The sequence below is a fragment of the Saccoglossus kowalevskii genome, chromosome 14 (assembly GCF_978046115.1).
Source record: "Saccoglossus kowalevskii chromosome 14, keSacKowa6.1, whole genome shotgun sequence".
Classification (NCBI taxonomy): Eukaryota; Metazoa; Hemichordata; class Enteropneusta; family Harrimaniidae; genus Saccoglossus; species Saccoglossus kowalevskii.
The window spans coordinates 31,232,891-31,304,979 of NC_140654.1; the positions used below are offsets into that span (position 1 = coordinate 31,232,891).

At 37.1% G+C, this 72,089-nt stretch overlaps 1 protein-coding gene and 1 long non-coding RNA gene across 6 annotated transcripts; both read left to right on the forward strand.

The window, feature by feature from the left end:
* The first annotated feature begins 5,882 nt into the window (after positions 1 to 5,882).
* Positions 5,883 to 6,934, forward strand: LOC146734682 (uncharacterized). Its single transcript, XR_014931572.1, has 2 exons — positions 5,883 to 6,136; positions 6,630 to 6,934. It is a non-coding gene; the product is annotated as an uncharacterized LOC146734682 (long non-coding RNA).
* A 5,385-nt stretch (positions 6,935 to 12,319) lies between these two features.
* LOC102807770 (protein argonaute-2-like) lies at positions 12,320 to 58,746 on the forward strand. Of its 5 annotated transcripts, none has more exons than XM_085508118.1 (23): positions 12,320 to 12,486; positions 15,324 to 15,582; positions 16,735 to 16,855; positions 18,230 to 18,411; positions 18,816 to 18,952; positions 24,744 to 24,966; positions 28,507 to 28,590; positions 28,785 to 28,848; positions 36,097 to 36,168; positions 37,631 to 37,678; positions 38,091 to 38,219; positions 39,074 to 39,207; positions 39,938 to 40,122; positions 41,846 to 42,005; positions 42,511 to 42,601; positions 43,046 to 43,240; positions 43,706 to 43,840; positions 44,598 to 44,699; positions 44,935 to 45,134; positions 51,204 to 51,230; positions 53,609 to 53,635; positions 53,882 to 53,911; positions 55,475 to 58,746. In XM_085508118.1, the coding sequence occupies exons 1-23, from the start codon at positions 12,453 to 12,455 to the stop codon at positions 55,587 to 55,589; spliced, it is 2,754 nt and encodes a 917-aa protein (XP_085364244.1). In that variant the 5' UTR covers positions 12,320 to 12,452; the 3' UTR covers positions 55,590 to 58,746. The 5 variants fall into 5 exon arrangements, with proteins under 5 accessions (XP_085364244.1, XP_085364245.1, XP_085364246.1 ...); XM_085508119.1 differs by having other exon boundaries at positions 53,885 to 53,911; XM_085508120.1 differs by lacking the exon at positions 53,882 to 53,911.
* The last annotated feature ends 13,343 nt before the right edge of the window (positions 58,747 to 72,089 follow it).

Consider the following 72,089-nt stretch of genomic DNA (forward strand, 5'->3'; position numbering starts at 1 on the left):
AGAAATTCGTTCGTTCATTCATTCATTCACTAACTAACGAAAGTGACGTTGGTGGAATCTTATGCTACGTTCACACGACAGCATTTTATCGGAGCCCTACAGCTCGAGCCAGCAAAAATGGCCGTGTGAACGTGTTCAGCTCGAGCCAAGTTAGGCTCCACTAAACCCTCGGGGGTTGAACTCCGATAGGGTCGAGTCCTGACATGGCTCCGATCGTGTGAACGCATCGGGGCCCAACTATCGGAACTGAAATCATGCCCTCAATAGTCTCCAAGTAACCTATCATTTCAATTATGGCGGAGACGACATTTCGTAATTTCACGCAATTTCTGGCTTAAAGAGGAGGTATGCGCCCTAATTTACACTTGGCGGAGCAAAGAATTACTGCCACTGCGATAGATTGATAGCTCAGCGGGATAAATGGCATACAACATTATGCAACAAGAACTTGAAAGAACGACTGAACAGGAACTTTTTAAAGACACCAAAGAAAAAATCGTAGAAGCGATCTAGTAGGTTTAGATTCTTCCACAGTCCATCTATGATATATAGAGAGGATAGAGGCCCTGTGATTGTTCATAATACTAGTAGTTTAGATATCATTAACAGTTGAATAATTACAAAATGGTAATTTTGCATGACAATAAATGATAGGTTGTAACTCATTTCAGCTGCCGTGTTTCCTGTTTATTCGAGGTACTTGTACACTGGGCACTGTTTCGCTTGGCTCTGATCGAACTGAATCGAACTCTGGCAGATCTTGGCTCTCGTTCGGCTCCCGACTGTATGAACGCATTGGAGATAATCTCCTGTTAATCAGTGGGAGAAGCAGTAGTTCGGCTCTGACAGAATGCTGCTGTGTGAACATAGCATTAGTCAAGGTACGCAGGTGCTTGTTTGCCTGGCCCTGGTTGACACAAGGATAACGCATTAAATTGCTATTTGGTAGAGATGGCTGTACACCCCTGTCATGAAGTCCCAAACTTAGATATGGCGTCTGCATTGCACTTTGACATTAAAAAGAATCCTATCCCCTTTCAAAGACCTCCACAATACAGTTTGTTCTGTTGGAAGCACACTTGAACCAAAAATTGCCTTTGTTAGATACATTTGTACTAAAGTTTCTCATTTTGACCAAAATCTTATCTCATACTGCGAGTATAGCACATGTGGTATTTGCATCGTGCGGAATCCTAAAGAATTTCATCGCTGTCAAAAAGACCATCAATTTAATTAAAACTTAAGTTTAGTGTTGATTATATGGGAAATTGAATTTCCTGGATTGTACCCTCAGAGTGTCATCCATGGTCCCTAATAGAGATACCAAAGGTACAAAGCATCCTATGGTACTAGTTTGAAACTACTGCACTCTGTAGACTTAAAAAGTCCCTGCATGTTTTCAATAAATTTATTCTGCTTGTCGTGGTTCAGATTTTACCAGTCCACATGTTGGAAACATTTACTTGACTGATCAGCTAAATGATTCATACTGTGTTTAGATGGAATATGTATGTGGTTAAAAAAAACACATAGTTTTTCAATGATCACAATATTGTTTTATGAATGCGGTCATTGGAGATATTGAATGATACAGAGGACAAGCCTGATTTAGTATCTGGAACTTTATACAATATGAGTACATTATCCAACAAAACTGCAATACTGTAATTGTTTCATTCATTGGCATTGTATTTATTGCATACTGACTCCTACTGCTAATTGTGTTGGGGTATATGTTTACAGGTGGACATGGTTTACATTATTCACGTAATGTATATTAATGTTGCCTGCATAATGGACATCATTCAAAGATGTGTGCTAACTGGTGCTAACTTTCCCTCCCGTTTCCCAAGTACAAAGCCATATACTAGTCTAGTTTACATTTTTATGTTCCTACATATATGTTTGTATGTTATGCATTCAATAATTTTCGTTTCTAGTCTTTGTTTTGTGTTGTTTTTTATTGTGATTTTGAGGCATTTAATACCAAATACAAATCAAATGTTTTAATGGTATTCATTTTGAATGTGGTCTGAGAACTGTCGATAGATATTCCTGGTAGATTAATTTGGAGCATTAACTCTAGTATTGAGACTTTCAAAGTTTGTAATTTTTAGTCCCCGTTCGGACGCAGTCCGAAAACGGGGACTTATGTTTTGCCCTGTGTGCGTCCGTCCGTCCGTGCGTCCGTGCGTCCGTGATCACCTGTATCTCGAACATGCATGGACCGATTAACTTCAAACTTCACTCATACATCACACATTATATGGGACATATGCACATGCATTTTTTTCATGATCCGATTAACGATAGCCGAATAGCGGCCATTTTAAGGCCGAAAATGCATCAAAATCGCACATTTTCACCATTCCGGACCCGGATCTCAGTTATGCATGGACGGATTTTGTTCAAATTTGGTACATACATTAAACATAATAGGACCTTGATGCACGTCATTTTTTTTTTTTGATCGGGTTCGAAATGGCCGACTGGCGGCCATTTTGTTTTAAAGAATTCAGTTCTGGATCCGTATCTGAGACATGGCTTGGATTGATCGAGTTCAAACTTCACACACACACAAGGTACATCATGTCACAAATATGTATGTGCATTTGTTTCATGATCTCATTAACGATAGCCAAATGGCGGCCACTTTAAGGCCGAAAATGCATTGAAATCGCACATTTTCACCAATCCGGACCCGGATCTCAGTTATGCATGGACGGATTATGTTCAAATTTGGTACATACATTAAACATAATAGGACCTTGATGCACGTCATTTTTTTTTCGGATCAAGTTCGAAATAGCCGACTGGCGGCCATTTTGTTTTAAAGAATTCAGTTCTGGATCCGTATCCGAGACATGTCTGGATTGATCAAGTTCAAACTTCACACACACAAGGTACATCATGTCACAAATATGTATGTGCATTTGTTTCATGATCTCATTAACGATAGCCAAATGGGGGCCGCTTTAAGGCCGAAAATGCATTGAAATCGCACATTTTCACCATTCCGGACCCGTATCTGAGTTATGCATGGATGGATTTTGTTCAAATTTGGTACATACATTAAACATAATAGGACCTTGATGCACGTCTTTTTTTTTCGGATCAAGTTCGAAATGGCCGACTGGCGGCCATTTTGTTAAAGAATTAAGTTCTGGATCCGTATCCAAGACATGTCTAGATTGATCAAGTTCAAACTTCACACACACATGGTACATCATGTCACAAATAGATATTTGCATTTGTTTCATGATCTGCTTAACAATAGCGGAATGATGGCCATTTTAAGGCCGAAAATGCATCAAAATCACGTATTTTCACAATTCCAGAACCGGATCTCAGTCATGCATGGATGGATTTTGTTCAGATTTAGCACAATGTGTTGTACATATGCAGGTGCATTTCGGTCATGATCTGCTTTGAATGTATATGTCACTCAAATATGAACGGAACGGGGACGTGTCATTGACAATGACTTGTTATGAATATATAATGGTCACATGACTGATTTACGAGCTCATAATGACAAATTATGTATTGGTGCCTCACTGATGAGATCTGGATATTCAAGAGTGAAATCCATGTTTATTAATTACACAATTACATGTATTAGCCAATTTTTAGCTGTCCTTCAATTTCATTGAAACTTGTTTTCGACTCCATGTGTGAAGCCACAGTCTCTTATTTAGTTTTATGCATCATTCAAGATGGCGGCCCCCATATAGTAAATATCGCATTTATTTTATTATATCAGGTGTGCACAGTCTCTTATTTAGTTTTATGCGTCATTCAAGATGGCGGCCCCCATATAGTAAATATCGCATTTATTTTATTATATCAGGTGTGCACATTCTCTTATTTAGTTTTATGCGTCATTCAAGATGGCGGGCCCCATATAGTAAATATCGCATTTATTTTATTATATCAGGTGTGCACAGTCTCTTATTTAGTTTTATGCGTCATTCAAGATGGCGGCCCCCATATAGTAAATATCGCATTTATTTTATTATATCAGATGTGCGCCAGCTGACTGTGTGTGAAGCATACAATGAGACTATTTGCGATTAGTGTGTGTCTGTTCCACTGATATTTCAAGAACCAATTATCAGATTTGAATGAAACTTGGTACATAGATGTTCAGAGATAATGTTCAGAACTGATTAGTTTTTGATTGAAAACCATTCATGTTAATGACAAAATTTGCATATTAATTATCCCATTTTAAGCCGCCTCACTTTTTTTCAACTGATTTCATTGAAAATTAATATATACGTGATATGAGCTAATGTGCAAACCTGGTAAGTTTTTGGTTTCAATCTGCATATTAATTACCTAATTTACATATTTACCCAATTTTTAGCTTTTCCACAAATAATTCAACCATTCATCAGATTTCAATGAAAATTACTACATAGGTGCTCTGGGGTAAGCCATATACATGGTATATGTATATAACATGTACATGTTACATGTGTTTACTAGTAGTAATAAGCATCCTTCCGTCTCGGGAGACGATGGGTTTGCGCCCAGTGAGTCATTCGCTCAGTCTTCTTGAGAGCAGCGGCTGGCGTGACTCAGCAGCCCGATCCTTGCATGACAGTCTCTGCTGCAGTTGCCGCACACATAGTTTAAAGTTGGATTTGTTGCTTTGTTCTGCTGCCTGTCTTTCCTTCTTGCTCTTCTCTCCTCCAACTGTTGCTTTTTCTCGCCTCGCTTGACTCCCTCTCTCACAGTCTGTCTTCAAACACTGCGGTCGTCCGCAAGCGATTCCCAGGAATTAGGATCAATGCATGTCAGCTTCAAGTCACGCTTACAGACGTACTTAAAACGCAGAACTGGACGTCCTGTTGGTCGATGGCCGGAAGCCAGCTCGCCGTACATGACATCTTTTGGTATGCGGCCGTCATCCACTCTGTGTACATGTCCAATCCATCGCTAACGGCGCTGACAGAGCAAGAGATGCATACTGAGAGAGCCAGCTTTCTCCAGCACTGCGACGTTTGTGACCCTGTCCTGCCACTTGATGCTGAGAATACGTCGGAGACAACGAATGTGAAAGATTTCCAGGCGGTTCTCTTGCCTGGCGTATGTCGTCCAGGATTCGCTGCTGTACAGTAGACTGCTGAGCACACACACCTGATAGACTTTGAGTTTGGTGTTCAAAGTTAGCTGGTTGTTTCCCCACACTTTCTTACTCAGTTGTGCCATCACGGCAGCAGCTTTGGCGATGTGTTTGGCGATTTTGGTGTCAAGTGACAAGTTGCTGGTGACGGTGGAGCCCAGGTAGGTGAAGTCGTCGGCGACATCAAGGACCTCACTGTCGATGCTGATTGATGGTGGTGAGGGGACGTCCTGACCCATAACATTCGTTTTCTTGATGCTGATTGTCAGCCCGAACTCCTTGCAGGCATAGGAGAACCTGTTCATCAGTAGCTAAAGGTCTACCTCAGTGTGTGAGCTCAGAGCTGCGTTGTCTGCAAACAGCATCTCCCTTATGAGGACTGTGCGGACCTTAGTCTTTGCCTTCACTTCTGGTGTGCAAGTGTACTCTTTCTGTACACTGTCTGAATGCAGAGTTTAACAGTAGAGAGAAAAATACACCGAATAAAGTTGGTGCAAGGACACAGCCTTATTTCACGCCACCCTATATCTGGATGGGTTCTGATGCTTCGCCATCGAAGCTGATGGTGCCCTTCATGTCGTTTTGGAAGGAGGCAGTGATGCTGAGCAACCGGGGTGGACAGCCAATCTTCTTCAGCAGCTGGAACAGACCCAATCTGATTAAAATCTGATGTAGTGTACGGGCTTTAATTATTTTGGCTATAAACTTATTTTAATTTTATTTTTTATTACTTTTGTTATTAATGCCCTTTTATTTTATTTTATTTTATTATTTTACTTTGATTTTGATTTTGTGAGTTTTTTAATTCCGCCCTACCTACATCTGAGCCGATGCCTATGTAACGAGATTTCAACGAGACCCACTATCGACGATTTTAGTCAACGAATCACAGACCTCCTTCTATAGCGCACGTGATGACGTCACCGGGCGGAGTCGGGTGGCAAACTCTCAAATAAAATGGCGGATTATACCGACGTTAGCGACCGAGAATAACACGGCTTTACGGTAAGTTTATTATTGTCAAATGCAACTAAAGTAATTTTTATGTTAATATTGTGGCTCGAATGGTTCGACTTTAGATCGTTATTTTGCATAGTTATTCTGGGAGTGACTATTTTGTTTCCACCGTTTCGACCGAACACCAGTGTCTTTTTCCAGTCGCCTGCCCTGGAGACGGGTGATGTTTTGTTGAAGATCGGGCCAACATCGTCTACGGTATTGAAGCCGTAGCTGTAAATATTCATCAAATTGTATCAACATTTTGTACATTATACAATAACTCTTTATTAAAGTAATTGAGCTGATTTGAACTGGAATAAAATATTTTTTATTTGGAACACATCGCAATTGATCAGGAAATATTTGTTTGCTCCAATTGTCTGCGTCGATGCCGTGGGCCGGTGACCGTTAGACAATTTAAATCAGTTTGCATTGTTTACTATAGCTGTTTACAGTGTTCTAATCATTACGATTTACTTATTTTTTGCTTCCATTCTAGATAATTATGCTCAGTGATGTAAAATTGAAGCGATGACTGAATGAACGAACCTTGGCTGGCGAAGATGTATCTGGAAGTGTACACATTTGTTGGAAGTGAAAAAAATATTCAATGTAATGACAAAAATTGTAAAATGCTGTGGAATTTCTTTTGCAAATAAAAATATACTAGCAATTTTCTCTTAATGGTTTATTCAAGTGGGCAAAATATAATGTACAAAAAGATTGCCCGTAGATTGTCGCTACACTGAAAAGTAAGCAACCGACAGCCTGTATAAAAGGAGGGCTGTGATTGGCTGTTACTTACGCGAGATTTGAACGGGACTTACATGGGCGTCGGATCAGATGTAGGTAGGGTGGAATTAAAAAAAAAATCACAAAATCAAAATAAAATAAAAGGGCATATGGCATTAAAATAATGAAAAATACTAAACAAAAATAATAAAAAATAAAATTAAAATAAGTTTATAGCCAAAATAATTAAAGCCCGTACACTACATCAGATTTTAATCAGATTGGAACAGACCTTTCCTGCTAACGATGTGCTAATTAACTGATTTGCATAAATTAACACATTTATATCTTGAGTACCACTCACAAATTTCAATGAAACTTGGTATATAAGTGCTTTTGGATAATCTATGCATATTAATTACCTAATATGGTCATGTGACCTCAATAATATGCACAACTGTAGTATCTTATCGTTGCCCTGCGCGTTTGCGCTGACAAAATTGATATTCCCACAATCGAATGCGTTCTTTTAATGGAAATCATAAAGTATGGGGTTGACCTAGACACGACTTGCACTAATTACCGCCAGTGAGTCTTCCAATACCTTCCAAACACCTAAAAATACCTAATTAAAGTTTGGTAACGTCTCAGTTTGTACTCGTTGTTCAAAGTCGCCATCTTTGTTTATGTGAGACCCATATATCTCACGCATGCTAGTACAGTTGCAGATAGGGATATGCAACTAGTGCTATAATTTTGTTGTCTGACAAGGTATATGACCAAATAATAAAGTCATCATATATGGTTTTTATTTCATTAAATATTTATAGTGGTTAAACCAAAGCTACATGGACCCCCCCCGCCCCGCCCAATCATAGCTGACAATTATACTGTATTTTTAAATGGTGTATATACTTTATTTGAAGCACATGTTCTTACTGTGAACATAAATGACAAGGACAAGTCTATGGTCAAAATAAGACATATTTCAATGTTTTTGCATGCAATAAACACAATTTTTGATTTATGTTGTAATGAAATGTGAATATAGTAAATACAATATTCCTTATTGAAGGGGGCAAGGGGGATAGCTGGTACAGGTTACAGAAAATAAATGCATTTTACGTTTTCACAAAAAATAAAATGGAAAGTTCCATTTATAGTAAAAAATAGCTTTTTACACTTAAAGCAAATTCCTAATTACATTTTACATTTTTATAATATACATGATAATTTGTGTTTAAGAATAAAAATTTGAAATTGTGCACGAATTACGGCAATTAACTTGGAAAATGCTTTATACGCTTACAAAAAATAAGATCTTTGTACAAATTACGGACGAACAAAATAGCTGATTACATTTTACAACTTGCCCATGTCTACGAATTTACGTTTTTTTATTTATTTAAATTACATTATTACGAAAATAAAAACAATTGCTTACAGCTTACAGAAATACCCCTTGCCAACCCTCGTTATGTACTCCATGCCTCCAATACGTTCAGCACAGAGTTCTTTTCAAGCTTTCTTTGATTCTTAAATGAAATTCGAACGCGTGCTATGGGGCTGTACATAGAATAATAAAATACACCTTTTTATAAATCGACTTTTTTGCAGAACTTCTGGATGAGTTAAAACAAAAACCCTGAGAGATGCTGCTGTTTAGTTTCTAAACTTTCTTAGATTCAAGTATTTTTGTGCCAGGCGACAGTTTCAGACATTGAATGTCACAGTTGTCTTTTTTCATGTTCAAATTGCAAGATTGAATGTCATGTTGGGGACTGTGTGTAAATCTTATCATTATGGTAATAGTGCTATCATGGTGTCAAACAGGCCTAGTTGAACACAAACACGTGCGGACGTTAACCAAATTTCCCTCAAAGTCGCATCCATGGGTGAATGAATCTCAACCAGTGGATATATAACCTCAATTGAGTATGTGGTACTCTCACCCGTGATCAGAGGTTTTAACTCTCATCTATGTATTATTTCGATTAAACTTGGTACATAGGTTTCTCCCCCAGGGTTGAAATCTGTTGATATACCTGAGTTTTGTCAATTACGCAAAATTTAGCTGTTTTACAGAGGTTCCATAACCAATCATATTTCAATGAAATTTAGTGCATAGATATGCTAGAAACACACATTTTTCTTTCAGCGTTAATAATCAATAATAGGGATCAATAATCATTTCACATTGTACATATCAAAGAGCATAGATTCATTAGCTGATAGGCGTTCTACATTTTAATTAATTTTAAATATTCCCTAGAATTACTTCCTGTCTCCAAAACCCACACAGGTTGTTTCTGAGCTTTAGTAGTTATTTGCATCTTTTAGCAACCAATAAATTGAATATAGTGGACTGCAGAAATGGCAAATTGTTAAATGGTATGTTTAATAAATGAGCTGTCTTGTACATTGTCCAAGAGAGAAACAGAAAATAGGATGTTTGCCCCAGACAATAGTTTTACTTTGTGTGATCTTGTTTGTGATTGACTATAGTACTGTTTCAAACCTGGATGCACATCCAGATCGACCCATACTGTTTTCATGCTAAAGAAAGTGATTTGTGAAGTGTGCTTCTGAACTTCTTAGGTTGAAATGAAAGATGGCCAACGATACTTTTTCTTCTTACCATAGGTATGAGTTGTACATGTACTCAAACACGGTGTGTACGCTGTAGTTACCATGCGATGACAAGTCTAGGACGACATGAATGAATAAGTCTGGTCCTGAGAGTTACGCGTACTACTACTGCCGGCTATGACCACGTGCACGTCCAGGCATGTGGAGATAGAGCCACAGAACATAATCTGAATGTAATACATAATAAAAGCGAGCCTGTTTTGTATGTGATCTTTCCTATATCACGCTGCACAAATATCACACTCTCTTGAACCGAAAAATAACATTCACCCAGGCGTTAGGACTGTGTATAGAATAATAAAATGCACCTTTTTTCAAATTGCCCTTTTCTCAGTACTCAGTGAAAGGTCGTTGTTAGGTTTGTTACTTTCTAAACCACCTAATGAAAGGGACAGACTACGCACGACGTACGTTATACCACGGTTTCTAGTAACCATGGTTATATCAAGTGTTGGCTTGAAAGTACTAAATTGTCGCTTTGAACAACATTAATTTCATATATTTACGCCATCCCAAGAAATGCGCTTTATATAGGCACAGTTCCTCATTTGTGGAGGGACTGTGATATAGGGCACGACTATATGAGAATGTACGATACATCACCCCCCCCCCAGCGAGTGACTGTGACCTAAAAATCTATTCTTGGGGGGGGGGGTGACGAAATGTACGGCCAGACCCAGTCATGCCTCCATAAATATACGTTGTCATCCATGTTTGGCTCTGTTCTTTAATTCGAGTTTTCTTTGTCACGGTTATCGATATACATACACGGTATACACGGAACAAGCCGTACACCTTGTCGCGGGTGCGAGTAATATATCAGGGGAGAAATTCTTCTCTCTGGGGTTCTTCACACATGCCAGGGGGGGGGGAATCTCGTCTCGTCTCTACTAGTATATCTCGTCCCCTTGAGGTACGGGATCAGGAAAGTCACTTAAGCTTTACAGTCAAATAAGACACACACAACGAAATACGTTTCAGCTCTCGTCTTAGTCGGTCAATCGAGCACTCTATAAAACACAGCGTCCTGGGGAAAAGTCCCCAAGACTATCGCATGACTGAACCAAGACTCGCCCAAGACTCTCCGGGACTGGACTCTCGACTCTCCAGGACTGCCTTAGACTGCGTCTATCGTGCTGTACTCCCCAAGACCAACTAAAACAACTTTATTCATTTTCAAAACATTAACCAATTACAAAGCAGTAAAAAGACTCTAAGGCGTAACCTTCAATCATAAAGCCAATCACACTAAGTACTGAATACGTCATATCTTTTGATTAATCGTTCACTACATTAATAACTACGTATACCAACTGTCAGAAAGAGTAGTCCGAATAGCGACGGTTATCTCGTAATTGGTTCCAAATTACTGAGCCAAATTCCGTCCAAAACTTCAAATAGGCCTAAACGATGACAGACATAACACAGCTATTCGCTAATAATCAGCTAATTAATGAGTCGGTCAACAGATACGCGTAAACTAATTCATGACAAATATACGGGAATTACCCTCGCTAAATAAAAAGGTACAATGCAACTAGTGGCGACACGGGGGGAGGGGCTCTACTGAGAATGATTATCGGGTAGAAGTGAACTTCAACAGGAAAAGTATATAAATATATATGTATATAATGCATACATGCGTAAATACACAAAAACGTAATTATTACTGATTATTACATTAATTATTTAAATATGACACTAATCTTTCGTATTTGTTTGTGAATTTAACGTCTTGCAGCTTACACATTCCCAAAACTTGTATCACATTTTCATATAATACCCGGATCGTATGAATTTAAATATTGACGTACTTCCTGGCTTGTCACCTTTGCGGTGGACGCCTGAAGCGATCCAGCAAATGAAACGACCGCGCTGTTCACTACTGAAGTAATAGTGAGAAATCCGAGTCAAATAAAACATTTACAGACCAGATTATGTTTTGCGGGGGCTAGTGGCGTTTTAAAATACAAATTAAAGTTTTAAATAAAGCGTGTACAAAAGACTATGTGTGCTCACGGTGGGACCTGCGGGATTTCGTAAAAAAAAGGGAAAATGCAAATAAAAAATGTTGCCAGCAAGTATTCGCAAAAAAAAATCGACCAAACTCAGATTCCAAATTAGTAACGGTCTACACTAACCCTATAATTATACCCTCATAGTTTGTGGTGTTTTTTCGCTTATAAATTCGCACTACATTCATAAAATTCAGACACTTGTCATTTAACTTTCCGCATACTTACAACTTTAATATTGAAAGTAAAATGAATGTCCATCAGTTGGTTCGTCATTACACGTAAGTCGATTTGTGATATTAGAATATGAGTTCCAGTTTACTTCAAAAAACAAATTCTTCTAAGCACACTTTATTTTTCTACAAACAGGTAACAGGTAATTTTGCGAATTTTGCTCGAACAATACACGTATGTTTCCCGTGGACGTACACATCCCATTCTAAGTAGCAATGGGGCAACTAAAGATACGTAAATATTCTTCTGTGAAGAACGTCCAGTAGTCTGATTACTCTTCATGCGTCACTGCACACCTTCCCAGTGTGCATTGCGCGGAAGGTTTGTACGTCATATCTATTTTCAGATTTCATAATAAAAAATAATTGGAAGAGATTTATTTGTTTGTTGATAAGCACAAGTGATTCGTGAAACTTTGAACTCTATTTTTACGAAATAACGCTAACATTATTGTCTATGGACTGCTGGTATTAGTAACACAACAATACGGGTGTTAGAGTTATTGATTAGCTGTTGTTTGTCCTCTCACTTAATAGTCTCGCACTAAACGAGAGTTCGCCCGTGGCGCGAGGGCGCACTAATTAACATACAAGAAAGCATAGTTGAGCGTCTGTGCGTCTCACTCAAGTCGAAAATTGTATTTTGTCATCGGATTTTATCTATTTTATGGAGTACAGCTGAACTATGTCACAATGTATAATCCTCCTATGCAACCTATGCCTATAGGTAAGTGTTTCTACAATATATTATACGTTGAATTTACATGAAATAGGTTGAAAAATAGGATCATACTTCGGCGTTCTGAGTCAGTGGTCGACTTCGTTGTGTGCCGTTTACACTTGAACACATCGTACGGTGCTGATTAAAAATACTGTACTGTTTATTTTGTTGTTTATAACAATACTTGTATACATATTGTCAGCAATATACTAGTATACCTTGACTCTTCTCGGTTATCGGTCTGTACCCGATTTGTATTTACGTTGCGATTAAAGCGGCGTTTGTTTTGTTGAGGTCTATCGACTTAACGGACAAATATGACCTCGCTGTCGTCATGATTCCTGAAAGGGAACTCTGTGTACACTTACTACTAATATGTGGAAATCTTGGTCGCTTCTATTCTGAACTGAATACTTATAATCAGAAAACATAGAATACCGTAAGTCTCGTGGTTAATTGCGTTAGCATTGTAGCCTTAAGTGAGAACAACATTTTTTTGTTTGTTGAGGGAAACCCTATTGTTTTGAAACGGGTTTCGACAAGAAGGTATTAGCTGTATACCATATCGGAGCCTGGGAATTGCTATCCTTGGGTGATAACTAATTTCTTATTTTCAATGTATGATTAATTTTTATTACAATTGCCGATACATATAGCATACAACATTTAGTATTTTCAATTTCTATGTACATAATAGTTTTTGCAGCATATATACGTTTAGTGAAAATACGTTTGCTGTCCATGTCTGTGATCATTGTTGTTTAGTAATATTTAATTCCTAATAGACCAAAGATGACAAAAAAAAAAAAAAAACCTAGCATGGTATAAAATAGTTTGATTGTCTTTTGTATGCAGAATATTGTTGTATATTTGGTGGAATGTTTCACTTTTTAGATTAGGAGATAGTGATATAGATGTATTACCGGTACCAGGATATGAACTCACAGCCCTATGAACTTTTACTTCCAAGCAGTGGAGGATCCGTTTCTAAATTAGAAAAGTATTGGCTGCAAACATATGTCTTTTATGATTCAGGCCTTGACCTTGACCAGATAGTAGCAACCAAAAAATTGAATGTTGAAGAATAGAGCTGTATAATATATTTTGCATTACCCCGTGTTCATTTTCACACTGGTGTATCAGGGTATCAGGATAGAGGTTACCCTGCATAAACCAGAGTCAGGAACTAAAATAATAATGGCACACTATCTTATTGCAAGACATGATCCTACAAATACAAACAAGGACTGTAACTATTTCTTTTTAGCATTCACGGTGTACTGTAAAATCTGTATTAGAAGCTGCAACTTCTATTAAAATGATACAATGCAATAGATAGGATGTGGCTTCTATTAGGGATGTGGCTTCTAATACAGATAAATAAATAAGTATATTGTGTCTGTAACTTACATGTTATGAGAAATTAAAGCAAGAGAGTTGTCACCTGTGCATGCGACAGACTGCCCTAACATGTCGTTGTTTACAAACAAACATCTACTCATGAGCCTTTGCGTTTTTACATGCATTGTTTTTGTCGTTTGGGACTCAAATTCTGTTTGTGTGCAGGTGATGATCCTTTCGCTTTAGAATAAATACGCTGTGTTTGTAATGTACAAATATGAAATTATGAGCAAATTAAAATAAATACTCTGTGCTTGTAACGCAAGAGTTATAAGGAAATAAATATAATTATGTTTATAATGTAAAATTTATCAATAAATAATAAATATAAATAAACCATGCTTGTAGCTTACTATGTATTAGTAAGTGAATATAAATTATATTTTTTGTAGTCAGGGATTGTGGATCAGCCTTGATAAAGTTGATTATAAGAGCTGTTTTTATTTGTATGTTTATGTCTTGCTACAAGACAGTGGGTAATTTTTATTGCACACCTAAAGACTTTCATAGCCTGATAACTAATTAGTATATGACAATCTGATATTGTGCAAACCTACTAGTTGTCTTGAACCCTTGGTACTCGTCATTATGCAACAAATCATAATACCAAGATCACTAGATTTAACTTAATAATAATATTAGTACCTAATATTATTTTCCTGTAATAACAAACACAATATGGAAAGAGTGTTGGTCAACAAAGTAAACCTTGTTTGGAACAAAGTCTTTGGTGTAAAGTGTTAAATTGTTTTTTAATGATAAAAGTGTTCAAACTTGTTTATTTCTAAGACTGTTAACAGTAAATTACCCCTGAATGCTTTTTTGTTTAGCATAATGATTGAATAGCTAGCATCTGTGAACTTGTCTTTTGTTGTTTTCCTTGTTGTCTCAAGCACTAGTACTGTCCTTGCTTACTATTGCAGACGAAAAGTGAGACGCCTGTAAACAATTTAATAAACACTGCTTTTGTAATTAATGCCTTGTGTACAGTTTGAATTGCAGATTATTATTCTTGTCCAATTATTACAATATCTCCATTGTCTCCTCGTGCTAATCTTTGTGACAAAATGTTTGTGAATTCATGTATGTAGCAAATAAATGTACAATGTCCATCAATTTCTCGTGACAACAGTTCTCCAGGGATAGTGGCTTAAGGCTTCTTCAATTTTGTAGCATTACGACTGTTTCAAATTCATTACTTTTCTTATACAGATTGAAGTGAGTCATTTACTTTATTTGTTTCCAGTTTGACACTATCACTGCCTCTCTTAGTAATTCATTCCATTTGAGATATTATTTTTGTTTTATTCCATCTCATTGACATGATTGTCATTGCAGCCAACAACAACTTTGACTGCTGTCCAAAATGACCACATATAACAATCTATATAATATAAATGCTTTCAATAATGTATTTCTTTGATATGTTTTTTTTTTTACAGTGCCTCCAACTCCAACCCAAGGTCTTGCGCCCGGAACTGGTCCTCCAGGAGCCACACAAGAAGCAACACAACCAAGGCCACCTCAGCCATCACAACAACCATCTAGAACTTTTTTGTGTCCTCGCCGACCTAATCATGGAGTTGAAGGCAGGCCCATTTTACTTCGAGCTAATCACTTCCAAATACGAATGCCTCATGGTGACATACAACATTATGACATCACAATCGTACCTGATAAATGCCCTAGAAGAGTCAACAGGTTAGTATTTTATCCTTTCTACCATTTTTACTCTGTTTAACCTTTTCACCTGAACTTTTTTCTTATATTATTCAATATTTCTGGAAATGAACCATAATTTTGGAGCCAACAGACAATATTTAAGTCAATTTTCAGTTTTTACTCAAAAAATTTGCTATCTTTGTTCTAATCTTCTAAAGGAAAGTGAAGACTACAAACGGAACTATTTTGTGACTTTGTGATAAAAAGAGGGAACTGGTGGTGAAAAGGTTAACAATAGCCCAAGACACATAGACTACAAACTCGTATTGTCCTAGGGCTACCAATTTCTAAATTTAGTAGCCCAACAGGCTGCTACAAATTTACAATATATTGACACTGTCTTTACATTATTTTTTTTAACCAGTTTGTCCTTAAAGTTATGGATGTTAAACATAAATGCAGCAACGTGACATTTATTTGATCCCACACTTGTTGGCATCTATGTTAATTTTAACATCACTGTCTGTATCATTCTGTTAAGTGTGATTTACATATTATTCTACTCACATTTACAATTTTGTTATTGTGAGTGACTTTAATTATTATTATTCTGACTGTATTTTATCATGTAAATAGCTGTATTATACTGTAGACAACTTTATTTACCTGATAAAAATCACAGAATTCATAGCAGTTGCTATTTTGATAGTTTACAGCAGGGGTTTTTCTAGAAAAAATTAACAAGAGGGAGCTAACACAGGCGAGGGAGCAGAGCGACCAACTGGGAGGATATATCGGAAGATTTCTGCGCCATTTTTAATGGTGTATCTATCAATTTTAGTGTAATTTTAGTGTATTTGGTGTTCAGACACAGTGTCAGCTGGTGCTGCTTGGAAGTTTTCTCGGAGAAAAATATATTTGAGAAAGATTTCATGTTGTACAGCAGCACGGCTCAAGAAATATATTTATGACTTGAAAGTTCAATCGTCAATTTGGGAGGGAGTACCCTGTATCCTTTTAATGTACAGTATTCCATTTGTTTAGGTAGTATCATCTATTCCTGATGAAGTCTCTAATTGTGTCCACACAATTCTACATTACCAAATATATTATTGCACTCTGTATTTGATGAATTGTATAGCTATATAGAGAAGTCTGTAAATCAACCTCCATGGATTCAATTTATTTCAGAGAAATTATTGATACCATGGTGACAGCCTATTCTTCAAAGATATTCAATAATGGCAAACCGGTTTTTGATGGGCGTAAAAATTTATATAGTCGTGATCCACTGCCTATAGGTAGAGAAAAGGTATGTATTAAATGCATTTTTATTGGTTTATTGTTCTGTAGATATATTTTGAAAAGAAAGTTATTGTTCTTTTATTGCTGTTGAGGTATAGAAATGTTTTAAGATTGCATACAGTGAATTTTATGTTTAAAAATTTGTGGCTTCATAGATGTACATTAACAAAATATTAGAAATAGAATTACCTTAATATTTCTTGCACCAAGAGTTGAAATTTGTGGAGGCTATTATGCTGGATGTCCACCTCTGACTGTTATAGTGTTTCAGAATAATATTTTTTTCTAGAAGTTATCACAATATAGATACCCTGTATATTCTCATATATTATGAATAATACATTAGTACTATAAGACATTGGTGACGTTGTTATCTTGATTTAGTTATCTGTTGTGATAATGACCTTTTACCATTCATTTTACCTGTAAGCAGTTACATGCATTACCTTAATGTTATTTGATTTCAAATCAAGATTAATCTGCCTACCCATGCAAGTAATCATGTCTTCACTGTATTTTCACTCCCTTGACAAAGATCAATGTGAATGCATCAAAGAATTGCATTGTGGGTCATGCTATATGCTTACATAAATTAATCAAATTTTTCTATGGTCAGAAGTACTATTTTAATGTCTTAAGTAGTTTACAGTCGAAGCAATTTTTGGTTTATGTGCTTCTACCGTAATAGAGCAAATACCGTATGTAATCAGCTTCTTAGTGGTCTTGAATATTTATTTTGTTCAATTTTATTTGTAGCATACATATAGACCATTTGGCCTGCCATATTAACAGTTTAAGACGAGTTTGGAGTTATAATGTCATCAGTTGTTTTCTGTTCGAGAATGGGGGGTTGGGGGTTGATTTTTTGCTCGCACAATTTATCCCGGGGTTGCCGTATTTTGGTTAGCTATCAGATGCACACTCTGCGAAATTAACCCCCTACGCAGACAAAAGTGGAACATTTTTACACCAGTGGAACTTGAAACTTGTCTATTGACACTTCATTGTTTTGTTAGTATGGCATGGATTAACACAAACTGCTGCCCTTACGATTGATAACTAGTGTAACGTTTCAATATTAGACACAATATTATTGCTACCGGTGTTGATATATCATATTTAGTATCTTGAAAATTGAATCATCCAAGTAGCTCACTAAATTATCAAATTTGGTTTGCATCTTGATTAAATTATTTGCTGCATTTATTTCTATGGTGTGAAAAAAATTCCATTACTCAATTATTATCACATGTTATTTTTGACGCTATGCCCCAAGGCTTCAAAAATGAACCATTATTTTACACACATTGATCCTGTGTTCCTTTGTATTACTAAACTCAGCTTTGACAATCTCCACTGTTTATTCTGGTTGTAATTATAGGTGGAGTTGGAAGTAACTCTACCGGGAGAAGGGAAAGACAGAGTCTTCAAAGTAGCTATTAAATGGGTTGCTAGTGTGAGTTTGTTTGCACTGGAACAAGCCTTAGAAGGCAGAATACAGACAATTCCATTCGAAGCCATCCAGGCTTTGGATGTTGTCATGAGACACTTACCATCCATGACGTAAGTACTATTATCCCTCAATTATGAGACAGTCAATGTTGTGTTAAAAGTGGTCACATGACTGTGTAATGAATATTGGTATTGACTTCATATTATGAATTACTAGCTTCTGTTGTCATAAAATTCAAGAATTTAGATTAGTTAGACATTAAAAGGATACATAGGTGACCGATGAGACCTCGGCTAAAGCCAATATCAATAATTATTAGCCCCAAGTTTCTGTTATTGACCAATACTAGTCCTAAAGTGTTTCAACTGATGTTATTTTGACCATTGTTTAGAAAATCTTTTGAGGAGGGAGGTGCGCTCAATTGAGCATCATCCCCATAAGTTCGCTTTTAGTTGGTCAAATATGTTGTTTTCCTAAATTCACCTGTAACTAAATCTACAATTTTTCTTTTCAGTTACACACCAGTAGGTCGCTCATTTTTCTCTGCACCAGAGGGATATTACCATCCTTTGGGTGGTGGTCGTGAAGTATGGTTTGGCTTCCATCAGAGTGTCAGACCTTCCATGTGGAAAATGATGCTGAATATTGATGGTAAGTTATTGTTGTTACGTTTGTGGGGAAAGGGACACCTGCTGAAAACTATGTAACCACATGTTTCATGTTTTTAGTCCCCGTTCAGGCGCAGCCTGAAAAGGGGACTTTATAATTCAGGTTATGTCAAATGTCCATTTTTCCGTCTCCAACATTTTCTCAGAAATTCTACAGCAGATATCAGTGAAACTTGGCAGGTTGATGAACAAGTCTCTGCTGAGTATGCATGTAATTTTTTCTCCAGATCTGAAAATCCCAAGTGGGTCTTTTTCACGATTTTCATCAAAAATTACCTCTCCCGGCAACATTGACAGAACGTCTGCGCATGCTCAGAATAAATTAATTACTGTAAAATACTTTATTTTTGCTTGCAACATTTTTTTGCTATTTTCGCTGAAGGAATGTTTCAGTTAAAATAAAATCCAGTGAATATACCCTTTTCTTATATTTTACAGTCAACTTGTCAAAAATCAATGAAAATAAATTCAATACAAAACACCCAGTGAATGATAATTCCAGCTGAAATAAAATATTTTACAGTAGATTAGATCTGTGAGTAACGCTGTTGTTATTACGGCATGTGATTTCTCCATTGCGTGCAATTTATTATAGTACTATTTATACATGTATTCTGTTCGGCTCAGTGGTCTCATTCACTAGTTACTAGAAGAACTAGTAACCTTATTTGATTTCAAGAACTTCAAGAAGGCGGCATAAGAGACGTGTTTGCAAAGGTAAGTTCTCCATTTTCTACAAAATTGAATTTTGGGGTGCGATTGGTGTACATTCCGTGACGTACGGACGTGAATATTATGATATTATGATGATTGCCAGCTTTATATTCTTGTGAAAAGCCAAAAAAGCAAACAATTGTCTCCAATCTACGAAACTAGTTCGTAAACTGTCACATTATTGTACATGGGGACATAGTTTTCAACTAAATCGTTATTCGGTCTTTTGCTTGTGTCGCGATTTCCGAAATATCCACAACTCGGGGGGGGGGGGGTGTGTCCCCGCGTCGATCAATTTATTCATTATATAATAGTAGGTTGCCTATGATTATATTTGTATTTTTTTATATTGTGAGCATCAAACTGTTAGTTGTAATGAAGATTTTGCCGATCTCCTTCGATTCAACATGGCGGATGTACAATGACAACACGTGTATGAACGGTTGGTCGAGTAGTCTGCAACGAACCATGAAATCGCCCGGCGTTTTTTCGGCAGTTTTTTTTAAAAATATTTTGGATATTTCATTCATTCCTGACTCCTAAAAGAGTCTAATTTATATTTTACAGTAGTCATTGACAACTATTCAAGAGTATGATGTTTATTGTGAATAGCCTGCGTGGGTAAGCTTCGTTTCGACAATGAGCTGTTATTTCTGTGAACAATGTTAAATTATTCTTTAAATGCTCAGTTTATTTTTTGAAAACAACTAATTTTTGGATTAAAAAAAAATCATGCCGTTTTCCCCGTCAAAATCAAAGCATAAAGATCTTGCTACAACATCGGTGAATCTCTACAGTACCACGTTGCGTCCACCACGAGGTCACTGAACCGTCATTAACATATTTAAATGAGCCACGTGTAAATGGAAACATGCCGGATATTGTATTGTATCGAGCATTTACATTTGATCGAAATCATTTGTTTACGATGAAACTAAGTTGAATATTGCTTCCAATTCATACAAATTCAACAAATTAATTTTTTGTGCGTTATTATAATCATTACTGAATAATAATCAACAATTGCAATACTTCGAAAACAAGTAAGTTATTCACTTGCGAAACACAGAATGATCAGATTGTGCTACCGTGTATTCGTGTTTGTATTTATTTGAAACTTCTTTTAGAACATACTTTACTTTTCGTTATCAACAAAATTATAAAAAAATAATGCATATTACATTATGTGATTTTTTTGGGGGGGGATTCAATTCCAACATTTTCGTGGTACCTATGAACCAAAAGCCTTTCACTCTTCTCTGAGTGTGACACCTAAACCAGAGGTTTTATGGTGTATGAAAAGGCCGTTGAACATTATTCAAATTTATAAGTACATGTTATTATGCATTTCATTATGAAAACTGACTGAATTAAATGTGATCTTATTTTTAATTGTTTGAACAGAATGATTTATATCGGTAATGATGTTTTCATCCAATATTAATTGTGCAATTGTTAAAATGCCTACCTACACATTTATTGTTTTTGTTTCTGAAATAGACATTTGTAACAAAAAATATCATGCTTGATTAAAATTCAAAAAAAAAAAGATGTAGCCATGCAGCCCCTTTCTGTTATCTGTTTCCAACTTCTTCGAAAGTAAAACTGGCGAAGGCATGTCATTGCCATACAATCATCAATTGTGGGAAAACTTGTATGTTATTGAAAATCTTTATTTTGTTGTCTGTGAATTAATATAATATTTGAAATGGCGTAATGGTGCAAAATATTCTCAAACAATCGGTCTTCTGGTGGCACTACACTGCGCATTTATGCACAGTCAGTATCCCAATGCGCGATCTCAGCTTACTACCGTATTACACCAGGAACGCACCCAGGGGCCTGAACATACAAAATCCGGAAAACTTGGGGGTGGGCGCTTACCCGAGGACCACCCCAAAAAAGATTTTAAAAAGTTGTTTTTGTGATCGTATGATAAGGTCAAATAAAGGAATGCTTTCGTACACTTTGTACACATACTTATTTCTTGATTTATGCGAGGTTTCAATAAACGTGAGCACTATGTCAAGAACTGTGGGAACACTAAGACACAGGGTCGAATTTCAAGAATAAAACTTGTTTTATGTCAGCTTTTTTAGTAACCCTGATCAGTGCAAGTCGAAACGGCTGGGAAAAACTACCGCTTGTAATCCAAGATGGCGATGACCTCATTAGCATAATTTTGTTCACGCGTGTATTGATACATCACATCGTAATTACTGAAGAATAGCAGACAGGGTTATGAAACAAATAAACCTTTTATTACTGATGTGAGATGTTTACAAACTATTGTGAATACGTAAACATACATAAAAGACAGACTGAAAATAAACTCTGGTCGACCTCATTAACATGATTTATTCACGCATCCACACACATGACAAAATTATGATGCAACAAGTTCCCATCGTCGGCATGCCTCATTATGGTTATCGTAATGGGCTTGAGGTCGGCAAAATGAAAAAAGAAAAATAATCCACATGACCGTAATGCCATAGCTGTGATGAAGGATGGAAAGAAAGTAGCAAGTTTATGACGTGATGTCCCAAAAGTGCTAGCTCCCGTTCAGTCAGCTGGCATGGGTGTCGCTGGGTGTATGATAGAGGGAAGTTGTGCAACCAAATTTGCCGAGTTCGCAGTTTTTCGCCGATAAAAAAATAACTAAAGCAACAACTCGCGGTTTTTCAGCATTTTTGTAATAAAGACATTATTCTCTATCAATAATCCGCCCAAAATAGGAACATTTCTACTAATTCTTGTGTTTTTTCGAGGTTTTTCGAAAAACCTGGATTAGGCTGCGAAAGTAGAACATTCCGGAGGGGTGAAACGGAAGAGCATCGCCAGGCGATGGACGCGGGGCTTTTTGGCAACGATCGCAAACGTACAGTATCCGTGTCCAGCCATTGGTTGGCCACGTAGAGGTCAAAATACGCGTTCTATTTTTTTACGCGTTAAGTTTGCCAGCTGACTGTGCTTCCGTTATGAATTCACAGTCAGCGAAATACTACGTTTTGAAACCAAAGCTAAGTGCTTTAAACCACTCACCAAGGTATGGATTATTGCAATATTGGATTCATCGTGAATGAAGAGAAAGCAGAACGTGTGCGCCACATGCTGCGTGGTTCATCTTACGTCGTTAAGTTCCAATGAGTTTTTACGTAAAAACACAAACAAAGCGGCCCTTTTCAGGGCCACCACACACTCCAAAAAGAGAACTACAGTAACAAACACACTATTTAAATAAATCAAACGCGTTCGTTTTTGACAAATAAAACTTTATCGTTGACCCCGTTCTTGGCTAAAAATCACCCTGGGCGTTTAACCGAGGATGTCCCCAACATGTAACTTTTGTGAAAACAGGGGGTGGGCGCTTGCCCAGGGAGGGGCACGTGCCCGGAGTAATATGGTAAGTGATGATGGTGGTTGAAATGGAAAACTGAATACAAAAATCCAGTAACATCTCAAAAGAATTTCCGTCTGCTGTGAATGCATGTTTCGTTGCATCAAATAAATAACCCAATTTTATGATAGAAGCTTGCGAACTTGTGTCATACAGGGTCAAGTGATTGAGCAATAAAAAAATGTGGTTTTATGTATCAGGTCATTGAATGTATCCAAAAACATGGTACCAATGATCTGAAATTTCAGGAGTGCTCGCTGAAGGTTTATCAATCTTGCGTATTGTCTTGTTCTTTTTCAATCCTGCATTTCAGTTACTAGAATTTATACTAAAAAAAATAGTTTCTGATTTTCTTCTAATAACTCGGCCACTCTCAAAAACAAATATTTTTCCATGGTCGAAATGCAAGAAGAATACAAAACTACTGTGATTGCATAGCGATACCTGTAGGGCCATTGTCAATTAGTTCACCTGATCAACACAGGGTTATACATAGGGCTGATATTGAATCACGGAGTCTCAGAGTAAAATCTTGTGATACTAATCTCTAGAACCACTCAGATTGGTACATATGTCTTGTGAACCCACATGTGTATATCTTGGACAATACTCATTTTAAACTTTTTTTTGTTTTTTTTTACAGTGGTGCTGTGAACTGCTTCAATTTCGCAAGGCAATTTTTTCTGGGTTCCTACAACATGGAGTGTCAGGGACTTTATTGAAATGTTGTACACAAATTTCATAAAATCCTGAATATATCTAGAAGTGAAAATTAAATGGTTTACAGTATTTTATACCCATTAATAATGATTGAAATGCAATAATATCACTGCACTAAAAAGACTTCGAACAATTATTGTTACTTCTCCATTGAAGGTTATGAGCAGACCAACCTTTATCACTACTGGCTTTCTTAATTATTACATGTACTTGCTCTGAAAACATAGCTTTTACAATTGTTTAAACTAACAGATGTTGTTCTATGTACAATGAATACATTTTAAATAATAAACCTTACTGTGTTAACAAATTGTATTTGACAACATGAGAATGATTCTGATGCCCAGTGGTGATGTTGAAACAAACCCAGGTCCTGGTAATATACTAAGACCTGCTTAACAAAGAAGTCATGTACATCTAGGTTCACTCAGATTTATGAATGCAGTTTCTTGAGCAAGTATACATGTATGACAAATAGTTTTGTTGCACTTGTGTACTCAGATTCTGAACATGGGTCAGTGGAAGTTTTTAGTTGTCAGTACAAAACTAGATTATGTGAAATAACTTTATGATGAGTTGTACCCACAAAGATGTACATATTTATTCACCTGTTTGCAGATGTTCCTTGTACTACCTGTACTTTATAATCAAATAACGGGGACTGTGACATTTCATGTCTTGTTCATGATAGAACAGATGATTGTCAAAACATTACTGCCGAATTCTGATTGAGTTATTACTAAAATTTGCATATTGATTACTGGACACTATTATGCTAACATTATCCACTATTTAGTGCCCTCCACAGAAATTTTGGACAGCTTGACAGAACATATTGAGAAAAAAAAATATTGCCAATTTTATCAAATACTAAGGGTTTTGAGCAAACATAAAACCACTCGTATGATTTTCATACCTTTTTTCTGTATTACCTTTCTAGTGTCTGCCACTGCCTTTTATAAGTCACAGTCAGTTATAGATTTTCTGTGTGAAGTCTTGGATTTCCGCGATATAAATGAACAACGTAGACCTTTAACAGACTCTCAAAGGGTTAAATTTACTAAAGAAATTAAAGGTTTGAAAGTTGAAATCACCCACTGTGGTACTATGCGAAGAAAATACAGAGTGTGCAATGTGACAAGACGACCAGCACAAACTCAAACGTGAGTACACTTTGGCAATTCATATGTAGTTGACTGCATTATAAGCCACATTTTGATTGGAACATCACATCCAGTTAACAAGTAAGGTGTTCTCTGATTGGCTAGCTACGATATTATTCAATGAACAAGCATGGTGTCATATCTCAAGAACCACTCATCAAATTTTAATGAAATCTTGTGCGTAGATTCTCAGGGGTAATCCACAGATTTATTTAGAATTGAAATCTGTGCATGTTAATTACATACTTTGCATAAATTATGCATTTTTTTGTATTATAAATTATCTGAAAAGGCATCGTCCAAATCAGTTTCATGAGCTTGATGCAAACACGAACTCAATAAAATGCATAGATCTGATTGGAAGCGTCTCTAAATAATGCACCAAATCAGAGTTGGCTTTATGTTACAGTTGGTAATCACCATGTTTAACACAAGAACAGATGGAGCTGTGACATTCTCACTGGCTTGTTTTTTAAATATTCCTGATTTCAACTTAATACATCTCTACCCTAAACACACAGGATGTCTAAGCTTTCCTTGATGGTGAATTGGGCCTTGTGTGTATTGTGAATGGAATAAATGAATAATCAAACAAACAAACAAATGAATAAATGAATGAACGAACAAATAAGTGAATGAGTGAGCCATCCTTGATTCAAACTGTTAAATTGTTCATTACACTTACATGCTAGTGATTGAATAGCTTGAACATGTTGGTTCAAATGAAATAAATTAAGGCTGCATTGGCATTAAAATTGGTACCTTTATTAGTAATGTGTGTTGGATGGAGTAGAGAAACACCATCAGACATACATGTAGTAAAGAAAGCAATGATGTAACTCCATACATAGTAAATGATGTACATGTATGTACCTGAAATTAGTAAAATGAATTTTCAATTTTCTAGCATTTAATCATTAAGACAGGTAAATACACATGTACCAGTGTAATCTCTGATGAGCCTCTTTGACATGTGTTTCTACAGTAGAAAATAAATCCTTCCCTCAGGCAATGCATGCACTAATTCTTTTTTTGAAATGTATCCTGCTGTTCTGCCATGTTAATGTTTTGTGCTATTAACAATGCCTTGTTTCTACTACTATCAAAGTAATAATAGAATTTGTTCAATAGTTCTGCTGCATATATTTCTGTACAAGGCCAAAGATATAATGCTAATTATGTGTGTCAACAACCATAAAATACTGTTTTACCATGATCTGAATAATGTGAGGTTATCATGCTTATTGTCAAGTTTAATGTTAAACATCACTGATATTTAACACTGAATGTTACTACTGTAAATCACTACTGTGCACCATGTTCACTTAATTTTCCCGGTGATTGGAAATAGCCAAATAAAAACTATTGTAATCACTATTGAACTGATCAAATAGAACAGTAAAATAACATGATGCATTGCTGACTTCAGCAAAGATGCACTTTTAAATTTGGGTTGTGAAATTTGATTCTGCCTCATGTTATTTGAGCCTTTGCTTTTGTTCTATGAAGCAAGAGATTTTATTAGTCCCCGTTCGGACGCAGTCCGAAAACGGGGACTTGTGTTTTGACCTCTGTGTGTCTGCGTGCGTCCGGACCTGTATCTTAGAAATGCCTGGACCAATCACTATCAAACTTCACACATACATCATACATAATATTATACATATGCACGTCAATTTGTTTCACGATCTGATTCAAAATGGCCGAATGGCGGCCATTTTTGTGCTAAAAATCATCAAAATCAAGCATTTCTTGGCTGTTTACAGATGGATTTTGTTCAAACTTTGTATATACATTAGACATTATAGGACCTTGATGCACATCATTTTGTTTTACGATCTGATTCAAGATGGCCGAATGGCAGCCATTTTTGTGCTAAAAAATCCTAAAAAGCCACCATTTCTCGGCTGTTTACAGATGGATTTTGTTCAAACTTGGTATATACATTAGACATTATGGGACCTTGATGCAAATAATTTTGTTTTTCAGATAAGATTCAAAATGGCTGACTGGCTGCCATTTTGTATTAATGAATGTGGTTCTCGTGCCATATCTCTGACTTGCTTTCACTGATTATGTTCAAATTTTAAATATTCATTATACATCATGTCATAGACAGATATATTGGTTTGACGATCCTATTCAAAATGGCCAAATGGTGGCCTTTGTGCTAAACAATCATCAAATATCAAGCATTTATGACATTTATGAATGGATTTTGTTCAAACTTTATACATATATTTATAGACATTACAGGTTCCTGATGCACATCATTTATTTTTCAGATCGGATTCAAAATGGCTGTCTGGCGGCCATTTTGTTTTAATGAATGGGCTTCTAGACCCATATCTCCGACTTGTTTTGACTGATAATATTTTCAAATTTTAAATATTCATTATACATCATGTCATAGATAAACAGATATATTGGTTTAACTATCCTATTCAAAATGGCCGAATGGTGGTCATTTTTGTGCTAAAAGCCATATCTCTTAAATGCTTTGACTTGTTATATTTAAATTTTATATATTTGTTATACATCATGTTATATATATACATGTATTCAAAATGGCTGATTTTGAATGTTGTTCCAGAGCAATATCTCTTAATATGGACAAGTACTTGTTTGTCAATTAGATACAAATGTCAATCATCTTAATGTTAAAAAATCATATTCTTGACATGGTTATATTCCAGCTATATTACTATAAACAAAACTATACATCTTAAATTTGATAACTAACGGGGACTGTGCCATGCATGGCTTGTTTTCTCAGATTTCATGAAACAATGACTATATAAAAATTACCAATATTACTGATACTGTGGAGATTATAAATAAAAACAATTTTTTCTTTTTTCATAAGAAGGAGATTCTTTTAATGTATTTATTTGAACTGCCAGGTGGCTCTTTGTGTATTTTGCTGCAAGCTACAGTGTCTCCATTTTATATATCTATTCTTTCTTTGCTGACTTCTCTCATATGGTGAACATTCTATTTTTAGATTTACTACAGATGAAAAAGACTGGGTTGCTACATAGACCTTAATTCTATTTTAATTGTTTTATTTTGGAGCATTAAAGTTACCTATTCAATTGTACTTTTGATATATTATGTAATAAACTATTTTCTGTTCACTGGGAGATCCTGTGAAATCGAACATGAAAACAGGAAAAACAAAGGTCATAGCGTTGCTGGCGTCAAAATGTTGCACGTGATTCGATACACATGAAACTATTTTGGGCTAATTCCACAATTGATATTGTTTTATACATATTTGATGATGGTCAATTTGGATGAAGTTATGACATCTCAATGAACTATTCCCTTCTCCAGAGATTGGCATTTTGACATTGAGCTTATTAACAAATAAATTTAAAATCAAATCATTTGATTTTTGTTCCAGACGTTTGGTCGGTGTTTTTCATGCAATAGTGAGATCTCGTAGTGAACAGTAAATCACCTATGATGGAAACAAAAATTAATGATAATATTTCAAGTGGCAAATAGATTTTTGATGTTATTGTGGTTATTTTACAGATTTCCACTTCAGTTAGAGTCTGGTCAGACTGTAGAGTGTACTGTGGCTAAATATTTTAAAGATAGACATAAGTTAAATTTACAGTAAGTATATATCTTGTGTAATATATTGGTTGTATTACTGAATAACTCACTCTTCATCATCCCTTATGTGCAAGAATTGATGTATTAGAAGCCACAAACCAAGAACCCAAACATCACCATTTCTTACTATTTTATTAGAAGCCATATTTTCTAATACAGATTTTACATTTGTTTTGCACTTGCTTATCTTATAGGTATCCTTATCTACCATGTTTACAAGTTGGACAAGAACAAAAACATACTTACCTGCCATTGGAGGTTAGCATTGTATTCTATAGTCTTGTAGTGCTCTGATTCAGACAGTACTGTCATGTAGTCTTGATGTGTGATTTACATTGCTTTATAGTTTGATAGTTTGAATTCTCTAGTCTAGTCAACATGTTGGTAGCCCTTCTATGTCCTGTACAGAAATTCTCCATTTGCTTGTAGTGTATGTGTTATGTAAGGAGACGTGTCTATGGCCAAAATAAGTAATATTTTTATGATCATGTATACTATAAGTACAATTGATGGTTTACATGTGCTTCTAATAAAGCAAATATAGTAGTGAATGTCTTAGTGATGTCATCTTATCTTAGTTTATCGGTAATTCATAAGTTGTACTTGATGGCTTATTTGTTTGTGTTGATTAAGGTAGCGATGCAGTTTATTTAGCTTGCTTTTTAATTGAGTAATTAGACAATGAAGATGGTATTATATATCCAACATGTTATATATTTTCTGAAAGCTTAATATACAAACTTTGTAAAACTTGTCTTTATTTTAAATATCCAGAATGCGTTTTTGATTTTGGGTCAAAAATATGCTTTTTTGGACAAAAGTGGTTTAAAAAAATTAGCTTAAAAACTTCAAGTCCGTTTGTGGGTAAAATTACATCACTGGATACCTTGGTATACTACTAATTCAAATGCGTCCACTCATCTCTCTAACGGCTTTCAAAGTTGCACAGCATGACCTCTTAGTTCACTCTTTTCTATTTTTGCATAATTTATATATTCATGTTAATTGCGGACTTGTTATTTTTGTTCCACTCGCCGTAATAAACTGTCCGGACGCATTTTGAAGGGGGAACACCTTGTCAATAATGTGTGAAAATATCGAGGCAAATGGCCAAAGCGTCTATCAGCTATTTTAATTTAAAACCCAAGAATTCACCAAAAATAGAAGACGAGAAAATGGCTAATTTGCATATTTGCACGTTAAACCGGGAATTACTGCTTTGTCATACTTTCTAGACTATTGAAATTGAAAGTTAACGTATAGACATAGACATTTTATGTAAAATCGTTGGACCAGAACAACTGCTCTTGAATATATAAATCAGAAACACGTCATTCATACCAGTGTTTTGATGGGGTCGGTAAAAACACGTGGCAATGCCCAGTAAATATGACGTCATCTCATGAATTATTAAACAGGGGGCGGTCCTAGGAAGGTGACCTTCACGATCAAAACATCATGGCTTCTCTTCGATGTATTTTCAATTAAAAATCTACGAGTATTTCAGAGCCTATGGTTTACCGTGAAGAGTACAAAGTGAGATATTAAATTATTTATCCTTGATGATGTTTATGTAGTATTGAGAACCAACTCCAGGAAGCGAACGCACAATAATGAATAATCGCGTAATCCTAGAATCGAAACGCGAGGCACAGAAGTTTTGTTCATCGTTTCTAATCCCATTTTTCCCACTGCAACATATTTGTTAAAAGAAATATTTGAATTCTGTTCGTTTTTTAAGGAGGCATTTTTTTATTTTTTCCGATTTTGGCAACGCCTTATTCAGGGATTTTCTAAGACAGTCGCAGACAATCAGCGCACGGATGTACGTACAAAACATGCTGTTGTACTACCGGCGACGGTCGCCTGCAAGAAGATAGCTCCAGCTCCTAACGTAAAAGTTTTAAAATTTCGACCGGTTTTAAATAATTAGTGTTGGAAATCTGACATGTTTTAAGAGTGCAAAATTAAGGTGCATTTTCGAGCGGTCGAATTTTTCTGAATAGAAATCGGCAAATGAAAAAAATGGGAGTGCTAAACAGTGTGCTTCGTTAGTTTAAAAAAATGGAATGTCCGTCAAATTGACGTAAACTTCCCCATTTTTCACGGAAAAAGCAAAAAACTCAAAAATCAAAACAAAATCATCAATCAGTAAGTATTATGACAAGGAAAACAAAACATCAGACGTGGAGAAGCGGTCAGCGCGTCAAAAGAGTTGTTACCGTAATGCGTAATGTATCAAGTTACCTCTCTCTGTGATTTATTTTTCATTGAAATTATTTGCTTGTTTTCAATTAATTTTAGCGTACCTTTGCAATTTATTTTAGCATTGTCAGTTGTTTGCTTCATTGAATTAAACTGAGTTCGTCCGGTTGCAAACAAAGCTGTCTCGCACCATCGAGCAAAACTCGCGAATGATCGAAGTACAGGTACCCATTGGACAAAAGATACACAAAAGTTTGTATCTCCCCGACCCAGTGCAATATATCCGGTTAGAATCAAAGCTCACGTGTCCCTTATTTGAGGGACCAGATTCTGCCGTAAATTCGGGATGGGATTTAGAAAAAAAATAAAATGGGACTTTTAAGGTGTATTTTGGCGTCATTTTCGGACATTTCAATCATTCCTGATGCCTAAAATAGTCTAAGTTTTACCGTAGTCATTGACGCCTATTCAAGAGTATGATGTTTATTGTGACTAGCGTGAATGGGTAAGCTTCGTTTCGACTATGAGCAGTTATCACTGTAAACAATGTTAAATTATTCTTCACATGCTCAGTTTATTTTTTGAGAACAATTATTTAAAAATAAAATCTCTCAGTCAATCAGAAACTCGGATTCATGCCTTCAGGGAAAGTCATGTTTGGACGCTCACATCGATTTGTTTTTCGTTCGGTGGGCTGATGCCTTCAGTGTAGCTTTTGCCTCTTCCGACATAGAAATCATCTGAATCTTCTTTCTACCTCTCTTTCTTTTCACACTACGCATAATGTAATGATAAAAATTTAGAAAAAACGCTGAGGAAATATAATGTTTGGTTTGCTAGCGAGCGAGAACTGATTTGAGAATAATTGCACATGCGCGTGAATTGAATGAACTATGACCCGTACAATCTCGATTTGCATATTGTCAATCAAAGGTCTTGTTATTTGGTTACTCATGCAAATTAGGCAATTGGACATAAACATTGCCACGTGTGAGTGTTTTTTATTTTTAACCAGAAAATAAACAGCAATTTTAACGGTGTTCCAATAAGAATTCATTGGTCAAATTTTCACAGAATGTTCTTTAGATAAAAATCTATATAAAAAACGAAAAAAACTATTTTTGATTGAAATTCACAAATAAAGTGCATCTCTACCTTAATACGAGTACAACTTGTAATCTGGCTCATGCAGGTTTGTACTTGTGATTTGTATAATGACTTGAAATTATTAGTTAGATATTATAATTACGCATGTGTGATTTTATAAATGAATATCTCAGTGACTGTTAAAGAGCACCAGTGGAATGTACATGCTTAGCAAACTTTGTGATTTTTTTAAAACCATAAAAAGATATTTGCAGGGTTCTCCCCACGCTGGACGGCGGTGGACGGCGCCGTCCGGCACTCAGAATTAGCGACCGGCACACATGGCTGCCGTCCGGCACTATTGTTTTTGTCCAGGACGCAACAAACGCTCTGAGAGACAAAGGAATGTTCGAGAGAGTGGATAATCAAAGCTTGGGTTGTGTCACCAATTAACAAAAACAATAGGCGTGAAACTCAACTCAAAGAGTTGGCGACGTAAGACGCCCAGTGGCAATCGACACTAGTAAGTGTGGAACCTTATTTTAGCACGGCGGTAACGCATAGAAAAGTGGATTGCCGTACCCATATTTTTACTGCCAGGGTGACGTCAAATATATAAAATCGATATCGGTAAAACCATTCGTCAAAATATAAGGTCAATGGTTAAAACCAAGTTAACGCCATGACTTGTAGCGGCAACATCGTCACCGCCGAGCGGAACAAAGGCAGCCATGCATGATCGGTAAACGACCAGCACAGCCGACGTACCATCACAGACATTGTTGATCACCAAGAAGTCCAGACGAATGCTTGATTAAAGATGTGAATGTTTATATTTTGACGTATGTCACTATTTAAAGTTGAATTTTCTTTAAATCACGATTTAAAAACCCCGGTGAAACGGCCATGCTTTCAACTCGCATCATAAGTGGAGGAAATAAATTCACTTGTGTTCTTCTTGGATCAAACATTCTGATTGGTTGTTTTTCGCGTCAATGTATTTGTATTTATTTATTTACACCAGAAAAAGAAAATATACATAACACAATTAATTTTTCCTTTTTACCACTGCAAAGGATTCTGGTGTGGGTCATGGAAATAGCTCATTTGAGCTAGTCGAGTCCTAGACCCGGAATAAGAAATAATACTGTACTGACGTGCGGATTATCATAAATTTATCATATACATATATTTTATCGTGAAGTGGCGCAACATTATAGTTCAATTACTAAATATCAAAATAAAATAAATAAGTCATTGAAATTGCTGAGTGAATATAAACATTATTTTGTCGCACAATAAACAAATCACTAAATTTAATAAATCATTTTCTACAAAATAAACTAATCACTAAACTGCAAAATCAAGCAAACAATCAGTCTGTCAATGAAACAAATATCAAAAGGTAATCATATATATGTATATGTGATTTTTATGCTCTATCCTGATATGGTGAATAATTATAATTCAATTGAATAAATAAGTCACTTAATTGCAAAATAAATAAATTAATATTTTTCTAATCGCAAAACAATCAATCACATTGTACAAACTACCAGTCAATTAGTCGGCTTGTCAATCAGTTAATCAGTCAGTCTGTAGTGAGTTGTCAACCAATAGTCGTATAATTAATCTGAATATTCAGATATAAGTTCAGCTTTCAGACAATTTTTAAAAAAATATCTACTAATATTGGCATTTTGTAGTTCTGGTCTTAGTGAATTCCAATGCTTAATTGATGCAAACTTTATGTTATGCTGGGTTATAGAAAGTTTTGTTTTTGGTATAGAGAGGCTGCCACTTCTATTTATTTTAGTGGGATAATTATGAGAAGGAGTGTTGATGTAGGTATCAGGACAGCGTGCGAAACGATTTTTATTTAAATCGAAAATATATAGACAAGAGTGGAATTTACATAGTTTGTGAATGTCCAGAATTTGAAGAGAACGGAACAGTGTTGCAGAATGCGAGTTCCATTTTGAAAAAGTGATAAGCCGCACAAGTCTTTTCTGGAGTCGTAGAATCGGTTCAAGAAGGGTAGGATAAGCGTTTCCCCATATTTCAACACAGTACGTTAAATGTGGAAGAATCAGGGTATTATATAATAGAATAAGAATATACTTTGGGACATAATGTCGAATTTGTGAGATTATACCAATTTTAGAGCTAAGTATGTTAGTGACTTTGTTAATATGAGATTTCCAGTTCAAAGACGAATTTATATTGACACCCAAGTAAGATACTGATGTTACGCCCTCTAACGGTACATTATCAATTTCTAGGGATCCATTAATATGAACTTGTTTTTGTGGAGTTTTAATTACCATATAATTTGTTTTGTTGGCATTAATTGTTAGTTTGTTAGCTTTACACCAGTCAACGACTTTTTTAAATTCTGTATTAATAGTATTAAGATTAATTTGGTTAGATTTATGTGAGTTGAATAGGTTAGTGTCATCTGCAAATAAACGAAAATCAAAGGCATTGGTACTGGAGTTAATATCATTAATATAGAGAAGAAATAATAGAGGGCCGAGTATTGAACCCTGGGGAATTCCACATTTAACTTGGTTTGGGGGTGATACGGTACCATTGACTTCCACTGTCTGGAGACGATTTTCTAGATAACTGTGAAACCATTTAAGTGGCAGGCTCCGAATCCCATAATGCTCTAATTTTTGTAATAAAATGTGGTGGTCAATTGTATCGAATGCTTTCTTTAAATCTATAAATATACCAAATGTGATGTAACCTGCGTCCATTTTGTCTGTGATGTCAGTAATTAGATCTACAAGTGCAAGTTTGGTATTGTAATGTTTGCGAAAACCATATTGAGTCGGCAAAAGAATATTAAATTTATCAAGGAACGCTAAAAGTTGGGATTTAACAACAGATTCAATAATTTTGCTTAGAATTGGCAATAAGGAAATGGGTCTGTAGTTGCTTATTTCTAAAGGTGAACCTTTTTTATATATGGGGGTAATTTTAGCGATTTTTAGTAGATCTGGGAAAATACCTGTAGTAATGGATAGGTTGATGATATGGGCTAGGGGACTAGCAATGTGTTGGGCAGCATGGATTATTGTTTTTGGATGAATATGATCTGGGCCCATAGCTTTGCTGGGATCTAAACGCCCGATCTCATTAATGACGTCATTTTGACTAACTGGACGCAGGAAGAAAGAAGCTGTGTAATGATTATCAGAAAGGTAGTTTGTAAAATGTTCAGGAGAATTGATTTGAGCAGCTAGGGCTGGTCCAACATCAGTGCGTGGCTTTGTCCAATCAAAATCATCGTTACGTAGTATCAGGATGCACACAGTAAAATTAACTGTTTCCAGGTCATAGCTGTTTTCAACGAAGCAAATATCAACAAACTTTCGATTCGAATGAAAATTATTTTTTAAGTATGTATTTTTATACATAATGCTATTATTTTTGCTAGAAACTGTTAACTGCAGATCGAAAATCTTCTATTATGTAGATTTTATTACATTTGATCATCTTGCTTTTTGGCGCCGATGACGCACATTCATGCAAGTTTTTTAATGAACCGAACGTTTGTGCGACAACATAAATTTTATATTGCCACGTCCAAATGAACAAAAAATACAAACATAAAATTTCCAGCAGTAAAAAAATACAGAAAATAAGTTATAGTACTTTTTTGAAACATTATTTTATTTTGGCTGACTTCATAAAACATTAGTTTTAAAAAAAACGAATTAACATCAACAAATAGTAATATGATTTCATATTGTAACTGTTGTAAATATTTTGTGCTTTCAATTAGTTATGCATCATGTCTTCAAAGATGATTTGTTTGTGTATTATTTATCCTGTGTTGTGTTGTGATGTTTCATACTGTATAATAAATATCAATACATATGACCTGTCTTCTTGCCAGTATGTGGCCATTTTGAATATTAATTAGTTCATGCATATTAATGAGTGAATATTCATACCGTCCAGCACTCTCTGTCTGCTGGGGAGAACCCTGTATTTGACTTGCGTTCACCGACTGACCATTTCCGGTTTGAGCCCTTTAAGCTTGCTTACATCACAGATGCCAGCTAGTTTCCAAATTTGTATGTTTTATGATAGGGGCTTACATCATCCTATTATACCGGTACATTTTGCAAAAGTGTAAATTCTAGAATGTTGAGAATGTAGAAGATACTTACCTAACTTTTTTTTTTCTTTTTTACTCCATAGGTGTGCAACATAGTGGCAGGCCAGCGCTGCATAAAGAAACTAACCGATATGCAAACCTCTACCATGATAAAGGTGTCTCAAATAAGTTAAAGTCTATGTACTGCATCTGTATGAGGCTAGTTTTGTCCGGGTTAAAAAAATCCATTTGCATTTGGTATCTATTTGATCCTGGTACCAACAGTGAAACAAGCTCCTTTCTCTCCTATAGCAGCTGCTTTTACAAATTTATTGCGATTACCTGTGAGATCAGGACAGCAGTTATTATAAACTAGCTTACAACATTGACTATAAACTTACGCAATAGCATTCAGACTATGTCCAGTCATGTTACACTAATACTGTAAAATGGTGAATGTTTAAAGATGGATGCGGGTAACTAATAAAACATTTTTACAATCACTAGAATTTGATATTTTGCTCAGTAAAATGTTTCATGAAATGAATTGAACTAAAATAAAATTGGGGGTGGGGGGGTGTGAAATTGTTTACGTGGAACCCCATAGCATTCACCCAAATTTTAGCAGCCATTTTGGATTGGCAAATGCGTGCAATTGAAGTTCTTGATTCAAAGACTAGTTTTGCTTTAAAACATCCAACCAAAGTTTCAAAAAATTCCTTTCTCCAAAAAGTTAGCCGTGACCATTAGTAATGCATAATTGCTAATTACAACCTTATTTTTAAGTTAATCATAACTTCGGTTTTCACATCAATGTTCTGAGATTGCTGTATGTGCACGCTTTGTAACAAGATTTGAGGAAAGAAATGACAACATTGTTCACCATTGGTTATTTAATTGATCATTGGTCTAAGATTTATAATTCTTTCTGAACCCTTCGGTATTACAAAATAATGATTTACAAAGTGTACACAAGACTGGAATACTGTCTGATATGTATTGCAGGATTACAAGGCAGTGTTGCCAACTAGTTTTCACTACTGCTTTCTGGAACCCACATGTGATTGCTCTAAATTAACACTAAGCCATAGTCTAGTCAAACTAACACATTAACCAAACCCAGCCACCCATAGTTGTCTTTAATGCAATGCCAATATAATAAACGCCTGGCTTGTTTGACTGTAGGATCTAAAATGATTTCTACCTTTCTTTGGATGTAGATATTAACGTGCCTCATTTAGATGCTGTATTATAGGCCTATCTTACTTGAGTCTGTATCTACTTCAATTTGGTTTCTCCACACTGATTTCAACATGTTTAAAAAATCAAACTATGTTTGACTAAATGAAGACATTTTGCCATAATCTAAAGCTATCTTGCAGTTAATTGTACATATTTTCTTGATCTTTGTGGAGTATACCAATTGTTTGTGCTTTCACTATAATATTTAATACTGTTATCTTATTCCTAAAAAATTGTCTTGTAATTAATATGGAGTTACTCTGTGTATGCTACGAATTTTTCCCTGCATGCTTGTACCTGCAAATAGGTGCACTCCTTTGTGGCTTATTAACACAACTAATTTAAATCTATATGTCAATTTGTATTATGCTAACACTCTACCCATTTAACCTCTAGGCAACCGCAAGATCAGCTCCTGATAGGGAAAGAGAGATTAATAATTTGGTAAGTATTTTGGAGTGTTGTTTCACCATATATTCCACAACCTGCAAGGGTGACATGATGCGTGCCACATGGTAAACGTTTTTTACGAATTTGATTTAAACAAACAATAAAGTAAAAATAATCAAAGCATTTGAGGTATTCGGAGGTGCACTGTTTGGTTAGTGTGATAAACTACAATGGCTCAGTGGATTGCCATGTGTCTACTCAATCAAACTTGTACACTCAGGAAACCATGTGCTCACGTAATTAAATTTGTACATGCAACAGATGGTCAGTTTTCCCCATGGTGATATGGCCATGCTTAAATGTTAAGAAGTTAATGTTAAAGTATTGCATGTATCATATTTCAAAATATGATAGAAATAAATTTTTTATCTATCCAACTTTATGATTGCCTATTATATTTTTACAGATCAATAAAGCCAATTTTAACAGTGATCCATTTGTGCAAGAATTTGGAATAACAATCAGTAATCAGATGACAGAAATACAAGGAAGAGTATTGCCGCCTCCTAAACTGCAGTACGGTGGAAGAGTCAGTGTGAGTGCTGAATTACTACTTTATTATAACGTCTTATATTCTTACTGGTACTCAAGTTAAGGTTACATCAGTTGTGCTATTTTTAACCACCTTGTGTGTCTAGATTAGAAATAATTGGTGAATCGATTTGAAACATGAAAGAAAAGAAATCTGTACTTGTGGTGTTCTGACCAGGATGATAAAAGTGAGGGTCGCTTATTAATATTCATGAGCTCATTAACATACCTGAAAACATTGTATATACGTATTGTTCAGGTACAAGACACTAGGTTTGCTTTTTATATGATTTTGTGTTCTAGAATATATTATAGCACTATGGTTAATTTGCATAACAACATATGTAAATCAGCTTATTCCTTCAGTTGTTAATCCCATGATTCCATAATGTCACTCATTTGTTTCTGTTTTTCGTGTACGCAGTGACTGGTTGGCGAGAACCGGCCGTTCACACTTGATAAAATAATAGCATTGCTAACTGCTGTTAATAAATATACACATGTGTTTATGTTAATAAAATTGTTTATGGACAACATTGTCACAGAAGTTTTTTTAGCTGGCAATGATTAATATGCTACCTTTGTTATTAGTCATTCATATAGTGATTGGCAAAAATGAAGACAAAATATGCCACAGTGCAATGGCTTGCAGAGTAATGGAATAACTTTGCAATTACTGGAATTAATGATATTATTATTAATAATATTAGTATATTTTATATGACACATCTGAAATTGAAGAATGCTACATCATTGTCCTTGATTGCTATCTGTACAGGTATTGGATAGCAACACATGTATATTCTAGCATTTACTACTATACATTGTGGTTCATTGAAAGTACATTTGTATCAACAGACTAAATTCACAGCTGTTCCTAATCAAGGTGTATGGGATATGAGAGGTAAACAGTTCCACACCGGAATTGAAATCCGTGTGTGGGCGATAGCCTGCTTTGCACCTCAAAGGTCATGCAGAGAAGATGCACTGAGGCAAGTATCACTTATATTTGTGATTAAACAGCTGCTGTTTTTTAAAAACTAAGGAATACTAGTTTGGGCAGCATCTGAACATGTGTCGTGTACTGTATTCATTATTTAAATTATATATCATTTTATGGGGACTTTAGTTGCTTACTAATAGAGTAGAAGTAATTTTACACATTGATATAGTTACGACGTGTCACATAGCAGTTATGATAATCAAAAATTTCAACTCTGGATGAAAGCGGACATTTTGAGTTATTTATAAACCATAAAACTATTTGTGATAATTACAGCCATTCTGAGAATTATTCAGACACTTGATTAGCAAGATGACTTGCAGCTTTGCAAAACACATCAGTTTTTGTCCAATCTAGACTTGACGACACTGTTACATTGACATGTGTGCAGTTTACATCATTGTATTATCACATTAGATGAGGGTAAATTGCCGTTTTTCAAAATGAAAAGAGTTCATTTGAATATATGAATATATTTTTTAATATTTTTTGAATTGCATACATTGTAGATAAACAAGAAATTGTTATTAAATATGTATACTAAGTGTTTTGCAAAGTTGTGAGCCAACTTGGTAACTTACTGCACGGTTAATTCTCAGAATTGCTGTAAGATTGAATATGACCCTATCAATAATTCAACACTAAAATAATCTGGATACCTAAGTGTTTTGCCAAGTAAGACTATTAATTTCATAATTTAAAATTTTTGTATTTGTTAGGAATTTTACTGTACAGTTACAAAAGATTTCTAATGATGCTGGCATGCCAATTCTCGGCCAGCCATGTTTTTGTAAATATGCTACTGGAGCTGATCAAGTCGAGCCAATGTTTCGTTACCTTAAGACTACGTTCCAAGGTCTGCAGTTGATTGTTGTTGTGTTGCCTGGAAAAACACCTGTATATGGTAAGTTCAGTGTCAGTATCTAGGACCAGTAGTATACATATACAAAAATATAGTACTAATTTACCGTACTCGACCGCGTTAGCGCCCACGCCCGGGCAAGCGCCCACCCCCCACTTTTGCACAATTTTTATATTTGGGGTCACATTCTGCAAAGCGCCCACCCCTTCAAAATGCAACTAATTGAAAACTTGGTCTTGCGTAACGAATCTTGGTGATCGTTTTTATATGATACAGCGTGGATATCGACCGCTGTGAACATGTTGTGAATGCGTAGAACACGGTAACCGTGCGTAAACTACACTTCGACAATGACCTGTTAATACAAGTAAAATGCGGTAAATATTTCATGCCATATTCAGTTTACCTCTCAAAAATGGCTAGTTACTAGTTTTTTGGAAAAACCATGTTGTTTATTCGCTGAAATAAATTCCAACAGATCGTACCTCTACATCGATAATTCACTTCCGCATTGCGTTACCGGAAAGTCTTCGGGAATGTCCGAAGAATTGCGTCAGTGCAACACGGCATTCTGATTGGTAAATAACCAACTTGACCCATTAGGTCAAAGGATGCTGCTGCAGGTCAAATGCAAATGCATCATGGCGGAAAGTGATTTTCATCGAGAGTTTGCGTACGATCCAACACCTTCGTCAGTGGAGATAATATGACAATTTTGACTCCGACTGTGTTCCAACAGACTCAAATGTTTTTAATTTCATAAATTCTGGTAATAAAATGTGCATATTTGTTGTGATCATTTTTGTTTCTTCCTTGTGAAAATCAATGACGACTCAACTAATTTGGTAATTTGATTTTCCCTCAAAGACGTAATCTGTCACTTGATGAATCAAATTTTTCATTTGCACTCTTTTTCGAGGGGGGTGCTCGAGTAAGCGCCCACCCCTAAAAAATCGTGATTTTTTTGAGTTGAGGCCCCTGGGCGCTTACGCGGTCGAGTACGGTAGTACTCATTGATACATGAAAGTTTTTTTTATAGCAACAAGTTGAAGAATTTGTTTTCTCATCAAATGAATGCATCTACTTTTCATGTACCAATGGGAATCAATTGAAAACTTATTGACCCAAATCAATAATATGATACTATTTTTTCCAAACAATGTCTGGATGCTGTTTCTATTTATTTATTTCAGTTTGATGAAATCTATGTCACTTTTGTAGGGCTTAGTTTAAAATGCTACAGTCGTTGTGTTCCATAATTATGTATCAATGTGTGTAAAATACATAATCACAAAATTTGAACATGTGCTGCGTGACATCTGTAACGCTTTAAATACTTTTATAATATTGTAAATTACCAGTCCCAATAGAAATTGTTCTACATGGATGTAATGAGTTGTACTAGTGTAATAACATTTTGTGCTTTGTACCATTCATTGATTACTCATCAAATGATTTAACAAGTTTTCTAGTGTAATAACATTTTACACTTTGTACCATTCATTGATTACTCATCAAATGATTTAACAAGTTTTCTAGTGTAATAACATTTTACACTTTGTACCATTCATTGATTACTCATCAAATGATTTAATAAGTTTTCTAGTGTAATAACATTTTGTGCTTTGTACCATTCATTGATTACTCATCAAATGATTTAATAAGTTTTCTAGTGTAATAACATTTTGTGCTTTGTACCATTCATTGATTACTCTACAAACCCGATGTGTTTGTGATTCATTAATGTATATACTTTGTATTCTAGCCGAAGTCAAAAGAGTTGGTGATACTGTTCTTGGAATAGCAACCCAGTGTGTTCAAGTAAAGAATGTTAACAAGACTTCACCACAAACACTGTCTAATCTCTGTCTTAAAATCAATGTCAAATTAGGTGGTGTCAACAGTATTCTAGTTCCTAGTCTTCGGTGAGTGCATGCTTTGTTTTTAAACCATACCTACTAAATTAATTTAACCCCAAAAATTATTTTACAGAAAAATGTAATGATTTGGTTTTGAACACAATGTTTTGATGCTACTATGATCCTATGGCCTTTGTTTATCCTGTTTTTACATGCAAAACATGGGATCTAATAGTGAAAGGAAAATTGCTTCTTATTTGGTTTATGCTACAGACGTTTGTATAACTAAGTCTGTGGAAAAGGAATAGCAAAAGCTGTGTTGGATGTTTCCTGTGTACATATGTGTACATATATTGGTTAAGAACGGTAAAAGGTACAATGAAACAGGGGGTGAGGCCTCTATTAGAACATCCACACAAATTATTCTTCATTGTTCAAAAAAAAAATGGGATGCGACTTCTAATACTAATTTCATAGCTAGTAATATTAGAATAAAAACTGTTGTCTTGAGTGTAAATAGTCATATGTCTGTGAATGGCTGTGTAGTTACCTATCAATCTTCTTTTCACAGACCATCAATATTTTTAGAACCAGTAATATTTATTGGTGCTGATGTCACGCACCCACCTGCTGGGGATATGAAGAAACCATCGATAGCTGCCGTAAGTCTTCTTTACGTCACTTGGTCACTGACAAATATTTGAAAACCTTTCTTCGATAGCATTTTAATTTATAAATTTTAGACATTTAAAAAATTTGTATAAAATTCAGTAATTGAGTGAATATTAGATGAATACCAGAAACTTTAGTGGTCCACAACTGTGAACAAAGTCATTTTATGATAGGACAATATTAGATTCTTATGAATATAGATTATGAAGACCTCTTAGATTAAAATGTATAGTGAGGTTATGATGGACTCTCCAGATATACCATTGTAAAAATATACTTTGTCCAAACCATCTGTTTATAGAATAATTTCCAAGGCTTATGATTACCATTCTGCTGATAATACTTCAGCCACAATGACGTGTAGTAATAACCTTGTTAGTACAACATGCTACCACAGTTTGTATCACAATTATTGTACTTGCCATTCATCATAGGTTGTTGCTAGTATGGATGCTCATCCAAGTCGTTACGCTGCGTCTGTACGTGTACAAAGTCATCGCCAAGAACTGATAGAAGAGTTGTCACACATGGTGCGAGAATTACTGGTACAGTTCTATAAATCTACAAGATTCAAACCGACTAGAATTATCATGTACAGAGATGGTGTGAGTGAAGGACAATTTGCACAGGTAAGAGACTCCACTGAATTCTTTCCAAAATACTAAGATACCCATGACACTGGCCTTCTAATAAGCCCATGAGATTATGGGTCTAACAATTTAGGATTTTAAATAAATAAATTGATTATATTATATTAAAGAAATGATTATAAATTATATTAATTTATAATCATTTCTTGATTAAACTGCTAGAAATGTTAAGCATTTTATAATTCTCATAAAAAGTTTGTCTAGAATTGTCTGTGACTCTGCTCTCATAAGGACCCAATAAAAACATCATTTGTGCAATATTTCTCTGACCCCCACTGTCTAATGAACACATCCCTTGCTGTAAGCCTCCAAGGGTAATGAATGGGAAAAAAACTACATCAGTATGTAATTTATTAAGGACCATGAGAAAACTTCATTGTTACAATATTTCATATTTCAATGATAACTAACTTTTATGTGTTTTTGTTTTCTGATTGTATATAGGTATTGTCACATGAATTACGTGCACTCCGTGAAGCCTGTATGAAGTTGGAAGTGGGATATCAGCCTGGTATTACTTTTATAGTGGTTCAGAAGAGACATCACACAAGACTTTTTTGTTCTGACAAAAAGGAACAGGTAAAGTTAGTTCTAAATTGTTGGCTTTCATCCTAAAAGCTTTTTTTTATTAGAGTAGCTTAGACATTTTACCCTCAGAATGTGTTAACTGGAATGAGGAGGCTGTATGTCCTTTCTTTCACAGGAAGTTTTGAGTTTTTCATTTTTGTATACAAATATGAGCAATGTGATTTCAGCTATTCAAGCTTGTCTTGTCAGTGGAAAGAACAGTGTGTTTGGTAAGGTCTAGTTTTATGTAATCGTATAGTCAAACAGTGTTAGTGACCACATCCATATAAAGACCATCTGCCTATAGTGACCAACTGACCCCCCTTTCAGCAACATTTTTACAGATTTGCCATTAGAGACAATACTAATAATTAGTATTCTGTTTATGAAACAGTTTTTCATTTCCTCAAGTCAAAATTATTCGATTTTGATCAATTTAAGTTAATGTATTTTTGTTCCAACAATACCATCTTAATATTTTTTCAGTTGGGCAATCAATCAAAGAGTATTCCAACCTCCATAATGACCGCGGTAAACCGCAAGTTTGATTTCCTACTCTTCCCTAAAGACTATTTCATATTGAAGTTCTTTGGGTGGTCGCTATAGGCTACTTTGACTGTAATATAATATAGGTTTCTGGTGTCTTTTTTAATTATGTGTAACTCGTGTAAATAAGGTTTGTTATTGTTTGGAGTGCTGGTTAACCACAAGATGTAAAATAATGAAAGATCTGTCTAGTTACTGATTACATTTCTTGGTCTATTTGTAGATTGGTAAAAGTGGTAATATTCCTGCTGGTACTATAGTTGATAATGGTATTACACATCCAACTGAGTTTGATTTCTATCTATGCAGTCATGCTGGCATACAGGTATGTACCCACCGAAAACATCCCTTTCAGTATGTACTCTTCTTATATTATTTCTCATGCAGATTCATGTTAATTCAAATTGTATTGTCGTTTAGAATTTTATAGAGATAATAGTTTCCCAAATTTTCCCAAAAATGTCTACATGGAATATTGTGTGTGATTGACAGTCGTAATTTTACTCACGAAAAAAAAAGTTAAATTATTATTTTAATGTGTGATTATTTCTATTGACCAGGGCACGAGTCGTCCATCTCATTACCATGTGCTATGGGATGACAATCACTTCACGGCTGACAATTTACAGTGTTTGACCTATCAGTTGTGCCATACATATGTGCGATGTACACGTAGTGTATCAATTCCTGCACCTGCATACTATGCCCATTTGGTGGCATTTCGAGCTAGGTATCATTTGGTAGAGAAGGACCATGACAGGTAAGACCTCTAAAACATTATGTATGTATCATTGGAAAGCACATATACAACATTGTTTGGCTGGCTCTTTAACTTTTTACGAACAATTTATTCTGACCTGTCTTCATCTTAGCCAAGTCATCCGTGATCCTAAACGATTCTAATCTGTAATCTTTTCTAGATTATCAATCCATGTTAACCCAAGATTTGGTCAAATCATGTTGACTCTATTCATAACATTTATTCCTAGTGACTGAATTAATCTCTACACTGCTAGTGATCAGAGTCAAGCTTTTCATCTCGTCGTTGAATTTCAAATCGGCTTACACCAACGAATTCTGAAAAATGTAAATTGGAAAGTTGAAATTATATTTGGAAAAAGAAAAAGTTTCATTTTATCTAAAACACTTTTAGAATTGTAAATGACAGATTAAATTGGTACAGAATTTGTCAACAAGCAAATTGAATCTTTACAATATAAAATTGTGACCATCTAGGAATACTATTGAAAAATTATTTGATTGTCTTGTATCCCAATTTATGTTTGGACATCTGTTTCCTTTCATTTCATCATTATCAAGGTCAATCTGATTAAACAAATATCTCAAACATGGTCAGAATCGCATTAAGGCTTTTTTTTTAATTTTTTGTATATTTCAGTACCGTAGTATTACGACTGTCTGACATATTTTCTTGTCATGTTTGTTTGTTATTCTTTTGTCTTAATGTGTGTGATAGAAATGCAATGTCTTGGTGTGTGACACGAATGCTGTGTGACATGAATGCTGAGCTTGTTGCATGTGCCTTCAGTTTGATGCTGACTTATGCAGAGCTTTCTTCATACCTAACAAGGCCTGTCTGTTTCCTATCAACTCATGGTTTGAATATATTGACAGTGTCCAGTACTCTGTATCTCTCATCTAAGTCAATGTGTTTGCGGTTTTAATAATGTGTAGAAATGATTTCTGAGTTGATTAGGATTCATGTTGTCTGTTATAAAATGTAATATTCACATCTGAACACACATTTTGCTGAATTTGTTCATAGAAAATTTTTAAATCGTACATTTTGTACTTCCCAGAATACTTACCCAGAAAGATCAAGGTCAAGATATAAGGTTGTTTTGTATCTGCTTGCCAATATTAATACTTTATTACTTCATATCCCATATAAATTTGAGAAGCATGTGAACATTTTATGATAAATACAGGCATCATATTAAACCAGATCCAAAGTAATCTTGTTTAGGTGCAAGTTAGGGGGTCTTATGAAGATATAGATAATGCTGGATGTATTAATCTGGCAAGGAAAGATAAGTGCCATTTTAGCTACCAGGTAACTTATAGGGGGATGCAATCATTGTAAAGAGTTTCCATGTGATATCTGTTTCCAAGGCCTTGCAGTTGTTCAACGTCATGAGAACCAAAGCCAACTTTTGTCACCAAGTCTTATAATATGTCTTGTACTGATTTCCTGTTTCCAAGGCCTTGCAGTTGTTCAACATCATGAGAACCAAAGCCAACTTTTGTCACAAAGTCTTATAATATGTCTTTTACTGATTTCCTGTTTCTAAGGCCTTGCAGTTGTTCAACATCATGAGAACCAAAGCCAACTTTTGTCACCAAGTCTTATGTCTTGTACTGATTTCCTGTTTCCAAGGCCTTGCAGTTGTTCAACGTCATGAGCACCAAAGCCAACTTTTGTCACCAAGTCTTATGTCTTGTACTGATTTCCTGTTTCCAAGGCCTTGCAGTTGTTCAACGTCATGAGCACCAAAGCCAACTTTTGTCACAAAGTCTTATATGTCTTTTACTGATTTCCTGTTTCTAAGGCCTTGCAGTTGTTCAACGTCATGAGAACCAAAGCCAACTTTTGTCACCAAGTCTTATGTCTTGTACTGATTTCCTGTTTCCAAGGCCTTGCAGTTGTTCAACATCATGAGCACCAAAGCCAACTTTTGTCACAAAGTCTTATAATATGTCTTGTACTGATTTCCTGTTTCCAAGGCCTTGCAGTTGTTCAACATCATGAGAACCAAAGCCAACTTTTGTCACCAAGTCTTATAATATGTCTTTTACTGATTTCCTGTTTCTAAGGCCTTGCAGTTGTTCAACGTCATGAGAACCAAAGCCAACTTTTGTCACCAAGTCTTATGTCTTGTACTGATTTCCTGTTTCTAAGGCCTTGCAGTTGTTCAACGTCATGAGAACCAAAGCCAACTTTTGTCACCAAGTCTTATGTCTTGTACTGATTTCCTGTTTCTAAGGCCTTGCAGTTGTTCAACATCATGAGCACCAAAGCCAACTTTTGTCACAAAGTCTTATAATATGTCTTGTACTGATTTCCTGTTTCCAAGGCCTTGCAGTTGTTCAACGTCATGAGAACCAAAGCCAACTTTTGTCACCAAGTCTTATGTCTTTTACTGATTTCCTGTTTCTAAGGCCTTGCAGTTGTTCAACGTCATGAGAACCAAAGCCAACTTTTGTCACAAAGTCTTATGTCTTGTACTGATTTCCTGTTTCCAAGGCCTTGCAGTTGTTCAACGTCATGAGAACCAAAGCCAACTTTTGTCACCAAGTCTTATGTCTTGTACTGATTTCCTGTTTCTAAGGCCTTGCAGTTGTTCAACATCATGAGCACCAAAGCCAACTTTTGTCACAAAGTCTTATAATATGTCTTGTACTGATTTCCTGTTTCCAAGGCCTTGCAGTTGTTCAACGTCATGAGAACCAAAGCCAACTTTTGTCACCAAGTCTTATGTCTTGTACTGATTTCCTGTTTCCAAGGCCTTGCAGTTGTTCAACATCATGAGCACCAAAGCCAACTTTTGTCACAAAGTCTTATAATATGTCTTGTACTGATTTCCTGTTTCCAAGGCCTTGCAGTTGTTCAACATCATGAGCACCAAAGCCAACTTTTGTCACAAAGTCTTATAATGTGTCTTGTACTGATTTCCTGTTTCCAAGGCCTTGCAGTTGTTCAACGTCATGAGAACCAAAGCCAACTTTTGTCACCAAGTCTTATGTCTTTTACTGATTTCCTGTTTCTAAGGCCTTGCAGTTGTTCAACATCATGAGAACCAAAGCCAACTTTTGTCACAAAGTCTTATAATATGTCTTTTACTGATTTCCTGTTTCCAAGGCCTTGCAGTTGTTCAACGTCATGAGCACCAAAGCCAACTTTTGTCACAAAGTCTTATAATATGTCTTTTACTGATTTCCTGTTTCTAAGGCCTTGCAGTTGTTCAACGTCATGAGAACCAAAGCCAACTTTTGTCACCAAGTCTTATGTCTTGTACTGATTTCCTGTTTCTAAGGCCTTGCAGTTGTTCAACATCATGAGCACCAAAGCCAACTTTTGTCACCAAGTCTTATAATATGTCTTGTACTGATTTCCTGTTTCCAAGGCCTTGCAGTTGTTCAACGTCATGAGCACCAAAGCCAACTTTTGTCACAAAGTCTTATAATATGTCTTTTACTGATTTCCTGTTTCTAAAGCCTTGCAGTTGTTCAACGTCATGAGAACCAAAGCCAACTTTTGTCACCAAGTCTTATGTCTTGTACTGATTTCCTGTTTCTAAGGCCTTGCAGTTGTTCAACGTCATGAGAACCAAAGCCAACTTTTGTCACCAAGTCTTATAATATGTCTTTTACTGATTTCCTGTTTCTAAGGCCTTGCAGTTGTTCAACGTCATGAGAACCAAAGCCAACTTTTGTCACCAAGTCTTATGTCTTGTACTGATTTCCTGTTTCCAAGGCCTTGCAGTTGTTCAACGTCATGAGAACCAAAGCCAACTTTTGTCACCAAGTCTTATGTCTTGTACTGATTTCCTGTTTCTAAGGCCTTGCAGTTGTTCAACATCATGAGCACCAAAGCCAACTTTTGTCACAAAGTCTTATGTCTTGTACTGATTTCCTGTTTCCAAGGCCTTGCAGTTGTTCAACGTCATGAGAACCAAAGCCAACTTTTGTCACCAAGTCTTATGTCTTGTACTGATTTCCTGTTTCTAAGGCCTTGCAGTTGTTCAACATCATGAGCACCAAAGCCAACTTTTGTCACAAAGTCTTATAATATGTCTTGTACTGATTTCCTGTTTCCATGGCCTTGCAGTTGTTCAACGTCATGAGAACCAAAGCCAACTTTTGTCACCAAGTCTTATGTCTTGTACTGATTTCCTGTTTCTAAGGCCTTGCAGTTGTTCAACATCATGAGCACCAAAGCCAACTTTTGTCACAAAGTCTTATAATATGTCTTGTACTGATTTCCTGTTTCCAAGGCCTTGCAGTTGTTCAACATCATTAGCACCAAAGCCAACTTTTGTCACCAAGTCTTATAATATGTCTTGTATTGATTTCCTGTTTCCAAGGCCTTGCAGTTGTTCAACGTCATGAGCACCAAAGCCAACTTTTGTCACCAAGTCTTATAATGTGTCTTGTACTGATTTCCTGTTTCCAAGGCCTTGCAGTTGTTCAACGTCATGAGCACCAAAGCCAACTTTTGTCACAAAGTCTTATAATATGTCTTTTACTGATTTCCTGTTTCTAAGGCCTTGCAGTTGTTCAACATCATGAGAACCAAAGCCAACTTTTGTCACCAAGTCTTATAATGTGTCTTGTACTGATTTCCTGTTTCCAAGGCCTTGCAGTTGTTCAACGTCATGAGAACCAAAGCCAACTTTTGTCACCAAGTCTTATGTCTTGTACTGATTTCCTGTTTCCAAGGCCTTGCAGTTGTTCAACGTCATGAGCACCAAAGCCAACTTTTGTCACCAAGTCTTATGTCTTGTACTGATTTCCTGTTTCCAAGGCCTTGCAGTTGTTCAACGTCATGAGAACCAAAGCCAACTTTTGTCACCAAGTCTTATAATATGTCTTGTACTGATTTCCTGTTTCCAAGGCCTTGCAGTTGTTCAACGTCATGAGCACCAAAGCCAACTTTTTTCACCAAGTCTTATGTCTTGTACTGATTTCCTGTTTCCAAGGCCTTGCAGTTGTTCAACGTCATGAGAACCAAAACCAACTTTTGTCACCAAGTCTTATAATATGTCTTGTACTGATTTCCTGTTTCCAAGGCCTTGCAGTTGTTCAACGTCATGAGCACCAAAGCCAACTTTTGTCACCAAGTCTTATGTCTTGTACTGATTTCCTGTTTCCAAGGCCTTGCAGTTGTTCAACGTCATGAGAACCAAAACCAACTTTTGTCACCAAGTCTTATAATATGTCTTGTACTGATTTCCTGTTTCCAAGGCCTTGCAGTTGTTCAACGTCATGAGCACCAAAGCCAACTTTTGTCACAAAGTCTTATAATATGTCTTTTACTGATTTCCTGTTTCTAAGGCCTTGCAGTTGTTCAACGTCATGAGAACCAAAGCCAACTTTTGTCACCAAGTCTTATAATATGTCTTGTACTGATTTCCTGTTTCCATGTTTTGTTTGGTGTTGAATTTGCAAAAAATGTAAAAAAAAAATGTCACAGTGCTTATACTGTGCAATGATACAAGAGATTGTGTAAGTTGCCTCCAAAACCCTTATAAGTCTTAAATTGTTTTTTATTGATCTTAAAAATCTTATATGGGCTGAACCTCACTGCTGTGGAAACCCTGTGTTTTTTGCTGTACCTCATTAGAAGGTGCTGTTCTAAACATGTATCCTGAATGAGGCTGGTTAAGTTTTGAGCAAAACTTGGTGTGCACAGTTTAACTTGACAAATCAGTTAAGGCATCCTTGTCATCACAGACTTGACCATTTGAAGCGGGCGGGCAAGGGCTTTCACATAAACATACATAGTGTTATATGTATTTCAATATCATGTTTTATCAGATTGTCAGAATTTTTCTCACCAAAATTTGCTGACCATATTTTGCTTGGCATTTTTCCAGGTACCCCTTATTGAACTTATGGAGCATGAACACACTAGTTCACAATACAGCTTCTTTACACAGTGCAGTACTTGGAAACTTTTTGTTTTTTTTAGTTTTTTTAAATGACTCAGAAATCATTTCTTACCATCACTTTATTTATTGTTGCTAGTTACTTAATGTGCTGCCCTCTACAGGTTATATGACTGTTTTTATGTTTATTTTTTATGTAGCAACCAAGGGTATTCAGGATTATCAGAGTAAGAATCATTATTTTTCTTTCGTTTTCTCACATTTGTATTATGAAACATTTCGATTTTAAGTCGCTTTATATGTCCATATTTAGTCATGGAGCCAAGAAAAATGATTTTTGATATCTTCAGATTGATTATTGATCAGTTTTTCTTCAAAGAATACTGAACTGATGATTAGGGACTGGAGACATTTGGTCAGAAACATGTTTTTGTCGATCAGTTTTGAGTGAAGAACTTCTTCTAATGTTTATTTCTGCCTGTCAGGACTTGCCTTTTGGAAAAGGCTGGAAAACCACAAATATCTCCTAAAAGCACTGACATGAGTTGTGGGACTGCTTTCAATGTGTTCAGAAATAATTTTGCATATGTCCTAGGTGACAATTTTTATGAGCCTTTAAAAGAAAGGACTGGTCTGTATATCCTTCCTTAAATTTATAATTGGCTTGCTTTGAAATTTTAAGAGCATTGATCGTTTTACTGCATATAACATGATTGTAGTGAGACTTGTCGGTGTAGTACAAACAATATTCAATAAACTACATGTATGCAGGGATATTATTAGGATATTTGTAATGTACCATGAAAACCAATATCATGAAATATGTGTTTTTGTACTGAAGCAGCTATACTTCAGCAATACTTTAGAACATTACACAACTGTACATACTGTACTGTATGAAAAAAAAAAAAACAGTGTTGGAAATTTAGCTAAAAAAAATTTGGGAATTAACTTGTTTTGTTAATTTACTCAGCAATTTATTGAAAGTAATTTACTAATGATCCTTTTAGAATTGCTATCAACACATCAATCTTTTTAAAAAGTTAACAATTTCAAAATTAGTTTACAATTTTACCAGCACAGTATGATGGTACAATTCTATTTTCATCTCAGCTTTCCAAATGTCTCCAGTCTTTCATGAATATTGAGGGTGAAACCATTGACAAGAAATAGCACAATCTTGTTTGAGAACAAGTTTGTGCATAAGGTCTGCAAACCTGAATAGCATTTATTTCTTAATGATGTATCCTACAATTCTATGTATAATAGAAGTTTTTAACAGAAAGCATAATGTGGTCTGTCTGTCCATTTGTCTGTCTGTTTGTCTGTCCATATGTCTTTGGGCAATTCTGCCAGCCCAAACATGTATTTATTTCTAACTAAAAAATCATGACAATCAATGCCACTAGTTTTCAGAGCAATATACTACAGTCTCAGTGATTTAAAACACATCTGGAAAAATGTCCAAAAAAAAAAAGATGTTTTGTTTTTCAATACAAGATGCAAATCTGGACATGAAAAAGTTAATTCATCAAATTATTTGTTTATCTTCGACTTAACTGCATGTCTGTAGTGACATCTCAAATGCACACATCATAAAATAGAGATGAATATATCGTTGCATAGTTCATCTTCTTGCTTTAATCTCTTTTGTTTTACCCACCAACTGTCTTTAATATTTGGTGGGCAAAATTTCTAGTATTTTAATCCTGATATTCAGTTTAAACTATTAAAATTTAGAGGATACTAACAAAGCCTTTAATATTAATGACTTAATTAAAAGCAAGTTGCAAGATACAGGTGTATGCAAATGTTACGGCTGCTGCTGAAATTTGTTTTATTATTGCTTGTCAGCAAAAGTTTCTTGTATGAATAATAATGAATAACATCATCAAATAATAATCATCTAATGATTTGCAAAAGCTTAATGCAGTGAATGTGTGCACACAGTTTTAAAGGCCCACTGCATCCTGGAAGAGGGGGAGTCAGTATGTTATAAAGCACCAAATTTGTTCTGTCTTGACAAAAGTTTTGAATTGTTCATGAATTTATGAGGAGAAAACTGAACCATAGCTACCTATGCTTCTTTTGAACCATAATGTGATATCGGTAGAACATGCTGTATTCCATAGACAAACAGACGGACGGACAATGACAGCTGACAGCACCATACTGTTCTCAGAAGTCCACATATGATCGGTGACATCCCGTGCAATTCCTTCTTGTTAATTCACTCAGTCAGTCAGACGATGTGGGGTGTATGGAATCCATCCATTTTGTACATGCTACCCAAGTCACTCACTTTGTCTTCACAAATTGTCTTGCATTGATCTGCTAGCTGAAGTTAGCCAAACTCAGTCTGTTTTATTTTGTGATGAGGGAGTAGTGGACTGAACATTGTCATGTTTGGGCCAATGACTGTAAACAGGCATGAGACAGACAGACAGACAGACACAGGCAGGCAGACAGGCAGATTACTGACCCATTCAGAGAGTAGTTTAACCAGACTGCTCCTTAAATAATTTGGATCTATCTATCTGTCTACATATAATATATCTTTTTTCTAACTCTTGATGGTCACCCTGTTTATATATTTCCTCTATAGCATTGGTCATCCGTCTACAACTAACAAGTGAGTGTCCCAGTCACATACATTATAAGCTTTCTCCATATCACACCCGAGCTCAGCTAGCTTGTGTTTTTCATAATTTATTTCATTTTACAAACTGAAGAAAGTCTGCATAAGTTGAGAAGCGGATGTTTTGCTTTCGGAAACAAAATAGTGCTTATTGTGCATCGCATATCTTATACTTGCATGTTGTATGTAATCAGCTTTTTTTTTTGTCTTTTTTTTTTTTTGCTTTCCTTTCCGTTGTAGCAGTGGACATCAATCTGGAAACAACAGCAAGTGAGTGGCTGCGATTTTAATAATTCAAGCTCTTGTTCCTCTTATAGTGATAGTTGAAATGCATGTCTGTTATTCTAAACAGAGCCACTTGTGTGTGTGTTCTTTTCCTCACATTGTTTGCTAATGCAGCAAGCTAGCTTGCCAAAAAGCTAATACTCAGCAATTGGTCATGTTAAGATGAAAGCAAATCTCATTACTTCTCATATATTATATAAATCAATAGATAATAATTGACTTTAGAAACTCTAGATTCCTTATTTCTATAAACCACAGCAGCTGAAAGTACATGTATAATAATAGTTGGGCAAAGCAAACTGTTGTAATCTCTAATACTGTATTTTTTAGATATGTTGTGGTCACTTTAATACCTTTCAGTTCTACACAAATAATATTGTGTTCGGTATTGACATCATACTATACTTGAACAATGAATGTTATATGAAAAATGCCGTACTGACAAACTGACAGACTTGATGACACAACCAGACACAAACTAAATGATTTATTGCTAGTTGCGGGGTGTACATTTTTCTGATCATGCTGTGTTTTGGCAATATATTATTTGTGATATCACTTATAAGAATACTGAAATACTGTGTAAATTGCACCCAGGCATTGTTGATTTAACTAACCTGATACCTTTTTACTCTGAGCTGTAAAAACATGTTTGCAATTTGACTTTTGTTAATTAGTTTTGAAAGTCTGATGATTAACAAGAATGTAGTATAACTGACTGTTTGCTGTAGCTGTTATATACGGCCTTACTGCCAATGTGATTCAATTTTGGTTGGGTTTGTGATAAGTTATTTACATTATCTTGAATTTATCAAACTGTCTTAATATTTCTTAATATTGGTAAACAAAACAATAAATTCATAATTAGGAAAGAGCACAATTCATAAAATTATCTGCCAAGCAATGAAGGTGTTTAGTACATGTCTTGTTAAGACTTCACAAAAGTATTTCTATATTGCCAAAATAAAGCCATTTTTTCCAGATTCATTGTATTTAGATTTTTGGCTTATTGTCAGAAATAATGTAAACCTGTATAAATGTTCTGTCAAATTTTTTTAATTGAGTTGATTTCTGAACGTTACCTAAATATACGATTACCGGTATTAGCAATCAATATTCTTACAATAGGCGTCCTAAGAACTTAATTATTGTCTGTGTTCCACTGAAAGTAAATTTGCTTTGACTGACTCCTCCTCTTCTTTTTGGGTCGTCACCCTTTGAACTTTGGACTACTTCATCTCATTAGTTGCACAGCATGGTATTAATTTCATGAAATGTTTTTGTGTGTTTCCGTTAACTACCTAATACATTAATTCATTGTAAATGTGTCTTCCATTGTGTCAATTTCATAGTACTAATGTTCTATTGTGAGTCAAGTTGCTTTATGAGCAAACCTAAAACTTGTGACATCTGCTAATCACTGATTATTCCACCATTTGGAGGAGATTTCATGTATCGTTAGTGAACCTTCCCAATTTCAACCTGATTTAATGTTAACACTTGTTGACAGACATTACTCATATGTTACTCATTATTTTATTTTCATAGTGGAGAAGGAAGCCATCATTCTGGTTCAACTGGGAACGGTGAAAGGACACATTCTGCCATGGCAAGGGCAATACAGGTCCACCAGGACACCCAGAAAGTTATGTATTTTGCCTAATAAAAGAAGACTATGCACTGCTATTAGGCTCAATAAGGATGATTGTTACACATTTCATTATTCATCACAAACACTATATTTTATTTATCTCAAATCCCCTGTTTTGTTTTCTGTTTACCCATTGCTGTGAACAACTTATGAAGTTTGAGTTTGTTGCACATACTCAAAATTTCAAGATGTTTTGTATTGTTGTATAGTGTAGATTTGTTGCTATATTTCACTCACAGAATATTTACTCTGCCTTGCTGCATTTTTATCTTCTATGCTGCAAGGACGTTTTTTAAAAGGTCCAGTTACGTATTATAAGAATGTTTTGGAAAGTTGCTTTGAGCGTGTTCACAATTATCAACTGAGCTCTGATTTGTGTTTTTGCTGTGCAATGGATTTATCTGTTAGTTACTTGTTTTGTACTTTATTTAATCTCCTCAAAGTCAGCGGATCATGCATGAAATAAACATATCATGGTCCAGTGGTAATTCTAATAATGTTTAGTACATGTCTCTCTATCAATGTCTTCTGAAACGTTATGAAAATGATTAGTTTGAATTTAAATTGTATGCAGAGACTGGTTTTCTTTACATCAGGCAACAATATAATTTTATTATTGGCGAGTATCACGTCTTGCACACTTCTATTAGATGTGCCTTGCATAGCATCTGTCTGTAAATAAATAACGACAAAACACAAAACAGAGTCTAGCTTATGAACAGAATGGTGGTTATAACCATTGTAATTATAGGGTACTAACTGGACACCCTCTTAATAATGAACAGATAGGTGTGATAATACTATGCTTTTTACCAAAGCAGTTCGGACTACTCCACCAACAGTCTTTCACAGTGCTTAATATCTTGTCAGTTTTGAAGTCTTCAAGCCATTTTATGATTATAAACAGAAACATTTACTGGTACTGATGTATGGCAAAAGTGACCTGAACTGCTCAACAAAAAAAAAACAAAAACATCTTCCGATTTTTATTTTTATTTTTCTAAAGTTACATATCAAAGAGTTAGGGATATAACTGTGCAAAGATTTAGTCCCGTCAACTCGTTAATTTATACGACCTTTGACATATCATTTGTATAATGCGTCACACTGCTTATATTCCACACAGTGAGTGTCCTATGTTAGTGGTTTATGAATGTATGCAATATATTGACACCCTCGGCGAAATATGCAACAGTATTCTTACCCAAACTGCTGCATCTATGTACCTCTTTAATGACATGAAACAGTAAAGTTTTTGAAGCTTTATCATATTTGTTATTTTGTTAAAAATATTGTAGTATTTCTGGCAGTTAACTGTCAATTTTATCAATGGTATTTTTTTTTATTTGAGACTCTCATTTTGTTTGTTTTGTGGTGAGTTGTACTTTATTTTTTAGACGTTATTGAGTATTTTGACGAGTATTTAAATTTGAAAAAAAGTATAATCAATATAAAGAAGTATATCTACTATTGCCCGGTATGCGTGGTTATTTTGACTAATCACCAGTACCAATCACCACTTTCGATGTATTATATCTACTAGTGATTGTTTAACACTTGTGTATTGGTGTTGTAAAAAAAAATATTTGTAAAAATCTAAATTCTGCATAAAATAGCAATCTGACAAAACGAACAGTAATAGGTTACACAATACAATGTTTTCAAATATATTGGGGCTATATAACTTGTAGAAAACTTTTTTAAATAAACTTCATCTTGTGCTGTATTTTGAGAGATCAAGAATGACAAATTTGTCTTTTGTATGTATGTGGTGTTCGTAAATTGGGAAAATAACATTGACTCTGCTCAGAATTTGGCTAGAAGGCTGTGAAGGCATGAAATGTGTGGCTTATAATTTGAGGTGATATTCAAGGTTTGGTTGTAAAGAGCATATATTCAGTAAAAAAAAAGTGGAAAATTTCTTTTTGTTATTTAAAATAAATCTAAGAAAAAATGCAGTTTTGATTGATAAAGAAGATGCTGAAATTAATATTTCTATATATTTACATTGGCAGAGGTACCCAACATGCAATGTTAAATATGATTAGGTCTAGTTTTGATTATAAAAACTGTTTTTGGACATTTATGTACAACAACATCATGTAATAAGTTGGAAATTGAAACTAGTATGATCAATTAACTAACATGCAAATCAAAATTTTATTGAAAAAAAAAAAATGTATTTTATTACCATGGCAATGTTAAAGTTGCACTCTGAGGATCTTGCAATACATTATCAACATGGACAGAGTTGATATGGTACAAATACAGCATTAATGAAGTCATGCAAATTTATGTAAATCCATACAGTTTTCAAGAGCATTAACTTATGAATATTCAAATATGATGAAGTGCACAATTTGAAACTAAAGTTGCAGAGCAATAAAGAGAATTCCTCAGATTGCACCTTTAGGTTACCTAACCTTTATTATTGATAGATAAACTTTAGTGGACGTTCCTTCACACATTCCACTATTGTTAAGACAAATCTTGCATAATGCACATTTATGTCAAAAATGTAATTGCAGTAAAATGTGATTTAAATCTTGAATTATTAAAATTAGTGCCAACTACATCAAGTGCAGGCTTTACCATATTTGCTCTATTAGTAGTGCACGTGCTCATGTAAAAACAGGTTTCTATGGGCAAAATTTGATTGCTTCGCTATATAGCAAATATGATTTCTTTTTATATGCGCTTCTAATAGAGCAAATACAGTATTTGCAGAATGTCCATTGAAAGGTTGAAAATATATTTGTTTGTAATCCAGGCACTTGTTTATTATAAGAAGTAAACGTCTGTAAATTTGAGAAAATAAACAGTTTCAAGTTTACGCTAAACATTATTGAATTTTTTCATCATTTTGCAGCAATTAAATGTAGTAGAAAAAAAAGTGAATAATGTTAGTATTTTTAAGCTTCATGGTCTTCTGAAGGATTTAGAAAAGGGTTAGTGTCTTGGCCAACTCCTGGGGATGGATGGGTGAAAACTCTGTATTGATCTTAAATATTGGTGTGACTTTGTATTCACGTCTGTGTTTGGATTGCAATAACTTGTTAGCAATAATAGTCTGGTTGTTGTTACTAGCATTGATCAGTAGAAATGTCTGTCTGTCAATATATATATATATTATTTACTGCTAGTCCAATAAAGATAATTGAAAACAAAACTTGTCCTGAATGTTTTATTTTTAGACCCCGTTCGGACGCAGTCCGAAAACGGGGACTTATGTTTTGACCTCTGTGCGTGCGTCCGGACCTGTATCTTAGAAATGCCTGGACCACTCACAATCAAACTTCACACATACATCATACATGATATCACACAGATGCACGTCAATTCGTTTCATGATCTGATTAAAGATGGCCGAATGGCGGCCATATTTGTGCTAAAAATCATCAAAATCGAGCATTTCCTGGTTGTTTACAGATGGATTTTGTTCAAACCTTGTATATACGTTGGACATTATAGGACCTTGATGCACATCATTTTGTTTTACGATCTGATTCAAGATGGCCGAATGGCTGCCATTTTTGTGCTAAAAAATCATAAAAAGCAACCATTTCTCGGCTGTTTACAGATGGATTTTGCTCAAACTTGGTATATACATTAGACTTTATGGGACCTTGATGCAAATAAATTTGTTTTTCAGATAACATTTAAAATGGCCGACTGGCGGCCATTTTGTATTAATCAATGTGGTTCTCGTGCCATATCTTCAGCTTGTTTTGACTGATTATGTTCAAATTTTAAATATTCATTATACATCATGTCATAGATATATTGGTTTGACGATCCTATTCAAAATGGCCGAATGGTTGTCATTTTTGTACTAAAAAAATCATCAAATATCAAGCATTTCTGGATGGATTTCGTTCAAACTTGGTACATTAGACATTACGGGTTCCTGATGCACGTCATTTTATTTTTCCGATCAGATTCAAAATGGCTCTCTGGCGACCATTTTGTTTTAATGAATGGGTTTCCAGACCCACATGTCTGACTTGTTTTGTCTGATTATGTTCAAATTTTTAATATTCATTATACATCCTGTCACAGATGTACGGATATATTGGTTTGATGATCTTTTTCAAAGTGTGCTATTTTTGTGCTGTGAAAACCCTCGAATATCAAACATTTCTTGCATTTATGGATGGATTTTGTTCAAACTTATAACACGCGTTAGACATTACAGGTTCCTGATGCATGTCATTTTATTTTTCAGATTGGATTCAAAATAGCTGACTGGCGGCCATTTTGTTTTAATGATTGGGCTTCTAGAGCCATATCTCTTAAATGCTTTGACTGATTATATTTTAATTTTATATATTCGTTATACATCATGTTATATATACATGTATTCAAAATGGCTGATTTTGAATGCTGTTCCAGAGCAATATCTCTCAATATGGACAAGTACTTTTTTGATGATCAGATACAATTGTCAATCATTTTAATGTTAAAAAATCATATTCCTGACATGGTTATATTCCAGCTATATTACTATAAACAAAACTATATATCTTAATTTTGATAACTAATGGGGACTGTGCCATGCATGGCTTGTTGATCTGCCAACCTGCAGTCATTTTGCATACATATTGGAATGATTTAACACTTGGTATAAAGTTGGTCTAATCAAGTGGCATCCATTTTTACCCCAAAACTATGTAAAAATGAAAATTGTACATACATTTCTTGAATATGTATTCATACAATGATTGCATGTATTAAATGGTTATACTTGTGCAAATTTGTTTTGTGATTTAGTGTATATTGTCCCGATGGTAGCACTTGTTGCCTCTGAAATGCACTGTTAAACATTTCTCTGACATGCATTCACTTATCCCCTGGCACGTAGTGTGGGAGAGGGATATAGTGATTACCAGCATCTGTCCTTACAAGAATCGTATCAGGAAAGGGGAAAACGTTTATTTGTTGACTCCATCATAAAACTTGTTCTTGGCAAAACAGTGTCTGTAATTCAGGCTACCATAGATCCTGGTGGCAAAAGAGTGTCTGGTATTCAGGTTACAATATACCCTGGGGGCAAAACGCTGTCTGATATTCAGGCCGTAATCAACCCTGATGGCAAAACACAGGCCATAATATACCCTGGTGGTAAAACACCCTAAATAGCAGACTCATAGTTGCTGTCGACATAGGAAGTAAAGTAAGCAAATAACACCGAATAAACGGCAAGGTAAAGACTATGTCTAATTATAGTAAATACGTACTGCGTGCGTGACTCGAACTGGCGTTCGCGTACGGCACCTAATCGCCTAGCTTCACGCCACTACACGTCTTCCCCTCGGCCACCGGGCATCCCCAAAAAAGGATGCTTAATAACCGAGCTTATTACGTGCAGAGAACGTGAAACCCGTCCACGCGATACGCGCCACACAGCATGGCCAGAATGCGGCAAAGGCCTTCAGATCTGGCTGTAGTAGGATGGTGAAAGTAATGGTACAGCATTTTAACAGTGAATAAGTACTGAGAAATAATTTTTAAACTCATAGTTGCTGTCGACATAGGAAGTAAAGTAAGCAAATAACACCGAATAAACGGCAAGGTAAAGACTATGTCTAATTATAGTAAATACGTACTGCGTGCGTGACTCGAACCGGCGTTTCAGATCTGAAGGCCTTTGCCGCATTCTGGCCATGCTGTGTGGCGCGTATCGCGTGGACGGGTTTCACGTTCTCTGCACGTAATAAGCTCGGTTATTAAGCATCCTTTTTTGGGGATGCCCGGTGGCCGAGGGGAAGACGTGTAGTGGCGTGAAGCTAGGCGATTAGGTGCCGTACGCGAACGCCAGTTCGAGTCACGCACGCAGTACGTATTTACTATAATTAGACATAGTCTTTACCTTGCCGTTTATTCGGTGTTATTTGCTTACTAAATAGCAGACAGTGTTTTGCCACTAGGTTCTATGGTAGCCTGAATACCAGACAGTTTTGCCACTAGTGTCTATGGTAGCCTGAATACCAGACAGTGTTTTGCCACTAGGGTCTATGGTAGCCTGAATACCAGACAGTGTTTTGCCACTAGGGTCTATGGTAGCCTGAATTACAGACAGTGTTTTGCCACTAGGGTCCATGGTAGCCTGAATTACAGTGTTTTGCCACTAGGGTCCATGGTAGCCCGAATTACAGACAGTGTTTTGCCACCAGGGTCTATGGTAGCGTGGTTTATGGACAGTGTTTTGCCACTAGGGTCTATGGTAGTCTGGATTGCAGACAGTGTTTTGCCACTAGGGTCTATGGTAGCCTGGATTACAGACAGTGTTTTGCCACTAGGGTATATGGCAGCCTGAATTACAGACTGTTTTGCCACCAGGGTCTATGGTAGCCTGAATACCAGACAGTGTTTTGCCACTAGGGTCTATGGTAGCCTGGATTACAGACGGTGTTTTGCCACTAGGGTCTATGGTAGCCTGAATTACAGACAGTGTTTTGCCACCAGGGTCTATGGTAGCCTGGTTTATGGACAGTGTTTTGCCACTAGGGTATATGGTAGTCTGGATTGCAGACAGTGTTTTGCCACTAGGGTCTATGGTAGCCTGGATTACAGACAGTGTTTTGCCACTAGGGTATATGGCAGCCTGAATTACAGACTGTTGTGCCACCAGGGTCTATGGTAGCCTGAATACCAGACAGTGTTTTGCCACTAGGGTCTATGGTAGCCTGGATTACAGACGGTGTTTTGCCACTAGGGTCTATGGTAGCCTGAATTACAGACTGTTTTGCCACCAGGGTCTATGGTAGCCTGGATTACAGACAGTGTTTTGCCACCAGTGTCTATGGTAGCCTGGATTACATACAGTGTTTTGCCACCAGGGTCTATGGTAGCCTGGATTACAGACAGTGTTTTGTCATTATGGTCTATGGTAGCCTGGATTACATACAGTGTTTTGTCACTAGGGTCTATGGTAGCCTGGATTACAGACAGTGTTTTGCCACCAGGGTCTATGGTAGCCTGGATTACAGACAGTGTTTTGCCACCAGGGTCTATGGTAGCCTGGTTTATGGACAGTGTTTTGCCACTAGGGTCTATGGTAGTCTGGATTGCAGACAGTGTTTTGCCACTAGGGTCTATGGTAGCCTGGATTACAGACAGTGTTTTGCCACTAGGGTATATGGCAGCCTGAATTACAGACTGTTTTGCCACCAGGGTCTATGGTAGCCTGAATACCAGACAGTGTTTTGCCACTAGGGTCTATGGTAGCCTGGATTACAGACGGTGTTTTGCCACTAGGGTCTATGGTAGCCTGAATTACAGACTGTTTTGCCACCAGGGTCTATGGTAGCCTGGATTACAGACAGTGTTTTGCCACCAGTGTCTATGGTAGCCTGGATTACATACAGTGTTTTGCCACCAGGGTCTATGGTAGCCTGGATTACAGACAGTGTTTTGTCATTATGGTCTATGGTAGCCTGGATTACATACAGTGTTTTGTCACTAGGGTCTATGGTAGCCTGGATTACAGACAGTGTTTTGCCACCAGGGTCTATGGTAGCCTGGATTACAGACAGTGTTTTGCCACCAGGGTCTATGGTAGCCTGAATACCAGACAATGTTTTGGCACTAGGGTCTATGGTAGCCTGGATTACAGGCAGTATTTTGCCACTAGGGTCTATGGAGCCTGGATTACAGACTGTTTTGCCACCAGGGTATATGGTAGCCTGGATTACAGACAGTGTTTTGCCACTAGGGTCTATGGTAGCCTGAATTACAGACAGTGTTTTGCCACTAGGGTCTATGGTAGCCTGTATACCAGACAATGTTTTGCCACCAGGGTTTATGGTAGCCTGGTTTATGGACAGTGTTTTGCCACTAGGGTCTATGGTAGTCTGGATTGCAGACAGTGTTTTGCCACTAGGGTCTATGGTAGCCTGGATTACAGACAGTGTTTTGTCACTAGGGTATATGGCAGCCTGAATTACAGACTGTTTTGCCACCAGGGTCTATGGTAGCCTGAATACCAGACAGTGTTTTGCCACTAGGGTCTATGGTAGCCTGGATTACAGACGGTGTTTTGCCACTAGGGTCTATGGTAGCCTGAATTACAGACTGTTTTGCCACCAGGGTCTATGGTAGCCTGGATTACAGACAGTGTTTTGCCACCAGTGTCTATGGTAGCCTGGATTACATACAGTGTTTTGCCACCAGGGTCTATGGTAGCCTGGATTACAGACAGTGTTTTGTCATTATGGTCTATGGTAGCCTGGATTACATACAGTGTTTTGTCACTAGGGTCTATGGTAGCCTGGATTACAGACAGTGTTTTGCCACCAGGGTCTATGGTAGCCTGGATTACAGACAGTGTTTTGCCACCAGGGTCTATGGTAGCCTGAATACCAGACAATGTTTTGGCACTAGGGTCTATGGTAGCCTGGATTACAGGCAGTATTTTGCCACTAGGGTCTATGGAGCCTGGATTACAGACTGTTTTGCCACCAGGGTATATGGTAGCCTGGATTACAGACAGTGTTTTGCCACTAGGGTCTATGGTAGCCTGAATTACAGACAGTGTTTTGCCACTAGGGTCTATGGTAGCCTGTATACCAGACAATGTTTTGCCACCAGGGTCTATGGTAGCCTGGATTACAGACAGTGTTTTGTCACTAGGGTCTATGGTAGCCTGGATTACAGACAGTGTTTTGCCACCAGGGTCTATGATAGCCCGGATTATAGACAGTGTTTTGCCACCAGGGTCTATGGTAGCCTGAATACCAGACAATGTTTTGGCACTAGGGTCTATGGTAGCCTGGATTACAGGCAGTATTTTGCCACTAGGGTCTATGGTAGCCTGAATACCAGACAGTGTTTTGCCACTAGGATCTATGGTAGCCTGAATTACAGACAGTGTTTTGCCACTAGGGTCTATCACTCTATGGTAGCATAAATTACAGACAGTGTTTTGCCACCAGGGTCTATGGTAGCCTGGATTATAGACAGTGTTTTGCCACCAGGGTCTATGGTAGCCTGAATACCAGACAGTATTTTGCCACTAGGGTCTATCACTCTATGGTAGCCTGGATTACAGACAGTGTTTTACCACCAGGGTCTATGGTAGCCTGAATTACAGACAGTGTTTTGCCACCGGGGTCTATGGTAGCCCGAATACCAGAGAGTGTTTTGCCACCAGGGTCTATGGTAGCCTGAGTTACAGACAGTGTTTTGTCATTATGGTCTATGGTAGCCTGGATTACATACAGTGTTTTGCCACCAGGGTCTATGGTAGCATGGATTACAGACAGTGTTTTGTCATTATGGTCTATGGTAGCCTGGATTACATACAGTGTTTTGCCACCAGGGTCTATGGTAGCCTGGATTACAGACAGTGTTTTGCCACCAGGGTCTATGGTAGCCTGGATTACAGACAGTGTTTTGGCACTAGGGTCTATGGTAGCCTGGATTACAGACAGTGTTTTGCCACTAGGGTCCATGGTAGCCCGAATTACAGACAGTGTTTTGCCACCAGGGTCTATGGTAGCCTGGATTACAGACAGTATTTTGCCACTAGGGTCTATGGTAGCCTGGTTTAGAGACAGTGTTTTGTCATCAGGGTCTATGGTAGCCTGGATTACAGACAGTGTTTTGCCACCAGGGTCTATGGTAGCCTGGATTACGGACAGTGTTTTGCCACCAGGGTCTATGGTAGCCCGAATTACAGACAGTGTTTTGCCACCAGGGTCTATGGAGGCCTGAATACGAGACAGTGTTTTGCCACCAGGGTCTATGGAAGCCTGGATTACAGACACTGTTTTGCCACTAGGGTATATGGTAGCATGAATACCAGACAGTGTTTTGCCACCAGGGTATATGGTAGCATGAATACCAGACAGTGTTTTGCCTTCAGGGTCTATGGTAGCCTGGATTACAGAAAGTGTTTTGTCACTAGGGTCTATGGTAGCCTGAATTACAGACAGAGTTTTGCCACGAGGGTATATGGTATCCTGGATTACAGGCACAGTTTTGCCTCCGGGGTCTATGGTAGCCGGAATACCAGACAGTGTTTTGCCACGAGGGTCTATGGTAGCCTGAATTACAGACAGTGTTTTGCCACTAGGGTCTATGGTAGCCTGGATTACAGACAGTGTTTTGCCACCAGGGTCTATGGTAGCCTGGATTACAGACAGTGTTTTGCCACTAGGGTCTATGGTAGCCTGTATTACAGACAGTGTTTTACCTCTAGGGTCTATGGTAGCCTGGATTACAGACAGTGTTTTGCCACTAGGGTCTATGGTAGCCTGGTTTACAGACAGTGTTTTACCTCTAGGGTCTATGGTAGCCTGGATTACAGACAGTGTTTTGCCACTAGGGTCTATGGTAGCCTGTATTACAGACAGTGTTTTACCTCTAGGGTCTATGGTAGCCTGGATTACAGACAGTGTTTTGCCACTAGGGTCTATGGTAGCCTGGTTTACAGACAGTGTTTTGCCACCAGGGTCTATGGTAGCCCAAATTACAGACAGTGTTTTGCCACCAGGGTCTATGGTAGCCTGGATTACAGACAGTGTTTTGCCACCAGGGTTTATGGTAGCCTGAATACCAGACAGTGTTTTGCCACTCGGTTCTATGGTAGCCTGAATACCAGACAGTGTTTTGCCACCAGGGTCTATGGAGGCCTGAATACGAGACAGTGTTTTGCCACCAGGGTCTATGGTAGTCTGGATTACAGACACTGTTTTGCCACCAGGGTCTATGGTAGCATGAATACCAGACAGTGTTTTGCCACCAGGGTATATGGTAGCATGAATACCAGACAGTGTTTGGCCAACAGGGTATATGGTATCCTGGATTACAGACACTGTTTTGCCTCCAGGGTCTATGGTAGCCTGAATACCAGACAGTGTTTTGCCACCAGGGTATATTGTAACCTGAATACCAGGCATTGTATTGCCACAAGGGTCTATGGTAGCCTGGATTACAGACAGTGTTTTGCCAATAGGGTCTATGGTAGCCTGAATACCAGACAGTGTTTTGCCACCAGGGTCTATGGTAGCCTGAATACCAGACAGTGTTTTGCCACCAGGGTATATTGTAACCTGAATAACACGCACTGTTTTGCCACCGGGGTCTATGGTAGCTTGGGTTACAGACAGTGTTTTGCCACCAGGATCTATGGTAGCATAAATTACGGACAGTGTTTTGCTACCAGGGTCTATGGTAGCCCGAATTACAGACAGTGTTTTGCCACTAGGGTCTATGGTAGCCTGGATTACAGACAGTGTTTTGCCACAAGGGTCTATGGTAGCCTGAATACCAGACAGTGTTTTGCCACTTGGGTCTATGGTAGCCTGAATACCAGACAGTGTTTTGCCACCAGGGTCTATGGAGGCCTGAATACGAGACAGTGTTTTGCCACCAGGGTCTATGGTAGCCTGGATTACAAACACTGTTTTGCCACCATGGTCTATGGTAGCATGAATACCAGACAGTGTTTTGCCACCGGGGTATATGGTAGCATGAATACCAGACAGTGTTTGGCCACCAGGGTATATGGTATCCTGGATTACAGACACTGTTTTGCCTCCAGGGTCTATGGTAGCCCGAATACCAGACAGGGTTTTGCCAGCAGGGTCTATGGTAGCCTGAATACCAGACAGTGTTTTGCCACCAGGGTATATTGTAACCTGAATACCAGGCAGTGTATTGCCACAAGGGTCTATAGTAGCCTGGATTACAGACAGTGTTTTGCCACCAGGGTCTATGGTAGCCTCAATACCAGACAGTGTTTTGCCACCAGGGTATATTGTAACCTGAATACCAGGCACTGTTTTGCCACCGGGGTCTATGGTAGCTTGGGTGACGGACAGTGTTTTGCCACCGGGGTCTATGGTAGCAAGGGTTACAGACAGTGTTTTGCCACCAGGATCTATGGTAGCATAAATTACGGACAGTGTTTTGCCACCAGGGTCTATGGTAGCCCAAATTACAGACAGTGTTTTGCCACCAGGGTCTATGGTAGCCTGGATTACAGACAGTGTTTTGCTACTAGGGTCTATGGTAGCCTGGATTACAGACAGTGTTTTGCCGCAAGGGTCTATGGTAGCCTGGATTACGGACAGTGTTTTGCCACCAGGGTCTATGGTAGCCTGGATTACAGACACTGTTTTGCCACCAGGGTCTATGGTAGCCTGGATTACAGACACTGTTTTGCCACCAGGGTCTATGGTAGCATGAATACCAGACAGTGTTTTGCCACCAGGGTCTATGGTAGCATGAATACCAGACAGTGTTTTGCCACCAGGGTCTATGGTAGCATGAATACCAGACAGTGTTTTGCCACCAGGGTATATGGTATCCTGGATTACAGGCACTGTTTTGCCTCCAGGGTCTATGGTAGCCCGAATATCAGACAGTGTTTTGCCACCAGGGTCTATGGTAGCCTGAATACCAGACAGTGTTTTGCCACCAGGGTATATTGTAACCTGAATACCAGGCAGTGTATTGCCACAAGGGTCTATGGTAGCCTAGATTACAGACACTGTTTTGCCACCGGGGTCTATGGTAGCTTGGGTGACAGACAGTGTTTTGCCACCAGGGTATATGGTAGCCTGGATTACAGACAGTGTTTTGCCACTAGGGTCTATGGTAGCCTGGATTACAAACAGTGTTTTGTCACCAGCGTCTATGGTAGCCTGGATTACAGACAGTATTTTGCCACTAGGGTCTATTGTAGCCTGGATTACAAACAGTGTTTTGCCACTAGGGTCTATGGTAGCCTGAATACCAGACAGTGTTTTGCCACCAGGGTCTATGGTAGCCTGAATTACAGGCAGTGTTTTGTCACTAGGGTATATGGTAGCCTGAATTACAGACAGTGTTTTGTCACTAGGGTATATGGTATCCTGGATTACAGATAGTGTTTTGCCACAAGGGTCTATGGTAGCCTAGATTACAGGCAGTGTTTTGTCACTAGGGTATATGGTAGCCTGAATTACAGACAGTGTTTTGTCACTAGGGTATATGGTATCCTGGATTACAGATAGTGTTTTGCCACAAGGGTCTATGGTAGCGTGGATTACAGGCAGTGTTTTGTCACTAGGGTATATGGTAGCCTGAATTACAGACAGTGTTTTGCCACGAGGGTATATGGTATCCTGGATTACAAACAGTGTTTTGTCACTAGGGTATATGGTAGCCTGGATTACAAACAGTGTTTTGTCACTAGGGTATATGGTAGCCTGGATTACAAAGAGTGTTTTGTCACTAGGGTATATGGTATCCTGGATTACAGATAGTGTTTTGCCACAAGGGTCTATGGTAGCCTGGATTACAGGCAGTGTTTTGTCACTAGGGTATATGGTAGCCTGAATTACAGACAGTGTTTTGCCACCGGGGTCTATGGTAGCTTGGGTGACAGATAGTGTTTTGCCACCAGGGTCTATGGTAGCCTGGATTACAGACAGTGTTTTGGCACTAGGGTCTATGGTAGCCTGGATTACAAACAGTGTTTTGCCACTAGGGTATATGGTAGCCTGGATTACAGACAGTGTTTTGTCACTAGGGGATATGGTAGCCTGGATTACATACAGAGTTTTGTCACTAGGGTATATGGTATCCTGGATTACAGTGTTTTGCCACTAGGGTATATGGTAGCCTGGATTACATGCAGTGAATTGCCACTGGGGTATATGGTAGCCTGGATTACATACAGTGTTTTGCCACTAGGGTCTATGGTAGCATGGATTACAGGCAGTGTTTTGTCACTAGGGTCTATGGTAGCCTGGATTACAGACACTGTTTTGCCACCAGGGTCTTTGGTAGCTTGGGTTACAGTGTTTTGCCACCAGGGTCTATGGTAGCCTGGATTACAGACAGTGTTTTCCCACCAGGGTCTATGGTAGTATGGATTACAAACAGTGTTTTGCCACCAGGGTCTATGGTAGCCTGGATTACAGACAGTGTTTTGCCACTAGGGTCTATGGTAGCCTGGATTACAAACAGTGTTTTGTCACTAGGGTATATGGTAGCCTGGATTACAGACAGTGTTTTGCCACAAGGGTCTATGGTAGCATGAATACCAGACAGTGTTTTGCCACAAGGGTCTATGGTAGCATGAATACCAGACAGTGTTTTGCCACTAGGGTCTATGGTAGCCTGAATTACATACAGTGTTTTGCCTCTAGGGTCTATGGTAGCCTGAATTACAGACAGTGTTTTGCCTCTAGGGTTTATGGTAGCCTGGATTACAGACAGTGTTTTGCCACTAGGGTCTATGGTAGCCTGGATTACAGACAGCGTTTTGTCACTATGGTCTATGGTAGCCTGAATACCAGACAGTGTTTTGCTACTAGGGTCTGTGGTAGCCTGAATTACAGACAGTGTTTTGCCACCAGGGTATATGGTAGCCTGGATTACAGACAGTGTTTTGCCACCAGGGTCTATGGTAGCCTGGATTACAGACACTGTTTTGCCACCAGGGTCTATGGTAGCCAGGATTACAGACAGTATTTTGCCACAAGGGTCTATGGTAGCCAGGATTACAGACAGTATTTTGCCACAAGGGTCTATGGTAGCCTGGATTACAGACAGTGTTTTGCCACCAGGGTCTATGGTAGCCTGGATTACAGACAGTGTTTTGCCACTAGGGTCTATGGTAGACTGGATTACATGCAGTGTTTTGTCACTAGGGTCTATGGTAGCCTGGATTACAGACAGTGTTTTGCCACCAGGGTCTATGGTAGCCTGGATTACAGACAGTGTTTTGCCACTAGGGTCTATGGTAGCCTGGATTACAGACAGTGTTTTGTCACTAGGGTCTATGGTAGCCTGAATACCAGACAGTGTTTTGCCACCAGGGTCTATGGTAGCCTGGATTACAGACAGTGTTTTGCCACTAGGGTCTATGGTAGCCTGAATACCAGACAATGTTTTGGCACTAGGGTCTATGGTAGCCTGGATTACAGGCAGTATTTTGCCACTAGGGTCTATGGAGCCTGGATTACAGACTGTTTTGCCACCAGGGTATATGGTAGCCTGGATTACAGACAGTGTTTTGCCACTAGGGTCTATGGTAGCCTGAATTACAGACAGTGTTTTGCCACTAGGGTCTATGGTAGCCTGTATACCAGACAATGTTTTGCCACCAGGGTCTATGGTAGCCTGGATTACAGACAGTGTTTTGTCACTAGGGTCTATGGTAGCCTGGATTACAGACAGTGTTTTGCCACCAGGGTCTATGATAGCCCGGATTATAGACAGTGTTTTGCCACCAGGGTCTATGGTAGCCTGAATACCAGACAATGTTTTGGCACTAGGGTCTATGGTAGCCTGGATTACAGGCAGTATTTTGCCACTAGGGTCTATGGTAGCCTGAATACCAGACAGTGTTTTGCCACTAGGATCTATGGTAGCCTGAATTACAGACAGTGTTTTGCCACTAGGGTCTATCACTCTATGGTAGCATAAATTACAGACAGTGTTTTGCCACCAGGGTCTATGGTAGCCTGGATTATAGACAGTGTTTTGCCACCAGGGTCTATGGTAGCCTGAATACCAGACAGTATTTTGCCACTAGGGTCTATCACTCTATGGTAGCCTGGATTACAGACAGTGTTTTACCACCAGGGTCTATGGTAGCCTGAATTACAGACAGTGTTTTGCCACCGGGGTCTATGGTAGCCCGAATACCAGAGAGTGTTTTGCCACCAGGGTCTATGGTAGCCTGAGTTACAGACAGTGTTTTGTCATTATGGTCTATGGTAGCCTGGATTACATACAGTGTTTTGCCACCAGGGTCTATGGTAGCATGGATTACAGACAGTGTTTTGTCATTATGGTCTATGGTAGCCTGGATTACATACAGTGTTTTGCCACCAGGGTCTATGGTAGCCTGGATTACAGACAGTGTTTTGCCACCAGGGTCTATGGTAGCCTGGATTACAGACAGTGTTTTGGCACTAGGGTCTATGGTAGCCTGGATTACAGACAGTGTTTTGCCACTAGGGTCCATGGTATCCCGAATTACAGACAGTGTTTTGCCACCAGGGTCTATGGTAGCCTGGATTACAGACAGTATTTTGCCACTAGGGTCTATGGTAGCCTGGTTTAGAGACAGTGTTTTGTCATCAGGGTCTATGGTAGCCTGGATTACAGACAGTGTTTTGCCACCAGGGTCTATGGTAGCCTGGATTACGGACAGTGTTTTGCCACCAGGGTCTATGGTAGCCCGAATTACAGACAGTGTTTTGCCACCAGGGTCTATGGAGGCCTGAATACGAGACAGTGTTTTGCCACCAGGGTCTATGGAAGCCTGGATTACAGACACTGTTTTGCCACTAGGGTATATGGTAGCATGAATACCAGACAGTGTTTTGCCACCAGGGTATATGGTAGCATGAATACCAGACAGTGTTTTGCCTTCAGGGTCTATGGTAGCCTGGATTACAGAAAGTGTTTTGTCACTAGGGTCTATGGTAGCCTGAATTACAGACAGAGTTTTGCCACGAGGGTATATGGTATCCTGGATTACAGGCACAGTTTTGCCTCCGGGGTCTA

Bases quoted from the DNA above. Each gene is read 5' to 3' on its own strand.
- LOC102807770 (XM_085508118.1), top strand. From the start codon at position 12,453: ATGTATAATCCTCCTATGCAACCTATGCCTATAG. The intron at 28,849-36,096 runs GTTAGCATTGTA...TTTACTCCATAG, and splicing joins ATACTTACCTGCCATTGGAG to GTGTGCAACATAGTGGCAGG. The intron at 53,636-53,881 runs GTGAGTGTCCCA...TTTCCGTTGTAG, and splicing joins CATCCGTCTACAACTAACAA to CAGTGGACATCAATCTGGAA.